Here is a 72,089-nt window from a genome sequence, read left to right on the forward strand (position 1 = left end):
ACATCTATGATGATACCGGGTTTTGTCACAATTATCGTCATAGAAGTGTCATAAGTATGACAGAAAAAAAATTCGTTCGGCCCAAAATGTCACGGATGTGTCTTTTTTTAGTAATGTTTTACCCTTGCCTTTCTTCTTGAAACTAGTGGTCTTGTTAACCATCAACACTTGATGCTCCTTCTTGATTTCTACCTCCGCAGCCTTTAGCATTGCGAAGAGCTCGGGAATAGACTTTTCCATCCCTTGCATATTGTAGTTCATCACGAAGCCTTTGTATCTTGGTGGCGGTGATTGAAGAATTCTGTCAATGACACAATCATATGGAAGATTAACTCCTAGCTGAGTCAAGCGATTTTGGTACCTAGACATTCTGAGTATGTGTTAACTAACAAAACTGTGCTCCTCCATCTTGCAGTTATAGAACTTGTTGAAGACTTCATATCTCTCAACTCGGGCATTTGCTTGAAATATTAACTTCAACTCCTGGAACATCCCATATGGTCCATGACGTTCAAAACGTCTTTGAATTCCCGATTCTAAGTCGTAAAGCATGGCACACTAAACTAATGAGTAGTCATCAGATCGAGCTTGCCAGACGTTCACAATGTCAGCTTCTACTCCTGCAGCAGGCATTTCACCCAGCGGTGCATCAAGGACATAATTCTTCTATGCAGCAATGGGGATAATCCTCAAGTTATGGACCTAGTCCGTGTAGTTGCTAGCATCATCTTTCAACTTAGCTTTCTCTAGGAATGCATTAAAATTTAAGGGAACGGTAGCACGGGCCATTGATCTACAACATAGATATGCAAAAAACTATCAGGACTAAGTTCACAATAAATTAAGTTCAATTAATCATATTACTTAAGAACTCCCACTTAGATAGACATCCCTCAAGTCATCTAAATGATACATGATCCAAATCAACTAAACCATGTCTGATCATCATGTGAGATGGACTAGTCTTCAATGGTGAACATCTCTATGTTGATCATATCCACTATATGATTCATGTTCGACCTTTCAGTCTCCAGTGTTCCGAGGCCATATCTGTATATGCTAGGCTCGTCATGTTTAACCCATGTATTCTGCATGTGCAAAACTGGCTTGCACCCGTTGTATTTGAACGTAGAGCTTATCACACCCGATCATCACGTGGTGTCTCAGCACGAAGAACTTTCAAAATGGTGCATACTTGAGGAGAACACTTATACCTTCAATTTTTTTGTAAGGGATCATCTTATAATGCTACCGCCGTACTAAGCAAAATAAGATGCATAAAAGATAAACATCACATGCAATCAAAATATGTGACATGATATGGCCATCACCATCTTGTGCTTTTGATCTCCATCACCAAAGCAATGTCATGATCTCCATCGTCACCGGCTTGACACCTTGATCTCCATCGTAGCATCATGGCTGTCTCGTCAACTATTGCTTCTACAACTATCACTATCTCTTAGTGATAAAGTAAAGCAATTACATGGCGTTTGTATTTCATACAATAAAGCGACAACCATATGGCTCCTGCCAGTTGCCGATAACTTTTACAAAACATGATCATCTCATACAACAACTTATATCACATCATGTCTTGACCATATCACATCACAACATGCCCTACAAAAACAAGTTAGACGTCCTCTACTTTGTTGTTGCAAGTTTTACGTGGCTGCTACGGGCTTCTAGCATGAACGGTACTTACTTACAGCACAAAAATCACAATGGTGATTTGTCAAGTTTGTTGTTTTAACCTTCACAAGGACCGGCCGCAGTCAAATTCGATTCAGCTAAAGTTGGAGAAACAGACACCTGCCAGCCACCTTTATGCTAAACTAGTTGCATGTCTTTTGGTGGAACCGGTCTCATGAACGCGGTCATGTAAGGTTGGTTCAGGCCACTTCAACCAACAATACCGCCGAATCAAAATAAGACGTTCGTGGTAAGCAATATGATGATCACCGCCCACAACTCTTTGTGTTCTATTCGTGCATATCATCTACACATAGACCTGGCTCGGATGCCACTTTGGGAAACGTAGCATGCAATTTCAAATAATTTCCTACGCTCATGCAAGATCCATCTAGGAGATGCATAGCAACGAGAGGGGGAGAGTGTGTCCACGTACCCTCGTAGACTGAAAGCGGAAGCGCTAGCTTAACGCGGTTGATGTAGTCGAACGTCTTCTCTATTAAACCGATCAAGTACCGAACATATGTCACCTCCGAGTTCTGCGCACGTTCAGCTCGATGATGTCCCTCGAACTCTTGATCCAGTAGGGGGTCGAAGGATTAGATGAGTTTTGTCAGTACGACGGCATGGTGATGGTGATGTGATCTGCGCAGGGCTTCGCCTAAGCACTACAAAAATATGACTGGAGCAGTAAACTGTGGAGGGGGGCACCGCACACGACTAAGACAATTGATGTGCCTAGAGGTGCGCCCCCGACCCCGTATGTAAAGGAGGGAGAGAGGAGGAGGCCGACCATAGGGCGCGCGCCATGGGGGGAGTCCTACTAGGACTCCTAGTCCTAGTCGGCCCCCCTTCCTTTCTAACAGAGGGGGAAAGAGAGAAGTAGAGGGGGAGAGAGAGGGAGAAGTGAAAGTGCAACTATCCCTAGGTGGTTTTGGTAATTCATAACAACATATAGCTCATTGAGCTAATGCTATTCCAAGACTATTATTTCAGGAAAGCTCAATGAATGGCATGGCATGGATGATGAAAGTGGACCCCTCAAAATACTAAGGACAAAGGATTGGATCAAGCTCAATAGCTCAAGACTCTTCATTTTATATTTTAGTGATCCAAGATCACATTGAGTCTATAGGAAAAGCCAATACTATCAAGGAGGGATGAGGTGTTGCTTAATGAGCCTCTTGCTTCATGTGCTTAGTGATATTCTCCAAAACCCTCAGCTACTTTCTCACATCCACAAATGACCTAAACCCAAAGCCAAAATCGGTCACACCGATTCTTTCTATACGGAGCCACCGAGTTTGAATGTCATAGCCACTGCCACAAACCCTAGGCAAATCGGTTCTACCGATAAGGATCTCGGTCTCACCAAGATGGGATTGTTATCTCTCTGTTTCCCTTCTTAACATTTCGGTAAAACCGAAGTGAGAGACCGGTCCCACCGAGATTGCAATGTAAACTCTCTGTTTCCCTTTTGTAACATTTCGGTCTCACCGAAAAGAGCAAATCGGTCCCACCGAGTTTACCTGACCAACTCTCTGGAAAGCTTATTACCAAAGTCGGTCTCACCGAGTTTGTGTAATCGGTCTTACCGAGATTACGTTATGCCCTAACCCTAACTGAATCGGTCTCACCGAGTTGCATGTCAGTCCCACCGAAAATCACTAACGGACACTAGGTTTACTAAATCGGTCCGACCGAGTCTGTTGAATCGGTCCCACCGAGTTTGGTAAATTGTGTGTAACGGTTAGATTTTGTGTGGAGGCTATATATACCCCTCCACCTCCTCTTCATTCGTGGAGAGAGCCATCAGACTAAACCTACACTTCCAACTTACCATTTCTGAGAAAGAACCACCTACTCATGTGTTGAGGCCAAGATATTCCATTCCTACCATATGAATCTTGATCTCTAGCCTTCCCCAAGTTGCTTTCCACTCAAATCTTCTTTCCACCAGATCCAAATCCTATGAGAGAGAGTTGAGTGTTGGGGAGACTATCATTTGAAGCACAAGAGCAAGGAGTTCATCATCAACGCACCATTTGTTACTTCTTGGAGAGTGGTGTCTCCTAGATTGGCTAGGTGTCACTTGGGAGCCTCCGACAAGATTGTGGAGTTGAACCAAGGAGTTTGTAAGGGCAAGGAGATCGCCTACTTCGTGAAGATCTACCGCTAGTGAGGCAAGTCCTTCGTGGGCGACGGCCATGGTGGGATAGACAAGGTTGCTTCTTCGTGGACCCTTCTTGGGTGGAGCCCTCCGTGGACTCGCGCAACCGTTACCCTTCGTGGGTTGAAGTCTCCATCAACGTGGATGTACGATAGCACCACCTATCGGTACCACGCCAAAAACATCCGTGTCTCCAACTACGTTTGAATCCTCCAAACCCTTCCCTTTACTTTCTTGCAAGTTGCATGCTTTAATTTCCGCTGCCTATATACTCTTTGCATGCTTGCTTGAACTGTGTGATGATTGCTTGACTTGTCCTAAGATAGCTAAAATCTGCCAAACTCTAAAATTGGGAAAAGGTTAAGTTTTTAATTGGTCAAGTAGTCTAATCACCCCCCCCTCTAGACATACTTCAAGGTCCTACAAGTGGTATCAGAGCTTTGGTCTCCATTTGCTTTGATTTCCATAGCTTTTGGTGGTCATAGCCTTGGTTTCACAACCTAGGAGAGTATGGCGTCTAGCGAGGGAAATTATCACCGTAGAGGTCCTTACTTTGATGGTACTAATTTTGCTAGTTGGAAGCATAAGATGAAAATGCATATTCTCGGACATAACCCCGCCGTTTGGGCTATTATTTGTATTGGCTTGCAAGGTGAATTCTTTGATGGGAGAGAGCCGAACCGTGAAGCTAATGCGGAAGAATTGAAGATGCTGCAATACAACGCTCAAGCTTGTGATATCATCTTCAACGGATTGTGCCCCGAAGAATTCAACAAAATCAGCCGTCTTGAGAATGCAAAGGAAATTTGGGACACTTTGATTGATATGCACGAAGGTACCGAATCCGTCAAGGAATCCAAGTTGGATGTGCTCCAAAGTCAGCTTGACAAGTTCAAAATGAAGGATGGTGAAGGTGTCGCTGAAATGTACTCTAGGCTTGCTCTTATTACAAATGAGATTGCCGGCTTAGGGAGTGAAGAGATGACCGACAGATTCATCATCAAGAAGATCCTAAGAGCATTGGATGGAAAGTATGATACCGTGTGCACATTGATCCAAATGATGCCAAACTACAAAGATCTCAAGCCAACGGAAGTCATTGGAAGAATTGTTGCTCATGAGATGTCACTCAAGGATAAGGAGGAACTTCACAACAAGTCAAGTGGTGCTTACAAAGCCTCAAGTGAAGCCCCCACATCATCAAGTGAGAAACAAACCTTCAATGAAGAATTGAGCTTAATGGTGAAGAACTTCAACAAATTCTACAAGAGTAGAAGCAAAGAAAGAAGCTCCAAGTCAAGGTCTTACCATGACAAAAGATCTTCTAGTCGAGAGCGCAATTGCTACAATTGTGGGAGGCCTGGACACTATTCCAATGAGTGTACGGCACCCTACAAAAGAAGAGAAGATTCTCCAAAAAGAAGAAGCAAAAGAGAAGAATCACCACCAAGAGAGAGGAGGAGTAGAGATGATCGTTATGAACGAAGATCCTCACGGAGAAGCAAAGATTCGGAAAGGAAGGACAAGTCATCAAGGAGCTACACAAAACGAAGACATCAAGCTCATGTTGGTGAATGGGTTTCCGGCTCCGACTCCGACAAACACTCCGAGAGAAGCTATCACTCCGACTCCGAATATACTCAAGATGAAGGTGTTGCCGGTCTAGCACTTGTGTCAACCAACTCCTACGACATATTTGATTCACCAAATGAAGGAATTGGAAGATGCTTCATGGCCAAAGGTCCAAAGGTAACACATCCTGAGTATGTTGATTTCAATAGTGATGAAGATGACTTGCTTGTGGATGATGATTTACTTGTTGACAACTCTAGTGATGAATACTATGATGAAACGTCAATTAATCATGCTAATCAAGATAAAACGAATGACAATGATAAGGAGAAGATTGAGCTTCTAACTAAAGAACTAAACACTCTTAAGTTGGCTCATGAAACTATCTTCGAAGATCATCGAGAACTTTTAAGGGCTCATGAGAAGTTACGCTTTGAAAAGCTCAATCTTGAGCAAGAGCATGAGTTCTTAAAAGCAATCAATGATGATCTCCGTAAGAAAAGTTCTTCTTACATTGCCAAGCGTTTACTCCTATCTACTTACATGCCTCAAGTCAAGTCTAGTAACAAGTACAAGAAAGATACTTCCTCTAGTAGTAACAATAATAATGTCAAATCCAATATTGTTGCTTCTAGTAGTTCTCTTGATTCCACTAATGATTCTCTTAGCCAAGTTACACTTGAGCAAGAAAATAGCTTATTGAAGGGAATTATAGAGAAAGGTGTTTACAAGAGCCTTGCCGGGAGTAAGCAATTCGAGGAAATTGTACGCAAGCAAGGAAGACACCGGAAGAATCAAGGTGTTGGTTTTGAACGAAAGTTCAATGCCAATGGAGTTGAGTGGGAAGAAGATCAATACCCCAAGACGAAGTTTGTTCCTCAACAAGAGAAGTATGATCCTACTTCCTTCAAGGGAACACAAGCTCAAGATGATCTTCCACCACAAGACCAATAAAGGCAAGGACAAGCTTCAAGAAGAGATTGATGCATTTGAAGAAGCACCTAAGGTCTCGGTCAAGTGGATTCCCAAGACTACGTCAAGTTCTACTTCATCAAGTACAACTACAACTCCAAGGATTCCCATCAAGATGATGTGGATCCCGAAGAAGAAGAACTAGAGAGTTCTTGAGGGTGACTCCGCCAACATTCTTCACTCATATTATTATGGCAAGGACAAGTGCAATCAACTTCCACATCTTGCACTAGTTCAAGGAGTCACAAACCCTCATGTTGGTAAGGCAAGGAACAAGGTAACCTAATGTTTTCATGGACATCATCTTGTGTGTGCATCACTCTATGTCTATGGATATTCTTGTTTGTTCCTTGTGGGACTAACCCATGTAGGTATGTTGAAAGTGCAACTCACTCCAACGGATTGCTCCAAATGATCTACATCAACATTGAGCATCCACATCTTCAACACCTACATGAAGTCATCATCGACAAAACCCAAGGTTAGTTCATCCCTCTAAAAGGGGATCTCACATCTAGGGGGAGCTTAACTCTAAGACTTGAGTCAAAGCAACTCTAATGGTGTGAACACATCAATGCATTATGTAAAAGTGGTAACCCCACTTGGGCTTAAACGATGAGTATGACCTATGATCAAATGTTTATCATTTGACTCCTAAGTCAATATACTCATATATAGATGACCTAGTCATCGCCAATTGTTTGATAGATGCTAGAATTGGTTGTGCATGCTTTGCCACATATTTCATTTGCCATCTTATTGTGTGAGCATGTTGGTGCATATTTTACTCATTCAAGGACATCCACTTGTTGTTTTGATTGTTTGGTTCTTCCTTCTTTTGGCCAAGTGGATGGACAAGAATGCCTAAGAACTTTCTCTAGCTATCTATGCTCTTCTCGTCTCAAACTCTATTCATGCTACATCACAAAATTTGATCAAGTCAGATTCGAACCACTCTGTGTGAGGAGCACTCGGAGTCCCCGATTCGTCATAGACTTAAATTTCCAAAACTTCTTTGTGATTATCGGTCTGACCGATTCCTCCATTTCGGTCCTACCGATATCACTAAGTCGATCTAGGTTTTCAATCTCGGTGCGACCGATTTGAACTTTTCGGTCACACCGAGTTGCTGTAACTGAACACAGTTATGCATCTCGGTGCCACCGAGTTGTTACACTCGGTCACACCGACAGGGTCGGGCTATATATAGTCACAGCCAAAAATTTGGAAACTTCTCTGAACCCCTTCGCCCGTGCAATAGCTCGCTCTGCATCCAAGGTCTCCGAATCGTCTCCTCGTTGCCAGCCGCCTCCTATCACTGGTCTCCGCCGCCGTCAACGGAATTCAACCCCGCCGTTGCCGTCGTAGCGAGTTCATCGCCAAGCTAGGGTATGGACTCAATCACAGTGCTATCCTCGTCTGATTCCTAGCACATTGTGTTCTTATTGATTCTTGCCACGATTGAAACACTCCTATCCAGTTAATGCAATCCGTAGATTAGATGAGATTTGAAAATTTAGGGTTAGGTTTCCGCCGAAACCATCTCGGACCCACCGAGTTGAAAAACTCGGTCCCACCGATTTGGCTTATGCCATTGCACTAGTGACTCTTGGTTTGACCGAGAATTGCTAATCGGTGCAACCGGTTTTAGGACTTTGTGAAACCCTAGCAGTCTCGGTGCCACCGAACTGTGACTCGGTCCAACCGAGTTCATTAGTTTAGGTTCCAAAACTGCTTCGGTATCACCGAGTTTGAAAATCGGTTGATCCAAAATGCTTTCACTAAAACTGAATTTTTGAATCATTCTTTTGCAAAAATCTCTGCATTTTGTGATGCTCATCCACTCCATCTCATCTATAACTCTTCACAGGGTCAGCAGTCAGAGTTTGCAGCATGTCAGACCAGAGTGACAGTCAGAACAGGTCAGAAGGGCAGATGCAAATGAGTGAGGGCACTAGTCCCTCCAGCACTTCAGATGAAGGCAGCAGGAGCACTCCTAGCAACCTGCCTAAGGCTGCTACCAGGCAAGAAAGGAGAAGGCTGCCAAGATGCCAACTCAAGAGGAGGCATCTGAGTATTTCTCGAAGAACAAGCAAGAGCAGCTTGGTTACTTGATAGCATCAACACTGAGGATTGAGAAGGGGTTGGCCACCCTAACTCAAAACCAGGAGAGCCTGGAGAGAATCATGGAACAAAAATTCTATGATCTTGATGTCAAGGTAACTGAGATTCATTCAGTTGTGGAACAGCTGCAGGATGACATGCAGGAGAGGAAGGGCAAGACTACCACTAATGTATTTGCGAGAGTGCCTAGAGCTCAGAGGTCAGCTGCAGTGCCAGTACCAGACACTAGAGCAACATCATCTGCACCAGCCACAGCTCCTACAGCTCCAGTGCAACCAGCTCTAGCACCAACTCCTCCAGCTTCCTCTACATCAACTGAAGCCTTCGTCCAAGGAGCCATCTCTACACCACCAACTGAAGATCAAGCCTGAGAGTCGATCTAGCACTATGCATATTCTATGAACTTTTTGGTAACTTGTTGCCAAAGGGGGAGAAAAATGTATAGATCATAGGCTTCGAGAGAGAGATTTGTTGTTTTTTGTTCTCTCTTGTCTTCTTGGTTAAACTTGTTTGCTTTTGATTGCTTGAGATACTATGCATTACATGTGAGACATTGATGATCATGTGTTTGATCATAAGCTACACTTATGCTTGATTATATGTTATTATCTTATCTATCCTGTGTGATCATTCACTTTGCTTGGTGATGAGTGCATGTATTCAATCTTTATCATTTTGAGCGCTCCACCAAGATTTATGTGACATGGAAGAGTAACCCATGAGCCTAATTCCTTGTGCATTTGCAGTCCAAAGCAAATCTTAAACTATGCTCAAATTTAGGGGGAGCTCTTGCTTATCACATACTTCTCAAAGCGACGATGTTTTTAAATCTTATTATCATTTGTCGAAGCTTTGATCTATATGTTGTCATCAATTACCAAAAAGGGGGAGATTGAAAGTGCAACTATCCCTAGGTGGTTTTGGTAATTCATAACAACATATAGCTCATTGAGCTAATGCTATTCCAAGACTATTATTTCAGGAAAGCTCAATGAATGGCATGGCATGGATGATGAAAGTGGACCCCTCAAAATACTAAGGACAAAGGATTGGCTCAAGCTCAATAGCTCAAGACTCTTCATTTTATATTTTAGTGATCCAAGATCACATTGAGTCTATAGGAAAATCCAATACTATCAAGGAGGGATGAGGTGTTGCTTAATGAGCCTCTTGCTTCATGTGCTTAGTGATATGCTCCAAAACCCTCAGCTACTTCCTCACATCCACAAATGACCTAAACCCAAAGCCAAAATCAGTCACACCGATTCTTTCTATCCGGCGCCACCGAGTTTGAATGTCATAGCCACTGCCACAAACCCTAGGCAAATCGGTTCTACCGATAGGGATCTTGGTCTCACCGAGATGGGATTGTTATCTCTCTGTTTCCCTTCGTAACGTTTCGGTCAAACCGAAGTGAGCGATCGGTCCCACTGAGATTGCAATGTAAACTCTCTGTTTCCCTTTTGTAACATTTCGGTCTCACCGAAAAGAGCGAATCGGTCCCACCGAGTTTACCTGACCAACTCTCTGGAAAGCTTATTACCAAAATCGGTCTCACCGAGTTTGTGTAATCGGTCTTACCGAGATTACGTTATGCCCTAACCCTAACCGAATCGGTCTCACCGAGTTGCATGTCAGTCCCACCAAAAATCACTAACGGACACTAGGTTTACTAAATAGGTCCGACCGAGTCTGTTGAATCGGTCCCACCGAGTTTGGTAAATTGTATGTAACGGTTAGATTTTGTGTGGAGGCTATATATACCCCTCCACCTCCTCTTCACTCGTGGAGAGAGCCATCAGACTAAACCTACACTTCCAACTTACCATTTCTGAGAAAGAACCACCTACTCATGTGTTGAGGCCAAGATATTCCATTCCTACCATATGAATCTTGATCTCTAGCCTTTCCCAAGTTGCTTTCCACTCAAATCTTCTTTCCACCAGATCCAAATCCTATGAGAGAGAGTTGAGTGTTGGGGAGACTATCATTTGAAGCACAAGAGCAAGGAGTTCATCATCAACGCACCATTTGTTACTTCTTGGAGAGTGGTGTCTCCTAGATTGGCTAGGTGTCACTTGGAAGCCTCCGACAAGATTGTGGAGTTGAACCAAGGAGTTTGTAAGGGCAAGGAGATCGCCTACTTCGTGAAGATCTACCGCTAGTGAGGCAAGTCCTTCGTGGGCGACGGCAATGGTGGGATAGACAAGGTTGCTTCTTCGTGGACCCTTCTTGGGTGGAGCCCTCCGTGGACTCGCGCAACCGTTACCCTTCGTGGGTTGAAGTCTCCATCAACGTGGATGTACGATAGCACCACCTATCGGAACCACGCCAAAAACATCCATGTCTCCAACTGCGTTTGAATTCTCCAAACCCTTCCCTTTACTTTCTTGCAAGTTGCATGCTTTAATTTCCGCTGCCTATATACTCTTTGCGTGCTTGCTTGAACTGTGTGATGATTGCTTGACTTGTCCTAAGATAGCTAAAATCTGCCAAACTCTAAAATTGGGAAAAGGTTAAGTTTTTAATTGGTCAAGTAGTCTAATCACCCCCCCCCCTCTAGACATACTTCAAGGTCCTACAAGAAGGAAAGGAGGGCCGCACCCCCTCCCCTTGTCCAATTCGGACTCCCCATGGAGGGGGTGCGCCACCTCCTCGTGGCCTGCCTTGCCTCTCCCCTAGGGCCCATAAGGCCCATTACTTCCCCTGAGGGGGTTCCGGTATCCCCTCGATACTTTGATAAATTCCGAAAACACTCCGGAACCATTCCGGTGTACGAATACCACCTTCCAATGTATCAATCTTTACCTCTCAACCATTTTGAGACTCCTCGTTATGTCCGTGATCTCATCCGAGACTACGAACAACCTTTGGTCACCAAAACACATAACTCATATAATACATATCATCATCGAATGTTAAGTGTGCGGACCCTACGGGTTCGAGAAATATGTTGACATGACCGAGATACCTCTTCGGTCAATAACCAATAGCAGAACCTGGATGCTCATATTGGTTCCCACATATTCTATGAAGATCTTTATCGGTCAAACCGCAGGGTCAACATATGTTATTCCCTTTGTCATCGGTATGTTACTTGCCTGAGATAAGATCATCGGTATCTTCATACCTAGTTCAATCTCATTACCGACAAGTCTCTTTACTCGTTCCGTAGTGCATCATCCCGCAAATAACTCATTAGTCACATTGCTTGCAAGGCTTCATATGATGTGCATTACCGAGAGGACCCAGAGATACCTCTCTGATACTCGGAGTGACAAATCCTAATCTCGATCTATGCCAACCCAACAAAAACCTTCGGAGATACCTGTAGAGCATATTTATAATCACCCAGTTACATTGTGACATTTGATAGCACACAAGGTATTCCTCCGTTGTCTGGGAGTTGCATAATCTCATAGTTGGAGGAATATATATTTGACATGAAGAAAGTAGTAGCAATAAAACTGAACGATCATTATGCTAAGCTAACGGATGGGTCTTGTCCATCACATCATTCGACTAATAATGTGATCTCGTTCATCAAATGACAACTCATGTCCATGGCTAGGAAACTTAACCATATTTGATCAACGAGCTAGTCTAGTAGAGGCATACTAGGGACATGGTGTTTTGTCTATGTGTTCACACATGTATCAAGTTTCCGGTTAATACAATTCCAGCATCAATAATAAACATTTATCATGAATAAGGAAATATAAAAGAACAACTTTATTATTGCCTCTAGGGCATATTTCCTTCACTACTTTCCAACTCGAGAGAAGGTACAACTACCTCATCAAGTTCTACTTTCCTTCCACTCACTTCTTTCGAGAGAAACTCCTTCTCTAGAAATGACCCATTCTTAGCAACAAAGATCTTGCCTTCGGATCTGTGGTAGAAGGTATACCCAATAGTTTCTTTAGGGTATCCTATGAAGATGCACTTCTCTGCTTTGGGTTCGAGCTTATCAGGCTGAAGCCTTTTGACATAAGCGTTGCATCCCCAAACTTTAAGAAATGACAGCTTAGGTTTCTTGCCAAACCATAGTTCATACGGTGTCGTCTCAACTGATTTAGACGGTGCCCTATTTAACGTGAATGGGGCTATCTCTAATGCATAACCCAAAACGATAGCAGCAAATCGGTAAGAGACATCATAGATCATACCATATCTAATAAAGTACGATTACGACGTTTGGACTCACCATTACGCTGTGGTGTTCCAGGTGGCGTGAGTTGTCATTGTCTTAAATGAAGGCCAAACTTGTAGCTCAAATATTCAACTCCATGATCAAATCACAGAAACTTTTTTTCTTGTTACGATGATTCTCCACTTCACTCTAAAATTCTTTGAACTTTTCAAATGTTTTAAACTTGTGTTTCATCAAGTAGATATTCCCATACCTACTCAAACATCTGTGAAGGTTAGAAAAAACGATACCTGCCGCATGCTTCAACACTCATCAGACCGCATACATCGGTATGTATTATTTCCAACATGTCATTAGCTTGCTCTATTGTTCTGGAGACTGGAGTTTTAGTCATCTTATCCACGAAGCATGGTTTGCAAGTAACAAATGATTCATAACCAAGTGATTCCAAAAGTCCATCCGCATGGAGTTTCTTCATGCACTATACACCAATATGATCTACACGGCGGTGCCACAAGTATTTTGCACTATCATTATCAACTTTGCATCTTTTGGCATCAATATTATGAATATGTGTATTACTACGATCGAGATTCAACAAGAATAGACCATTCACTAAGGGTCCATGACCATAAAAGATGTTACTCATATAAATAGAACAACCATTATTCTTTGAGTGAAATGAATAACCGTCTCACAATAAACAAGATCCATATATAATGTTCATGATCAACGCTGGCACCAAATAACAATTATTGAGGTCTAAAACTAATCCCGAAGCTAGATGTAGAGGTAGCATGCCGATGACGATCACATCAACCTTGCAACCATTTCCAACGTGCATTGTCACCTCGTCCTTAGCCAATCTTCGTTTATTCTGCAGCTCCTGTTTTGAGTTACAAATATGAGCAACTGAACCGGTATCAAATACCCAGGCGCTACTACGAGCACTAGCAAGAAACACATCAATAACATGTATATCAAATATACCTTTGTTCACTTTGCCATCCTTTTATCTGCCAAGTACTTGGGGAAGTTCTACTTCCAGTGAACGTTTCCCTTGTCGTAGAAGCACTTAGTTTCAGGCTTGGGTGAAGCTTGGGCTTCTTCATGGGAGCGGCAACTTGCTTGCCGGTCTTCTTGAAGTTCCCTTTCTTTCCCTTGCACTTTTTCTTGAAACTGGTGGTCTTGTTAACCATCAATACTTGATGCTCTTTCTTGATTTTTATCTCCGTCGATTTCAGCATCGTGAAGAGCTCGGGAATCATTTTCGTCATCCCTTGCATATTATAGTTCATCATGAAGCCTTTGTAGCTTGGTGACGGTGACTGAAGAACTCTATCAATAACACACTCAACTGGAAGATCAATTCCCAGTTGAGTCAAGTGGTTGTGGTACCCAGACATTCTGAGTATGTGTTCACTAACATAATTATTCTCCTCCATCTTACAACTAAAGAACTTGTTGGAGACTTCATATCTCTCAACCCGGGCATTAGCTTGAAATATCAATTTCAGCTCTTGCAACATCTCATATGCTCTATGGCGTTCAAAACGCTTTTGAAGTCCCGATTACAAGCCGTAAAGCATGGCACACTGAACTATGGATTAGTCATTAGATTGAGCCTCCCAGGCATTCATAACGTCTGCATCAGCTCCTGCAACAGGTCTGTCATCTAGCAGTGCATCAGGGACATAATTCTTCTGTGCAGCAATGAGGATAATCCTCAAGTTACGGACCCAATCCATGTAGTTGCTACCATCATCTTTCAACTTAGCTTTCTCTAGGAATGCATTAAAATTCAAGGGAATGGTAGCACGGGCCATTGATCTACAACATAGATTTGTAAAGTCTATTAGGACTAAGTTCATGATAGATTTTAGTTCAATTAATCAAATTACTAAAGAACTTCCACTTAAATCAACATCCCCAAGTTATCTAAGTGATACATGATCCAAATCATCTAACCCATGTCTGATCATCACGTGAGATGGGTTAGTCTTCAATGGTGAACATCTCCATGTTGATCATATCTACTTATGGCTCATGTTCGACCTTTCGGTCTCCAGTGTTCCAAGACCATGTATGTACATGCTAGGCTCGTCAAGTTTAACCCAAGTATTCTGCATGTTCAAAACTGTCTTACACCCGTTGTATGTGAATGTAGAGTCTATCACACCTGATCATCACGAGGTGCTTCGAAATGACGAACTTTAGCAATGGTGCATACTTGGGGAGAACACTTTTATCTTGAAATTAAGTGAAGGGATCATCTTATAATGCTACCATCGTACTAAGCAAAATAAGATGCATAAAGGATAAACATCACATGCAATCAAAATATGTAACATGATATGGCCATCATCATCTTGTGCTTTTGAGCTCCATCTCCAAAGCAATGGCATGATCTCCATCGTCACCGGCGCGACACCTTGATCTCCATCGTTGTGCCGGGGTCGTCTCGCTAACTATTGCTTCTACAACTATTGCTAACGCATAGCGATAAAGTAAAGCAATTACATGGCGCTTAGTGATTGACATGCAGGTCATACAATAAATTATAAACAACCCTAAGGCTCCTACTGGTTGTCGTACTCATCGACATGCATGAACTTATTACAAAACATGATCATCTCATACATCAACATTTATCATATCACATCTTGACCATATCACATCACAACATACCCTACAAAAACAAGTTAGACATCCTCTACTTTATTGTTGCAAGTTTTACGTGGCTGCTACAGGCAACTAGCAAGAACCATTGTTACCTATGCAAAACCACAATGGTGATTATCAAGTTGCTATTTAACCTTCTGCAAGGACCGTCGTAGTCAAACTAGATTCAACTAAAGTGGGAGAAACAGACACCTGCCAGCCACCTTTATGCAAACCAAGCTGCATGTTAGTCGGTGGAACCGGTCTCATGTACGTGGACATGTAAGGTTGGTCTGTGCTGCTTCATCCCACAATACCGCCGAATCAAAATAAGACATTGGTGGTAAGCAATATGATCATCACCACCCACAACTCCTTTGTGTTCTACTCATGCATATCATCTACGCATAGACCTGGCTCATGATGCCACTGTTGGGGAGCATTGCATGGAAAACAAAAAAAACTATGCACACGCAAGATCTATCCATGGAGATGCATAGCTACGAGAGGAAAGATCATCTACATACCCTTGTAGATCGCTAAGCGGAAGCTTTTATCAATGCGGTTTATGCAGTCGTACACCTTCATGATCCATTCCAATCAAGCATGGAACGTACAACACCTCCGCGTTCAACACACATTCAGCTCGATGACATCCTCGCCTTCTTGATCTAGCAAGAGAGGCGAAGTAGTAGATGAGTTCCAGCAGCACGACGACATGGTGATGGTGGTGGTGAAACAATTTTCGTAGGGCTTCAGCAAGCATAACGGATTTAGAGTGGAGGAGGAACTAGAAGGTTAGCCTAGCTCTTATTAGTCAAAGTTGGACCAACTAGAACTAGAAGAATTAGAGGAGGCTCCAAAACTTGTGTTCTAGGGGCTAGCCCTGATCCTCTATTTATATGTTGAGCCTGGGGGTTGTAACTTTGGGAGAGGGCCTCCCCAAAGTCGGTTTGGAACACAATGAAGAGTCCTTCTCGGATTCCAGAACCAGATGCTAGGGTCCCTGGCGTCTGGTCCTTGACCTCCGCAAAAGTTCCTTTTGCACTGACCTAAAGCCCCGTGGGCCTTTACCCCTTGGCCCAAACGACCTTCTAGTGATCCGATAATTATCCGGTGTATTCTGGAACTCTTCTGGAGACCGAATACTATCATACTATATATCAATCTTTACCTCCGAACCATTCTGGAGCTCCTCGTCATGTCCGTGGTCTCATCCGGGACTCCGAACAACATTCGTTCACCAACATACATAACTCATATAATACTATATCGTCAATGAACGTTAAGCATGCGGAACCTATGGGTTTGAGAATGATGTAGACATGACCAAGACGCTTCACCGGTCAATAAACAATAGCGGGACCTATATGCCCATATTGGTTCCTACATATTCTATGAAGATCTTTATCGGTCGAACCTATATGACAACATACATAGTTCCCTTTGTCCGTCGGTATGTTACTTGCCCAAGATTCGATCTTGGTATCTCCATACCTAGTTCAATCTCGTTACTGGCAAGTCTCTTTACTCATTGCGTAATACATAATTCTGTAACTAACTCCATAGTAACTTTGCTTGCAAGCTTCTTGTGATGATGTATTAGCGAGAGGGCCCAGAGATACCTCTCCGTCTTACGGAGTGACAAATCCCAGTCTCGATCCATGCCAACTCAACAGACACCTTCAGAGACACATGTAGAGCACCTTTATGATCACCCAATTACGAAGTGACGTTTGATACACACAAGGCATTCCTCCGGAGTCTGGGAGTTGCATGATCTCATGGTCGAAGGAACATGTATTTGACATTAAGAAAGCAGTAGCAATAAACTGAAGGATAATATGCTATGCTAACGAATGGGTCTTGTCCATCACATCATTCTCTTAATGATGTGATTCCGTTATCGAATGACAACTCATGTCTATGGTCTGGAAACCTTAACCATCTTTTGATCAACGAGCTAGTCTAGTAGAGGCTTACTAGGGACTTGGTATTTGTTTATGTATCCACACATGTATCTAAGTTTCCAGTCAATACAATTCTAGCATGAATAATAAACATTTATCATGAACAAGGAAATATGATAATAACCAATTTATTATTGCCTCTAGGGCACATTTCCAACATTTTCTTCATAGCTCCACCACTGAATACAAGCACCTGACACATCTATACAAGGACAGATTGGTTCTGAAAGGTTTTAGTGAGAAAACTGGTATTGATTATGTTGAAATATTCTCCTGAGTGGTCAAGATGTCTTCAACCCAATTTTCTGCCTAGCATGGCTTCCACCATGGACTTGGAAATTGAACAACTTGATGTGAAGACAACATTCTTATATGGTGACCTAGAGGAAGAGAGAGATATGGAGTAGCTAGAGGGATTCATGGTTGCTGGCAAGGCTGACTTAGTTTGGAAACTGAGGAAGAGCTTGTATGGCTTGAAACAACCTCCTCGACTGTGGTACAAGAAGTTTGAGTCTTTTATGACAGGGCTTGGTTTCCAAAAAGACAATCTGAGCATTGTGTCTTTATGAAGAGGTACGCCGAGGGTGTTTTTCATTATTCTCTTGCCATATGTTGATGACATGCTGATTGTTGGGAATGACACCAAGATGATTGTTCTCCTCAAGAAGACATTGAGTAAATCATTTGTGATGAACGACTTAGGACCAACTAAGCAAATACTTGGCATGAAGATCTCCCATGATAGATAAAATAAGTTGTTTTGCTCCTTATAGAAAATATATATTAAGAAGGTACATGAAAGATTCAATATGCAAGATGCAAAATTTGTTATCTCTCCTCTTGCATACCATCACAAACAATGTCCTACAGGAAAGAAGAAGAAAGAATAAATGAGTAAAGTATCACCAATCTGTTGTGGCAGTTTGATGCATGTCATGATGTGCACTAAACCTGATATTAGCTATGCAGTTGGAGTTGTTAGCTCGTTCATGAGGCAAAGCTCACTTGGAAGCAGTGAAGTGGATACTCAAGTATATTAAAGGAACTTCTACATAATCTTTATGATTTGGAAGCGGTGATCCTGTACTGCAATGCTATACAAATTCAGATTATGCTGGTGACAAGGATTGTATCAAGTTCATAGATGGATATCTGATGACATGTGCAGGGGGAGCAGTGTCATGGCAATAAGATTGAAGAAATGTGTTTCTACATCAATTACAGAAGATGAGTACATGAGTCCGGATGATGGTGGCAAGGAAGTGTTGTGGATGAAGATTTTTTTTCAAAAGCTTGGCATGAAGCAAGAGAAGTATGCTCTGTTTTGCGACAATCAAAGTGCTATCCACCTTGCTAAGAATTCAATTTGTCACTCAAACCAAGCAAGGTAATGTGATGTATTGTTGGATTCAAGATGTTGTGATTTTCAAATTGGTAGAACTTGAGAAGATCCATATTGACAATAGTGGTTCAGATATGATGACCAAGATATTGCCAAATGAGAAGCTACAAGCATGTTACAAGGTAGCATGTTGCAAGTTGCTACAAGCATGTTACAACTTTGTACTAAAGTAAGTACAAAGTTGAGACACTTATTTTGGGACGGAGGGAGTATTGTTACTACACATGTTTCCTTCCATGATGAACAATGATTCTTACTTTTTTTTCTTTAATGTTAGAGATATATTTGGGTTACATGTATTTGGTAGTTTAGGATTCCTACCTTATCTCTAGGAGAGGCGTCTTGCCCTCCAAGTCTTGTACTCAATATATACTCGCCCTCGAGGCTCAATAATACATCCATCATATTCCGCAACAATCCCTCTCTCTCCCTTCTAACATGGTATCAGACTAATCACGATCCAAACCCTAGCCGCCGCCGCTGTCGCACCCACGCGCCGCCCCCGGGGCGGTCGGCCTCCATGATCGCCGCCGGGGGCCGCGCTGCCCGTACCTAGGGTTCGTCCGCCGGTCGTGTCGATCGGCTGCCCTAGAGAGTCTTTTTCCCGATCCTTTGATCCGGGTTTTCTCTCTCTCGCTGGTCACTTTGATCGGCGTCTACTTTTTGGTTTTCCGGTCTATGTGATCCCGTTTGCGTCGCCCGCCGCCGTCGTCGACCCCCGCGCCTCTACTCCGACATCGGCGTCGATTTCACCGACTGCTTCGTCATCAACCGCGCGGCAAGGCTGGACACGCCGCCCAAGGGACGCCTTTGTGCGTCGCTGCCGACCGCTCGTCCGCGCGGTCTCCATCGCCGGTCTGTCTTCGTCGTCATCGCTCGGGACATCACCGACAACGTCGCCATCGACTCCGATCTGCGCATCGTCCCCGCCATGGCGCATACAGCGGCGCCGTCGGTCTGATCAACCGATCACGCGCCTGTCTTTGCCAAGCACGTCCCCGAGCACGCGCCTACCGCCGATCGAGCCACAGGTTGCCATCGCGTGGTCCCTACGGACCGCTGCGTTGCTGCCCGAGGTCTTCCCGTCGGCTGCCCCGACTCACGCGCCGCTACCGCCGACGCCCCTACGGGCGGTCGCGTCGCGGAACGTGGTCCACGCTGCCACCCCGAGATCCTCCCACCGGCTACCCCTGTAGCCGCCGCCGCCGCCTCCGTGTCACCCCTTAGGGTTATCACGTCGCGGCGCGCGGTCCACGCCGCCTCCCGACGGGCCATCGCCCTCGACTAGTGGTTCTCCGCGCGGCTGCCCCGACCTGCGAGCCTCCGCTACACCGCCTCTTCGGGCTGTAAAGCTGCGGCATGCAGTCACCGCCGCCGCCCGAGGCCGTCCCCGCGGTTGCACCGACCTGCGAGCCGCCGCTACACCACCTCTTCGAGCTGTAGCACTGCGGAACGCGGTCCCCGCCGCCGCCTCGCGGTTCCCGCCGCCGCCCCGAGGTCTTCCCACCGTCACCCCGGCCCGCCTGCCGCCGCTGCGTCGCCCCTTCGGGCCGTAGCGCCGCGGCCCGTAGTCCACGCCGCCGTCACCGCGCGTCGACCTCCTGTGGTATGCGCCGCACCGTCTCCCTTGGCGCGGGAATGCCACCGTCCGCGCCGGTCTTCGTCACGCTGTCAGGGTTCTTCGCCTACTTCGAGCTTCGCCGCCGCTCTTCTTTGGCCGCCGCCGCCGCTACCTTCGTAGCCGCCGCCGCCGCCCGTCCACCCCCTTCGTCTTCGTCCAAGCACCAGCCCGTCGCCAACGTCGCCGTCATCTACCCCGACCACTTCGTCTACTGCGACCACCGTTGGTGACATCGGCCCTGCGCCGATAGACGCCGCAATTATCGTCGAGTTCTTCTCTGCTGGCCCCTCCAACTTCTCCGACATGGCGTACAGCTCGTGCAGGTCCCTCGTCTACGCAGTTCCGGTGCTGGCAACACCGATGCGTGCCTTCATCCACGACGTGTCCCCGGGCCTGGCAAGCCTGGTCGGCGCTTCGTCAACTTCGTCTTCGTCCATCTACGCATGCCCGGTGCTGGCAACACCGGTGCGTGCCTTCGTCCACGATGTGTCCCCGGGCTTGGCAAACCCGTCGCGACGCGTCGTCGACAACATCTTCTTCCCGGCGCACCACTACTTCGACACCCTTGCGCCCATGCTAACTCGGCGCCCCCTTGCGCCCGCGGCTCCACGGTGACTTCCTCGACACCGGCCACCCCGACTCGACATCGACCACGGCATTCTTCGCACGGCTACCTCGACCACGGCTACACCACCCTACGCTCTCGGCTACATCGACATCGGCACAAAGGGCTATCATCCGCTTGAGCAACTCGTCGGCTTCCTCTACAGTCAATGCGTCCGCGACGCGACACCGTCCACGACGCTCCCGCTAGGACTGCGGGGCGATGTCAGCCCATCGGCTGCTACTCTCTCCACTCTGACCGTCCGCGACGCTACTGTTGTTCGCAACGCTACCGCTACGACTGCGGGGGGATGTTAGAGATATATTTGGGTTACATGTATTTGGTAGTTTAGGATTCCTACCTTATCTCTAGGAGAGGCGTCTTGCCCTCCAAGTCTTGTACTCAATATATACTCGCTCTCGAGGCTCAATAATACATCCATCATATTCCGCAACAATCCCTCTCTCTCCCTTCTAAGATTTAACAATATGATCTTTTAGTTAATACATGAGTGGTGTTAAGATTACTATGTTTGCGCTAATTTCCAACATTACGCTCAGTCAGTTGCCATCATGGATAATAAACTTACTCATGAACAAACCAAATATCTTGTTAATTACTACAGAAAACGGAGATTCAGCCATGCATGCTGAATAGGGTGTGACTGAAAAGATATCAGAAAATACGGAGCTGAAAACGTCGACATACTGCACCAGGCCACCATTTCCCATCGCTTACCAGGTTTGTCCCGTTGCCAGACCATCTAATCGCCCCCGTTGTCTCGTTGCAAAGGTTCCAAGCTCCCGGCACAAAAGAAAAATTCCTCAACGCTGTTCATGCATGGGAGGGCCGGGCCCGGGCTCCGGCAACATCGTCGGGTGGCGGCACAGTATCCTTGACGCTTCGCCGATGCCGACCTTTCCCCGCTGCAGTGCAAGTACAGTGGCGGCACGGCGCAAGTGCCCGCGCCCGTCCGGAGCCTCGACGTCTGCGGCGCCCGACACGTGGGCACCGGCTGCACGGATCCAAGGAAACTGTGGCCGTATCGCCGTGTCCCCCCACGGGCAGCTTCGTGCATGCACCTCGCCGACACGCATTCCCCGCATCATGTGACGCTGCTCGATCAGCGGCGGCCCTGCGCCTGGTATTGTTATAATCTGTCCACATTTCGTAATCCATTCAAAGTGCATAGTACTAATACGTATACTGTAGAAGACTGGCTTCGGTTTTGTCGCTTGCATCAGAATATCAAGCATTTGTGTGGTGTAGCAAATAGGCGTATCTGAACAAGATATACCGCCGGCTGCGTGTGTACGGCGTGGACAAGCTTGTGGTGTAGACGTGTGTACTGGATAGGCGTATGAATGTACGTATACGGCGACTCGGCGGGGACAAACCTGTGGTCTCGTGGGTACAAGGATCCGAGAAGATATACACGGGCAGCGGCGCCCGACTGTATTCAGGGCGGAGCCACAAACTTTACAACGAGCTAGATGGGGGCTCCGTCGGTCCCTGGGCTGCCCCGGTCGCTGTCTTGGGTCTATACTCTATGGATGACCCATGATCCTCCGATAGGGACAAAGAAGAGATTACACGGGCGATATCGGAAGGAGATCCAGAGGAGATAAATAATGGCGAGCAACAGCAACTGGACGACTCTACAGCTAGCGGCAGCACGTCATTATCAACGAGGTATGGGGAAGCAAGCAGATCGATCATATACCTAGGCTTCTAGCTTTGCTTGGCAGCTTCCATGGGCCTACCACCATTGTATCTTGCGTGAGACGCATGACACGTGGGTTGTTGGCTCGTAGCAGCAACTACTCTTCGTTCTGTTTCAGCCCTTGGACCATTTTCAGGAGCAAGTGTCAAATAACCTCCTTCATATGTCTGCAAACATTAGTACATAATAGATAATTTGACAATCAACAATCAAGCAACCCAACAATTCAAACGTTATCCATGATAGTATTCAATCAAGCTTGGCACACCAACATATCTTCCTGTTTGGTGTATGATACCTCTCTTGTCCACCTTCTTCGTTTGAGATGGTAGCCCAATATCATACAACATCGAATTTTCATCATCAAGTTCATAATTTGGAACTTGATCATATACATCATGAAATCATCCTAAATATGCATAACAGTGAACCATAACATTCCAAAAATTTCTCCTACATATGCGTATGGGGAAAACAATAACATGACTTGGGGAAAGCATGCCCTCGAACAGTTGGCGTGCGCAATGGTGTCATAGTATTTTTATGACAATATCCATCTAAGGGTAGCACACATGTCGGAGATTCGAATGGTGCAAAAGAGGAGATTTACCAAGGTTCAGGCCCTCGGATCGAAATAATGCCCTACTTCTTCCTTGTCTGTATTGATGATCTAGCCCCATATGTGTATTAAGGTTTGTGCCTACAAGGCGTTCTTCAATCATGAGATTACATAGGGGGTTACGCCATAGAGGTTGGATGTGTATGAAGGTCCTGTAAATGATGTGTCACCTATCAGGCAGTACCTACAACACTTTATATGATCGACTGTGGCTGGGTTTACAGGAGCCGGTCAGGAATATGCCTAAATACAGAAGACCTAGCTGAATATGCAGCAGAGTCCGTGGCTTTTCCCTCAAGGTGGCGATGCACCTTGTATTGCCAATGGAGTCCGAAGTGTTGGCTTGGGCCGCCCTATGTCTGTTGGGCCTCTTCCGTCCTCTGTGGCTTTACCCGTGGGCATGTCATCGTCACATGGTGTTTATGCCTACTGGAGCAACAATGATTCGGCGTCGTAGGCCACATTGATGTCCCCAACCTGGGTGAAGTTGTCGGGGGCGCCCCACCCTTGCGACGAACCCAAGTCGGAGTTGGCCAAGGGCACAGATACAGGCTTGGACGAGGATGCCACCAAGGGCGTGTGGCAAATTCCCAAATAGACGATGTTGACGACCTCGTTCGCGGCAGCCGCCTGCGCGGCCGCCTTGAGGGCTCGCTCGCGGCCTCGGCCACCGGCACGGGCGTGACTCTCCACGCTCGGCAACGACGCTGTAGGTCACCACACCGACTCCGTCGACCATGATCCATGCGGTGTGAGGCATAAAACAGAGAAGGGGCAATAGGGGAGGCGGACCGGGCTACTCAGGAGGCAGGGGGCAAAGGGCGATGGTGGACAGTTCGACAGATAGATGGGGAAGGTTTGAGGACCACAATTAGAGACGCCCTCACGTGCTTATAGGTCACTAAAGGAGATTCATCATATCTCGTCCAATACTTCTCTTCATCCCATTCCTTTTTCTTCCAGAAAAACTTCCAATCTATTCATCAACTATCAAGATAGTACAAAGAACACCAGATGTAAAAAAATACACCTAGATCCGTAGACCACCTAGCGACGCCTACAAGCATTGGAGTGAGTCGAAGACGTACCCTTTCCTTACTTGTCTATGGCGATGTGTGCACGAATAGCCTGGAAAATGCATTGCAGCTCTCGGGTGCCACACACCCCTATATAAAAATAGCATTAAAATATCAAAAAATTCAAAAAATTCTGGAATTTTGGGATATGAAACCTGATTTTCCATTGTACACTGTGTTCATTTTTATGGGGAATGGGTGCCCGTGGTATCCACGGCGTAGGAATTACGGTCCGACATACGTTACGTTCAGTTTTTTTTCTACACATACGACTTTTTTGTTTTTTTACTGGCATTACCACGGGCACCCATTGTCCACGAAATTGAACACATGTGTACAACGGGCACCCAAGTTTCATATTCCTAAATTTCAGAAATTTTTGAATTTCTTAATAGGTTTATTAGTGCTATTTTCATATAGGGATGTGTAGCACCCAAGAGCCACAGATCCTCATCCCATGTAGCCTTATCTGTCTTGAACGTGCCCCTTACCTTTTTCGGCCTCTTTTTTCAACTCAAATTGCATCAATTTGCAAAATTAAGAAGAAGAAAAACATCCATGAGAAGCACATAACGTGCAAACAATTGGAAGATAAATTTTGCATGGCAAACTATTCAATCAGAGTTCATAATCCTGATTCAACAAACCAAACAAATCAATGCTCACCATTAGTCCGCTGTGATCCAGTTTTGGTTCCAAGGAGTATATTGCTAGCAGTGAGGCCTTGGCCCCTTTGCTCTCGCACACAAGTGAGGAAAACATTAGTCTGTTGTGATCCAGCAATCATGCATGCATGCAGGTCCTTGTCATCCTTGCCTCAGCCTTATTCGTGATGCACATTCCCTCGATCTGTTCTCTCGATCTTCTCCGATAAGAAGAGCTAAAGCAACATAGAGTTTTCCTTTTCAATGGCTGTTGGATTCAGCATAGGCCCAGTGTTTCACATGGAAATACGCAACTTGCATTGGAAGGTATTTTGATCAGCATCGATCGGCATGGTCTCCATGCGTAAGCTAGCACGCGTGGCAACGTAGGATGGAGACACATGTGCACCCGCCACACAAGGGCCAAAACTATCCGTCCAAATGTTTCACCCTCCCCTCCGTTGTCCTGTCGGTAGTCACTTCAATGCTGTTCGTCGCTTCCTCTCGGGTCCCATGTCCAATTTTGGTACAGAATTCTGGAAGATTAACCCTGTTGAAAAATTAACATGTTTTGGACAGATTATCTCCAATAATTCATAAAAGGTATTCTTAACATGGTTATCATCTCCACTCGGTTTTGGCGTCCTTGTGGCTCATGAACACAAGCGTTCATCACCCGCAAAAAAAAAAATACACAAGCGTTCATGACTTAAAATTCATTCACTGTTTTTTTTCTCGTACATGCACATACACTTTTTTCATAAACTTTCTGTCTATTCATCATTAATTATAACAGCACAGTGAACATCAGAAATAATAAAAATTACATCCAGAACCGTAGATCACCTAACGATAACTACAATCACTGAAGCGAATTGAATGCGCGCCGCCGTCATCACCCCTCCCTCGCTGGAGCCGAGCAAAACTTGTCGTACTAGACAGTCGGGAAGTCCTCGTGCAAAGGTTCATAGGACCAGCACACTAGAACAACAACCACCACCGATGAAGAAAAGCGTAGATCGAAAAGATCCAACCTAAAGACACACTCACGAAGACAAATAAAGACCAGATCTGAGTGGATCCATCAAAGACAACCACCGACCGAATCTTATAAGGACCACCGCAGATACACCTCTACATGCCCTCCGATGATGCTAGACGCATCACCGAAACGGTGGCTAAGGCGGGGACAACCTTATTTCACCTTTAGGGAGCCGCCGCCAACTCGTCTTCCTGATTAAAACAAAAATCCTAGCAAAACTCAAAGAAACAAATAAAAATGAACCCCCCCCCCCTCGCCCCCGCCAGCAAGGGCCGGGAATCATCGCGCCCCCATAGTCCTAAGGTCAGAGGACACGAGGCATATCTGCGGTGCCTCCGACGACAGGAAGAAACCCTAGCCGCTTATCGCTTGGAGGAGAGGCGATGAGGCAGAAAATAATGGCATACACGCACATACACTTAACTCTGTGCATTTATTCAATCTACATGGTTCGATTTTTTATACGGTTTTCAGTTTGTATGATTTTAATACTTCAGTAAATATGGCATGAAATTAATATATTGTTCGGTTTGGTATAAACCGAAGTATTTTGGTATGATTTTGGTATATACCATAATAACCAAAGTTGATGTGAATTTAAAAATGACATAATAATAATTTACAAATTTATGACTGAAATACCTACTTCTTATACGAACAATATATATATATATATATATATATATATATATATATATATATATATATATATATATATATATAGACGGTCTATTCTGCTAATATTATCAGAATAACTATTCCACACACCACTTCTGCACTGCATGCTGAACGCAAGTGCACGTCATTCATTGAACCAAGTGTGCTACAGTAATCACAGAGTGAACTTCTCGTCAGAAAAAACTGCACGCGTTATTTTTTTGGTACAGTTTTCGCTCTAATTTTTTAACCGTTTATCGGAATGAGGCGTGTAATATACCGTTGAAAAGCTATGGATTATACGCAACTTCGACATGTTGAACACTTTTCGAGATTCCACACGGTTTAAGAGCAGTTTTGAAAATGGAGCGGCGGATGACGAGTGTCAGCGAGCGTTTTTTCGTGTTTTTTTCTTTCTAAACCGCTTGTCAGAATGAAGTAAATGATACGCCGTTGGATAGATATCGTCGAGGCACATCTTTTCCATATATAAATCTTTCTCTAATTCGTTACGGTTTAAGAGCAGTTTCAAATTTACTAAATCACGGAATTCTGTTTTTCAAGTTTTTAAAAATTTTCGGTACTGTTTTCGCTCCAGTTTTTGAACCGTTTGTCGATACGAGTCGTGTGATACGCCGTTGGAAAGCTACGAACGAGGTGCAAGTTTCATATGTCGAAATATTTTTAAAATTCCTTACGGGTTTAAGTTAATTTTGAAAATCGTGCGGCGGATGACGAGTGGCAGCGGCCGTTTTTGGCGAAATTTTTGCAAACCGCTGGTCGGAATGATTCAAACGATACGCCGTTGGAAAGATATCGACGATACGCAACTCTTTCATGTAGAACACTTTCTCTAATTCTTTACGGTTTAAGAGAAATTTCGAATTTACCGAAATGCGGATACTCTGTTTTTCGCGACACCCAAATCGACGTGGCGTACTTCATCCGACTGAAAACCGCATTGCATCGGACGAAAACCGCACTGCATCAAACCGGTAAGAGAACTGTATGGTTTCTTTTTTGTAGGACGTAAATTTTTGAAGACGAGGAAGAAAACCGCACTGCTTTTAGACTGAAAACCGCACTGTATCGGACGGGCAAGTGCACTGCATGATTTATTTTTTGTGGGACGTAAATTTTCCCAAACGAGGTGGAGTGCACTTCTTTAGACTAAAAACTGCACTTCACTAACAGACAAGTGCACTGCATGATTTTTTTTGTGGGACGTAAATTTTCCCAAATAAGGTGGAGTGCACTTCATGTCGAGTGTTGGTTAACCGAAATGACCGAAATGCTATGAAAAGTGAACCTCGAGACTACTGTAAACGGGCGACACTACCGAAAGTGAACCTCATGGACTGAGCTAAAGAACTGCATGTAATGAGAAGCGAGCTTCTTCCGTTGTTTTAGGGTACCAAGTGAACCACAAAGGAATTTTATAGCTAACTGCGTGAGAGAACGTAGTGAGCTTCAAAACATACATGTCCACTCATTATTTTTACACAGCAACACAAACATCCAGTACACATCAGAATCAACGATACAGTGCCCAACTAAATTACAATAGGCAAACACTTGCTTATACAAAATGACCACCCATTCTTATTATTCTTTTTCTCTCTGCGTATCTCATAAACAAAATGGACTACAAATGAACATTGATGTTCTCTTCTCTTTTCTTACTGACTGCACCTCAAATGATTTCCAGAAGAAAAAAAACATGAGACGCAAAACAACGCATGTCAGCCACGGTGGACTGCAGTATGGCCACCAGCAAACCGAAGGAACATGATTAGCTGGCGAACCCCAAGTGCACGCTAGGGGAGCTGCATGTTCTGCTTTGCCTGAGCTGCACGTTTTGCTTGCAGAAGCGCACGGGCTACGCACGTAGGATTTGCCAACGATGGCCGCCACAAGAACCGGACTGCAAGCCGGCACGCTGCCATACTTCTCCGGCGAGGAGAGAGCTGTGAGGGGTGTTCAGGCTAACTGCACAGTAACTACAAGAAAGGAAAAGGGATCACAGGAGGATCAGGACCCCGTGGAGGAAACACCATGATGCATTGCAAGGTTGCCAGCTCCACCCGCCATCCGCTCAGAGTCCCAGCGCCAGCGACGGAGACCGCACGAGGTGGCCATGGATGAACCACATGGGGGGGTGGAGGGGTGCGGCGCACTGCTCGCGGGATCTGGCAGAATTGCATAAGGAAAATCCAGAAAAAAGCGACAAGAAAACTCTTCTAAACCGCACCCTCACGGCGAGGTGCACTGCACTCCGCGGATTGGAGACCACCATGCGGACTACAACAAGCGGGGAGTGTACTACAGCCACGCTGGCGATAGCAACCCGCGGAGGAGGGGAGTTGCTCGATGGGGCCGCCCGGCCGGAGAGGGAGTGTTAGACTGTATTTACATGTGTATATTGTAACGTTGTATACCACCTCATTATATATATATGTGATAGGCCACCCCTAGAGGGTTGTGCCGGTTCCCCCCAAAGCCTATTGTCTTACATGGTATCACGCTAGGTTACGTCCGCTTCCGCCTAAAAACCCTAAACCGCCGCCGCCGCCGCCGCGCCCGCCGTCGCCATCGCCCGACTGCTATGACGTCCGCCGCTGCGTCCGGCTCCACCGCCACCGGTTTTCTGCCGGCCTCCCTCGCGGCACTTCTCTCAAGGCCGCTGGATGCCGCCTCCCTTCAGGCGCCGATCGGGACACGGAGCGTCGGCTCCCTCTTCGCGCTCCCGCCGGCTGCTACTTCGCCCGGGCAGGCGCTTGTGGCCCACACCGCCGCCGCCCCGTCAACCGCGGCTGTCGCGCCCCTCGGCCACTGCGCCGCTGGTGGCGGAGGACGTCGCGCTGGCAGGCTTCGCGGCGTCAACCGCGGCCATCGCGCCCTCTGTCACCGCGCCGGCTGCCCCTCTGACTGTCTCCACGGTGGTCTCACCTCAGCCAGTCTCCTCGATGGGATCGCAGCCGCCGCCGCCGTTTCACTTCGGCCATCTCATCACCATCAAGTTGTCGTCGGACAATTACATCTTCTGGCGCGCGCAGGTTCTTCCGCTTCTTGGGAGTCACTATCTGCTTGGCTATGTCGACGGCTCTCTCCCTTGCCCTCCTGCGCTGGTTGACAGCGTGCACGGTCCGGTCTATAATCCAGCTCACTGTGTCTGGACAGGGCAGGATCAGGCGAACCTCTCCTCCATCCAGGGGTCGCTCTCTCCGGCCGTTGCTGGGCTTGTTGTCTTCGCCAAGACGTCCCACAAGGCATGGACTATTCTTGAGCGCTCGTTTGCGGCACAGTCGCAGGCTCGTGTATCTGGGCTCCGTCGCCAACTTGGGGAGTGTCAGAAGCTTGACTCCACCGCCACTGAGTTCTACAACAAAGTCAAGAGTCTCGCCGACACGCTGGCCTCCATTGGACAGCCCCTCACCGACTCCGAGTTCAACTCGTTTATTGTCAATGATCTTGATGAGGAGTATGACGCCCTAGTCGAGATCATCAATGAGAGGGGCAACTCCACGCCCATGCCAGCACACGAGGTCTTTTCACGCCTCCTGCTTACTGAGCAACGAGTCGAGACGCGCCGATCCAGGGGCAACGGCGCCCTCTCGGCAAACGCCGTCACCAAGGGTGGTCGCTCCTCTGCTTCATCCAGGGCTCCTTCGGGGCAGTCACCACCACCCGCCTCGGCCCCTCCTCCTACTGCGACGCTACCAGGGGCTGGCGGTCCACGTGTGTGCCAGCTTTGTGGTTGCGATGGGCACTGGGCCTCGAAGTGTCACAAGCGCTTCCAGCGGGGTTTTCTTGGTCTCGGCAATGACGGGAAGGATACACGCAACTTTGCTCGTCAGGTCGCCATGGCTGATCGTCCGCCGTCGCAGAAGCCACAGGGACACACTCAGTCCTACTCCATTGATCCCCACTGGTACATGGACTCTGGGGCGACAGAGCACCTGACCAGTGAGATGGGGAAGCTTCACACTCGTGAACCCTACCATGGCTCCGACAAGATCCACACCGCCAATGGAGCAGGTACGCACATCTCTCATATTGGTCAAGCATCACTTCTCACTAGACATGCCAATAGGAGTCTTCAACTTCGCAATGTTCTTCGAGTTCCATCTGTGACACGTAATCTTCTTTCAGTTCCTAAACTCACTCGTGATAATAATGTGCTTTTTGAATTTCATCCTTTTGATCTTTTTATTAAGGATCGGGGCACGAGGGACATTCTTCTTAGTGGGCGGCTCTGCCAAGGTCTCTATCGTCTGGAGCATCCTGGCGTCGCTCGCGTCTTCAGTGGAGTTAGGGTATCTCCATCACAGTGGCATGCTCGTCTTGGTCACCCGGCCACACCTATTGTCCGGCATGTTTTGCATCGTCATGAGCTTCTTAGTGTGCCTAGTAATAAAGATATAGCAGTGTGTGATGCTTGTCAGCAGGGGAAGAGTCATCAACTTCCTTTTTCGGAGTCCAGTCGTGAGGTGAAACATCCTTTAGAACTTGTGTTTTCAGATGTATGGGGTCCTGCTCAGACTTCTGTTAGTGGTCATAATTACTATATCAGTTTTGTTGATGCTTACAGCCGCTTTACCTGGCTTTATCTTATCAAACGTAAATCTGATGTGTTTGACATTTTTGTTCAGTTCCAAAAACATGTTGAACGCCTTCTCAAGCACAAAATTGTTCATGTTTAGTCGGACTGGGGTGGCGAGTATCGCAACCTCAACTCCTTCTTTCAATCGCTTGGGATCACTCACCGTTTAGCATGTCCACATACACATCAGCAGAATGGTTCAGTAGAACGTAAGCATCGTCACATCGTTGAAGCTGGTCTGACTCTTTTGGCCCATGCATCTGTTCCGTTTCGTTTTTGGAGTGATGCTTTCACCACTGCATGTTTTCTCATCAATCGTACTCCCACTCGTGTTTTGAATATGAAGACTCCCATTGAAGTTCTCCTTAATGAACAACCGGACTACACCTTTCTCAAGGTGTTTGGGTGTGCTTGCTGGCCCCATCTCCGTCCATATAACAAGCGTAAGCTCGAGTTTCGTTCCAAGAAGTGTGTTTTTCTTGGTTATAGCTCTCTTCATAAAGGATACAAATGTCTTCATGTGCCCACTAATCGTGTCTACATCTCTCGGGATGTTGTGTTTGATGAGCATGTTTTTCCCTTTGCCAAACTCCCTGTGTCCACTACCGAGCCACCTGTCATGCATTCATCCTCTGTTGCTTCTGACCAATTTGATGATGTTGCATATTCTCCTCTATTGTTGCCTAACCATGGTGCAGGCACTGGTCGTGGGGCTCGTTTGGAGATTCTGGAAGTGCCATCTTACTCTTCGTCGCCATCGCCTTCATCCTCGGCACCTTCTGTTGTGCATGAGGAGCACATGGCGCCCCTGCATGGCCTCGGTTTCCGTGCTCATGCACGGCCGATCGACGTCCTGGCCCGGTCGCCTCTGGCTTCTGGGCTGCCTTCGCCATCGTCGCGCCCTGCAACCCCGCCGACTGGGCTGGCCTCCTCGGTCCCCGTCTCGCCCAGGGCGTCGGGGCAGTCATCACCAAGCCTGGCCTCGCCCGCCCCTGCCTCGCCCAGGGTGTCTGGGCCCTTCTCACCAGGGCCGGCCTCGCCTGCTCTCGCCTCGCCAAGGCCGTCTGGGCCGGTGTCACCGGAGCTGGCCTCACCCACTCTCCGTTCGCCCATGGCCTCTAAGCCCCTGTCGTCGGGCCAGTCTTCGCCATGCAGCCCGGAGTCGTCTGTCCCGAGCTCGCCTGAGGTGATTCCTGCATCTCCGGCGACCGTCACGTCTCCGTCACCTTCGCCTCCGCCGGCTCCTGCTGCTGCTCTACGTCCACATATGCGCAGTCGGAGTGGCATTTTTCAGCCTAAGCAATGCCACGATGGCATAGTTGCTTGGTTAGCGGCGTGCATGTCTGCTGCTCTCGCAGATCCATCCTCTGAGCCACGCACGTATCAAGCTGCTATGCGCATTCCTCATTGGAGAGAGGCCATGGAGCAGGAGTATCAAGCGCTTCTTCGCAATCAGACATGGACTCTTGTTCCTCCACAATCACGGGTAAATGTCATTGATTCCAAATGGGTTTTCAAAGTGAAGAGGCATTCTGATGGGTCCATTGAGCGCTATAAGGCTCGTCTGGTTGCTCGTGGTTTTCGACAGCGTTTTGGACTTGACTATGAAGACACCTTCAGTCCAGTGGTCAAGCCTACTACCATCAGACTTCTTCTCTCTCTGGCTGTTACTCGAGGTTGGTTTCTTCGTCAGCTTGATGTTCAAAATGCTTTTCTTCATGGTGTCTTGGCGGAGGAGGTTTACATGCGCCAGCCTCCGGGTTTCTCTGATCCGGATCGCCCTGATCATCTCTGTCGTCTGTCCAAGGCAATTTATGGTCTGAAGCAGGCTCCTCGTGCTTGGCATGCTCGTCTTGCAATGGCTCTTCGTGCTCATGGTTTTGCATCATCAACTGCTGACTCCTCATTGTTTCTTCTTCAAAGGCCTGAGGTTACTATGTACTTGTTGGTCTATGTAGATGATATCATTTTGGTCAGCTCCTCTCAGTCGGCTGCTACTGCGCTTGTTCGCTCACTTGGTGCTGATTTTGCGGTCAAGGACCTTGGGAAGCTTCATTACTTTCTTGGTGTGGAGGTTACTTCTCGTGCTGCTGGCCTTGTTATGACGCAGAAGAAGTACTCTCTGGATTTGTTGCAGCGAGCTGGGATGCTTAAGTGCAAACCGACGACTACACCCATGTCTACCACTGATAAGCTCAATGCTGTTGATGGTGTGCTTCTTTCTTCTTCTGATGCGACAGAGTACAGGAGTATTGTTGGTGGGCTCCAGTACTTGACGATCACGCGACCAGACATTTCCTATGTTGTTAACCGAGTCTGCCAGTATCTGCAGTCACCCCGTGACACTCATTGGTCTGCTGTTAAGCGGATTTTGCGCTATATTCGTTTCACGGTGGCTCATGGTTTGCATATTCGGCCGTCTGACTCTGGTTGTCTTTCAGCATATTCTGATGCAGACTGGGCTGGCAATCCGGATGACAGGCGATCCACGGGGGGTTATGCTGTCTTCTTTGGCTCTAACCTGATTGCCTGGAGTGCTCGGAAACAGGCTACTGTCTCGCGTAGCAGTACTGAGGCTGAGTATAAGGCTGTGGCCAATGCCACATCAGAGATCATCTGGGTACAGTCCTTGCTTCAGGAGTTAAGTATACCCCAATCACAGCCTCCTGTTCTTTGGTGTGATAACATCGGTGCTACATACCTTTCTGCAAATCCGGTATTCCATGCCCGAACGAAACACATTGAAGTTGACTATCACTTTGTGCGTGAACGTGTCTCTCAGAAGCAACTACAGATCAAGTTTATTTCTTCCAAGGATCAACTTGCTGACATCTTCACCAAGCCATTGCCTTTGCCACAGTTTGAGACTTGCAGGCGCAATCTTACCCTTCTAGATTCATTAGAAAGTGGCTAAGATTGAGGGAGGGTGTTAGACTGTATTTACATGTGTATATTGTAACGTTGTATACCACCTCATTATATATATATATATATGATAGGCCACCCCTAGAGGGTTGTGCCGGTTCCCCCCAAAGCCTATTGTCTTACAGGGAGAGGAAGACCCTGGTCCCGGCGGCGTTGCCATGGTGGAAGGTGGCGGGGCGGGTGGATCCAGTGGAGCAAGGGGCAGGAAGGTGTGGATCTGAGGGCGCTGGCGTGGGACTAACGGAGGTCGGTGAGGCAAGGCCGCGCCGGATCTGGGGGTGGGAAGGATGGATGCGGCCGTGGCGGCCATCGGGAGGTCGTCGGTGGTCGGGAGTTGAGCCATGGCATGGGGTGGGGAGTAGATGGAGGCCGGGGACAGCCCGATCTGACGGTGAGGGAGGCCGGGGAGGGCGGCGGTGTGGGCGAAGGTCGCTGCTAGGCGGCGCTGGGAGGGAGGTGGTGCATCGGCGCGGGCAGGGCGGTGGTCCGACGGCACGGGGGAGGTGCTCGTGCAAAGGTGGAGGTGGTCGTGTGGGGGTGGAGCACGTGGAGAGAGAGAGAGAGGTGGGGGAGAGGATAATGTGGGTGAGTTTTCTTTTTGCCTCCGCAGTCCTGTCGTGGTTAGTTTGCAGCTACAGGCGGGTCGGGGGTATTAGCAGAATAAGGGTCTTAAGGGTATTATTATAATAGACCCACTCTATTATGATATATATATATATATATATATATATATATATATATATATATATATATATATATATGATATTCGTGCCATGATTGGTACGGACGTGCTTAGCAATTTTTAAGAGAAAAGTAACTACGCTGCAATAAAAACGAACGTGATTAGCAGGGAATCATACCACGATGAGCATGACCGTGATTAACAAGGATTCATGCCATGATGGGTATGCCAATGCAAGGCACACCACTAGCAAGCGTCCCACTAGTAGCGTGGCGGTGCAGTTTCATGCCTTAATATATAGCTTAATAATTGACCCCAACTTCTATGTACATCTAGCTTCATCAACCTCTACCTTCTCTTCTTCCTCCCCTTCACTTGTTTCTCTCTCTTGTCTTATTTCTTAACTTCTTTCTTCTCTCCCTTCTTCTCCTCCTCCTCTCTCTTTCTGTTTAATCTTCCTCCTCTCTCTTATATCTTCTCCCCCTCACTATATTTTCCCTTTCCCTTCTCTTATTCCTTCACTTTTTCCTCCTCTCTCTAGCTGACGGGTACCCTACGTGGCCGAGAATAGAGTCACCGAAGCGTAGAGATATGTAGCAGCTCCACACACGAGCCTGAGTCAGCCGAGGACGCATAATTAGCCTTCCTCACTGCCGCCGTGGCCGAGCTCCTTGTCGCTCTCGTCATCTCAGTCTTGAGGTACCTACCATTGCCTATGTACCCCGTGTCTGGCTAATCATCGCGATGCAGCAACGCATCTACCAAATCCCGTGAAAAATCATACACCATCGAACCCCCCTCTCCCCTTCAAAAAATTGGCGAGCCCACTCGTGCTCCTTTGTGTCTCCAAATGACCTTTTGCTCAGAGGACCTCATACATACCAAGAAATCCAAAATGAGACTTCTTCATCCGTGATGGCCGTGAAACAAAGGTATAACAATCCAATATAATTACCAGTTGCCCATGCCAGTTATCAACATGTCAACTATGTAGTTACTCAGCTGTCATGTGATGTTTAACAACATGAGACAGCTATAGTTACCAGTTGCTCTTGCTACATTTGTCGACTGTGTTATGTCACAGTGACCAACATAATAGTGATGTGGTTATATTGGTGGTTGCGGCGATGTCCAAATTTAGAATCGATGATTATCCATGAGTAGTCTAACAACCAATGTAATGTTTTTTGATTACAATATGTGAACTGTATCGGTAACTCTTAATAGTACCAGGCGATAACTTTCGACCTCAAAAATTATGAAAAATGCGTGGGAAAAAAGTCCAGTTTTAATGCTCAATAACTTTTGTGTGGACAAGTTGGTGACATACGCTCTGCAGCCTTATAACTTCAAAAAAAGGCCAAAACAATTAATATCGAATCTAGTTTCAAAGATCTCGCCGTGACAGATTTACTGGTGAGAAATGAGTATGAATCGAACCAATGGCTTGAGCTATAAAACATTTGATTTTGTGAAATGTTTGTTGACATCAACTTTTGTCATCTAGTGAATGCATGCATGTGCATATGAGAAGGGATCTGGGATTAATTTGGGTTTCTCCCTAAAATCAGAGGTCTTATGATGACTTCTGATTTGAAATACAGGATAGTTGTTTTACAGGTCATACGCACACACGATTGTTTCACATCGCAAGTCAGATCGCCTATCGCCTGAGCAACGATCCAATAAAACTGGAATTACGCATGGGATTTTGTTATGAACATAATACAGACGCATACGCTTATACATACACACATACACATTCTATCTCTATGGGCATCTTCGATAGACCGAACCGACAAATCGTTTTTAGATTGATGAAGTTGCCATAGACGTTTTCGTAGTTGACAGGTACGTCTCCTCTCACTAAACACACATGACCGAGACCGAGAGACCTAAAATAAATTCAGAAAAATACGATCATTAGTGCCAAGTCTAGGATTTGAATCCTGGTTGGTTGGATCCACCAAGGAACCTAACAATCTCACCATCTGAGTTAACCTTGGTTCGTGGGCATGAGATTATGACATGTGGATGATTTTGGCATACCTAAAAGGGCCTGTCTAAGACACATCTAAGTGACTCAATCAAACTAGAAAGAAAATAGAAAAAACAAAAGAAAATGCTTGCATGAATCTTAGCGTAAAATCTCGATGTGCAATACTTAGAGCACATCTAGATGCTTTAGCAAAACTTGTACCTAAAATATGTACGTAGGATCTATTCCAAGATCTGAATTATTGGGCGGTTCTTGTGGAGTTTGTACATATCACTTGTGCTAAATTTGACTTGCCACTTTGTCGTGCATCAAACGGGCCCGGCTCTTCTCGTTACAAATAGCCCTCAAGCTTCCTTCAAACCCGCCCACCAGTAGCACATAGTGTGTTTGCCATGGTGGACCTGTCGAACTTTTTAGAAGCCAATGCAGCAATGCCGATTCCGGCCATGGAAGTTGCTCGGAGTCCTCACCTCCCATACGTTCCCGGGGACGCGAACGCGACAGACAGCAAGAATGCCACCGACGTCCTCGACCTCTGGCGGCAGCAGAAACAAATCCCGGCTCCCTTCGTCTGGCCCAACGCCGACGCACGGCCGTCGTCGATGTTGGAGCTGGACGTGCCTGTGGTCGACATAGGCGCAGCTCTGCACAGCGCCGCCGGGATGGGCCGTGCCGCGGCGCAGGTCGCCGAGGCGTGCGCGAGCCACGGCTTCTTCCAGGTGACAGGACACGGCGTGGACCCTGCGCTGGCCCGCGCCGCGCTCGACGGCGCGGCGGACTTCTTCCGACTGCCGCTCGCCACTAAGCAGGGCGCCCGCCGCTCCCCGGGGACCGTGGAAGGGTACGCCTCCGCCCACGCCGACCGCTTCGCCGCCAAGCTTCCCTGGAAGGAGACTCTCTCCTTCAGCCACAACCACGACGACGTCGGCGCCCGCGGCGACAGCCACGTCGTGGTGGACTACTTCACCTCCGCCCTAGGCGGCGACTTCAAGCACCTAGGGTTAGTAAACCGACTTAATTGTTCTGCTTTCCGATTTTGGCACACACCTAATAAGTTACGTACGCATGGTCCCAGGGAGGTGTACCAGGAGTACTGTGAGGCGATGGAGGACGCGTCGCTGGCGATAATGGAGGTGCTGGGGGTGAGCCTGGGGCTAGGGAGAGGGTACTACAGGGACTTCTTCGCCGACGGCAGCTCCATCATGAGGTGCAACTACTACCCGCGGTGCCCGGAGCCGGACCGGACGCTGGGGACAGGGCCGCACTGCGACCCGTCGGCGCTCACCATCCTGCTGCAGGACGGCGAGGTGGACGGGCTCCAGGTGCTCGTCGACGGCGCATGGCGCTTCGTGCGGCCCAAGACCGGCGAGCTCGTGGTAAACATCGGCGACACCTTCATGGTACGTACTCTTCCCGGTTTGCCGGTCATGGTATGGGATAGCTGCTATGATGTCTACAGGAACGTACGCACCGTCGCTTGCTTAAATTTGTTCTAGACTAGATTCCTTGTTATCCCAGAGAACCGTTGCTCGACGGCTTCACCTGCTAGTGTCGCACGAGCGTAAAAGTGTTGCTCTCTCCGCACTCCACAGTGATCAACAGCAGATCAACACGTAAGGACACAATTGCCTCTAAAGAAACACCCTGAGCACACGGCAACATGAATTGTTGTGAGAGGACGAGAACGACAGGTCGGCCGGAGGAGAACGATGGGAAGAAACCAAACGTTTTTGCTAACACAAGTGCATGTTTATCTATATATAAAGACTGAAGCAAACGGCCTTTCAACTGCATCGCTTGCCTTAACTAGTTAACTCTTAACTGCATCGTGTGTCTCTACTATGTTCTTGTGTTGGATTGTATATTTCAACTACCAGTAGAAAGACAAAAGAAAGAAAGAAAGAAAGAAAGAAATTGAATTACAAGGATGCAAGAACGTAGAACGATGATTCGTGAGATTATAGCTACTCCCTCCGTCCCATAACATAAGAAAGTTTTTGACACTGGTATAAGTTACACATTATTTGAAATTAGTCGTCATGGTGAAATTGGTAGACATGCAGCTCCCAAGAAGCAGTGCTCAAAAGCATCTTGGTTCGAATCTGAGTGGCGGCATTCTCATAAAAGAATACAGTAGATTAAAAATCATTACCGACTTTAGAATTTTGAAGTTGGGAAAAGATGCGGTAGAATCAAGCACAAGAAAAAAACAGAACACCTACATGAAGGCTCACATGGAAGCATAGATGTTTCGCGCGTAGCAATTACATGTAGGTACCGTCTAAGTCTCAGTTGGAGAACTTCCCTTTTATTTTAGTAAGTGTAAGTTGCACTTTTTCACTTGGTTACGCTTTTCATAGAGAAGGGCAAGTTGTACTTTCGGGTAAACAGAAATGGCACTTTTCGAAATCGACAAGAAGTTGGAAAATCTCAGACGGCTAGGTTTTAGCAAAGCCACTGCTTTATTACTGGGAAGTATTAGGCATTCATGCACGTCTTGACTTGCCTACACATGCACACGCATATGTAAGTGATGCGTGCATGGTTTTTTTTTTCGAGAGTACGCCAATGACGTACCATATTTATATAGAAAGAAGCAAAGTATATACAAGAGACCGACGAACAATGCGAACATGAGTCGCCAGCACACCCACACCGAAAAACAACCAAAAGCTAACTCCTCACGAATCTATCTATGCCACCCACACCAAACCTAGCGCTCGACCAATCCCGAATGTCGCCGAGAATCGCCATTGCGAGCTCTCTCGGGCCCACCACCTGTTCCGGCCGGTTGAAGACGTGCGCGTTTCTTTGCTTCCAAATGGCCCACAACGCTCCAATGACCAGCGAGTCGAAGCCTCGCTTCACTTTTCCATGGAATCCTCTCCTAGTCTTGAGCCACCACTCCTCTAGTGTCTCCTGACCGTCCGGAATACCGACTTGAACCTGCAAAGTGTCGAAACATGTGTGCCAGACTTCTCTCGCATATGGACATTGCACCAACATGTGCTCGACGTTATCTTCCTCTTGCAAGCAAATGTAGCAAGCCGAAGGCTCATCTTGCAGACCATGACGAGCTCTCCTATCAGAGGTCCACAATCTGTGTTGCACCGCGAGCCAGGTAAAAATCTTGCACTTAAGCGGGGCCCAACTTCGCCAAATGGCCGGTGCCATGGGGAAGCGGATTCCTCCCTGGCAGAGTTGCGCATACGTGGATCTCGCGGTATAAGCTCCTGAAGGATCGTGTGGCCATATGAATTCGTCCTCGCTTTGTAAGTCTCTTTGAACCGTGGCAATCGCGTGCCTCAGGTGCACCATCTGAAGCAACCCCGTGAAGGAGAATTGGGAATGGGTGTCGCTGGTCCATCTCTCCCCCAGCATCGCCTGAGCCACTGTCCTGGAGTTCCTGGTCCTCGTATCCACGCCCTCCAAGACGAGAGGGGCGATGTCTCCGACCGAGAAGCCATGAATCCATCTGTCTCTCCAGAACAATACTCTGTCACCTTTCCCGACTACAATCTTTACAAGACTATCAAACACTTGTCTGGCCTCGTCGTCCACCAGCAGATGCAATCCTTGCCAAGGCCTGCGGGGGTCAGTCCGCCTAAGCCACTCCCAGCGCACTCTAAGCGCGATCGCCTGCAAGCTCAGATTCTTCACGCCCAATCCTCCGAAGGCAGTTGGCTTGCAAATGTTATTCCATGCAACTAAGCAATGCCCTCTGGAGACCCGATCCTTGCCCTTCCAAAAGAAAGAGCGCAGCCACCCATTTATATCCTCAAACACCCAGGCCGGGGCGTCCATGACCGGTAAGTGGTGAACCGGCCTCGCCGAGAGCACAGACTTGACCAAGATCAATCTTCCCGAGCGCTGCATCAGGCCTCTCTGCCAGGCGGGGACGACGTGCCTCACCTGATCCAGAAGTGGCTGCCATTGAGCCCTGGTGAGCTGCTTGAGCGCAAGTTGTACCCCAAGGTACTTGCAGGGGAACTCGGACATGGTGCACTGAAGGATACCTTCAACTCTCGCTCTATCATCATTGTTCTCCGAGATGAGGATGGCGGTAGACTTAGTGTAGTTCACTCGAAGGCCCGAAGCTTCTCCAAAGATTTCCAACGCATGCCTTACAAATTGCAGATCTGCATCTGAGGGTTTGACGAATAGCGCAACGTCGTCTGCATAAACCGACAAACGCTGCATAGCAGAGATGCCCGTGTAAGCGCTGAGAACTCCCTCTTGCGATGCTTTGGTGACGATCGCGGACAGGATATCCATGGCAATGACAAACAACAAAGGAGAGACTGGATCTCCTTGTCTTAAACCTTTGGCGTGCCAAATTCTTCTGCCAGGGACCCCATTCACCATAATTTTGGTGCTCGCTGTTTGCAGCAAACTAGCCACCCACTTCAACCAGATTCTTCCAAAACCTTTAGCGCGCAGCACCTCGAACAAAAATGGCCAGGACAAGGAGTCGAAGGCGCGACTGATGTCCAGTTTTAGGAACACTCCGGGGCTCTTCCTCGCATGGATTTTCCTCGCAACTTGCTTGATCAGCAAGTAGTTATCGTTTCCAAGCAAGCTTTTGAACCACCAAGAGCGAGTGACTGGAAAAGGATACGCGGTTCTTTCTCTTTTGGCCGTTTTGGACGCTTGCCTATCTTGGCAGGCAGGCAGGCAGGCCGTGGTGGCCGGCGGGGCCTGTCCCCCGTAGCGGTGGGTGACGCCAAAGGAGTTTGTGTGCCGTGACGAGTGCCCGTCCGTAGCTCCTGCCTGCTCTCCCCCCTATCTGTCTATGCTTGTGCGCGCGGCAGCGGAGCGCACAGCACTCGACCGACTCATCCGCACGTCTTGTCATGCCAGCACCGGTCCGTGCGCCTCGTCCTCTCTTCTTTCTCTTTAAAACGTGTCGAGTTGGCATCCCGGCGGCGAGTAGCCCGCGTGTCGAGCTCTCTGCTTCTTCCGAGGTTTTCTTTTGCTAGCCTAGCAAACGAGCACGGATTCACTTGCATTGGTTGTTGTATGTATGGCTTGCAGGCGCTGTCCAACGGGCGGTACAAGAGCTGCCTCCACCGCGCGGTGGTGCACCGGGAGAAGGAGCGCCGTTCGCTGGCCTACTTCCTCTCCCCGCGGGAGGACCGGGTGGTGCGCCCGCCGCCGTCGCCGGCGCCGGCGCCGCGGCTCTACCCGGACTTCACCTGGGCGGAGCTCATGCGCTTCACGCAGCGCCACTACCGCGCCGACTCTCGCACGCTCGACGCCTTCGCGCGCTGGCTTGACCCGCCGAGCTTCTCCGCCGCGCCCTTGCCGCACGGCCCGGCCCAGGCCCAAGGGACTGTCTAGTGTGTGTGATTGATGATTATCTAACTCTGCTGTTATGTATACGACGACGACTTGTGTCTGTTCTGGGCTTGTGTTTCTTTTCTTGTATGTACATACATCGGGGGCATATATTTGAGCTAGTAACTACTCCCTCCGTTCCCAAATACTTGTCTTTCTAGGCATTTCAAATGGACTCAACATACGGATGTATGTAGACATATTTTAAAGTGTAGATTCACTCATTTTGCGCCGTATGTAGTCACTTGTTGAAATATCTAAAAAGACAAATATTTAGGAACGGAGGGAGTAATTAGTATGTATATTTGTTGCCGCGCCTTACGCAGGCGCTAATCTAGTACAGTACATGTAATTAACTTTAGCCTACATCGTGATCTTGTATGCAATGTAGATTTCTTATTTCCTTTACAATCCAATACCCAATCCACTCCTTAGAAGTTGTTGGATAAAGCTCATGTGGGATGCTCGAGGATAGAAGCTCAGTCAGATAGTGAACTTGTGATTGATGCAGTAAAAGATCCTTACAGATTCAATGGTTCCCAAGCAATGTTCAAGAAATCATTAACTGGTAGCTGCTCGGTCACTTTAGGAGTAGCGATTAATCGGTGAATCGTCCTATTAACTGGATTAATTGTTCGTCCATTAATCGGTAGATTGAATAGGAACTTTTCAACATATATCTAGATTTTTTATGTATTATACCATACTCTCATGCTCCCAACTATGTAGTATACCAAAATATGCTATCGTACACATATGAAAACCAAAGAGAGGAGCTAAAATTATTAATCCTAGCTATTAAAAAGAAGGATGGGGCTGGAAGGTGTTACGGGCCAAAAATGTGGGCAATGTTTGCCCACCTGTTAATGGGCCAGCGGGGATTAATCGGCCTGACAACTGATTAATCGGTCTAACTAGCCAATTAATCGGCCTGGCAAGTTAACACGATGAATAGGTGTTATTCGATTCGGCCATGCTATGAGTAGTGATTAACTGGCCCGTTAACTGATTAATCAGGTGAATTCTGGAATAGTGTTCCCAATCAGCAATGATTGTTGAATGCGCTCGACTCTCTTGTGACTTCAGACAGGTCAAATTTTTCTTATGCAACCGAGAAGCAAACACTGTAGCACATGCTTTGGCTAAACAAGCATATATATGCCGAAGAATACTCCTTTCCTCGCAAAAAAAGCATATACGCCAAAGAATTCTTCTGTTTGGGAAGATGACCCGCCTGATTTTATTTCTTCTTTGATTGTAAATGACATTGCTATTATCTGACAAATGAAATCTTTACCCTATCAAAAAAAACTTATAAGTTGTTGGATAAAGCTTCACTGGAAGGGTTTGTGCAACGAACCCCCTTTATTGAACTCATGCTCCAGACAGTTGCGCCAAAAGTTCGAACTGATGGTGAGAGGCGGGCAATATATTTCACTCCCCACCCCCCTTCCTCACATCTAGTCTTATTTAGTTCTTAGACGTCAGATCGATTTAGACCGCAAAATCTTTTTATTTAATACTGCGTTAGAACTCAAGACCTCTTGGATTGGATATCAAATTGAATTCATGCTCCAGCCAGTTGCTCCAAAAGTTCGGACTGATAGGGAGAGGCGGACAATATATTTCATCACACCTGTCTACGCACTCAATTATAAGGAGACTATGTCACACTAACACAATGATAAACAATCTATGGTAACGCACCATAACAAAATGCCATTTTTTAGGGTTGTCACTTCCCTAAATTTAGTGAACCCCGTCGATTTATGTCTTGGAAGAGCATCCTGGAACCTGGCTTGATAAATACAAAACAGGATATGTTTATATTACGGAAATGGTTTTTTTTTCATAAATATTCTCCAACAGGCGAATTTAGTGCCATGTTTTCATCTTGGTGCAATCTAATTTGAGAAGGTAGTACTCAAATGATCCCTCCCAGAGATAGATTATAAGGATCAAGTCGGTGGATTCGTAAGATCCCTCTGGTTTGACTCCTGGCTACATCAACGACTGATCCAAAAAAATCGGAGTTGCACTCTTTTGCTATTAATGACAGACAAGCCTTTTCCTCCTTTGTAAATTCGTAAGATTTGACTATGCACTTTCAGAGACCACTTTCTGCTTAAGCTTTCACACAATGCAATGAACTTCAAGAGTTGAGACACAACACTTTCGGCCACAAGTACAAGATAAATGGATCTATCAGGGAAAGAATAATTGATATGAAGGAAATATGCCCTAGAGGCAATAATAAAGTTATTATTTATTTCCTTATTTCATGATAAATGTTTATTATTCATGCTAGAATTGTATTACCCGAAAACATAATACATGTGTGAATACATAGACAAACATAGTGTCACTAGTATGCCTCTACTTGACTAGCTCGTGAATCGAAGATGGTTAAGTTTCCTAACCATAGACATGAGTTGTCATTTGATTAACGGGATCACATCATTAGGAGAATGATGTGATTGACTTGACCCATTCTGTTAGCTTAGCACTTGACCGTTTAGTATGTTGCTATTGCTTTCTTCATGACTTATACATGTTCCTATGACTATGAGATTATGTAACTCCCACTTACCGGAGGAACACTTTGTGTGCTACCAAACGTCACAACGTAACTGGGTGATTATAAAGGTGCTCTACAGGTGTCTCCAAAGGTACTTGTTGAGTTGACGTATTTCGAGATTAGGATTTGTCACTCCGATTGTCGGAGAGGTATCTCTGGGCCCTCTCGGTAATGCACATCACTATAAGCCTTGCAAGCAATATAGCTAATGAGTTAATTACGGGATGATGCATTACGTAACGAGTAAAGAGACTTGCCGGTAACGAGATTGAACTAGGTATTGAGATACCGACGATCGAATCTCGGGCAAGTAACATACCGATGACAAAGGGAACATCATATGTTGTTATGCGGTTTGACCGATAAAGATCTTCGTACAATATGTAGGAGCCAATATGGGCATCCAGGTTCCGCTATTGGTTATTGACCAGAGAGATGTCTCGGTCATGTCTACATAGTTCTCGAACCGTAGGGTCCGCACGCTTAACGTTCGTTGACGATATAGTATTATATGAGTTATGTATGTTGGTAACCAAATATTGTTCGGAGTCCCGAATGAGATCACAGACATGACGAGGAACTCTGGAATGGTCCGGAGATGAAGTTTAATATATGGGATAATGTTGTTTGGTCTCCGGAAGGGTTCCGGAATTCACCGGAAGGGGTTCCGGATGTTTCCCGAAATGTTTGGGTACGAGAACACGTTATTTGGGCCAAAGGGGAAAGCCCACGAGGTTTTTGAAAAGCGCAAAAGGAAGTTTTGCGGAGTCCAGGGGCCAGACGCCAGGGTCCCTGGCGTCTGGGTCCAGACGCTGGGAACCCTGGTGTGTGGCCCTGGAGTCCGAGAAGGACTCTTGCCTTTCGGGTGAAACCGACTTTGTGGAGGCTTTTACTCCAAGTTTCGGCCCCAAGGCTCAACATATAAATAAAGGGGCAAGGCTAGCACCAAAGACACATCAAGAAACACCAAGCCGTATGCCGGCAACCCCGTCCCCTCTAGTTTATCCTCCGTCATAGTTTCCGTGGTGCTTAGGCGAAGCCCTACGTAGATTGTTCTTCACCAACACCGTCACCACACCGTCGTGCTGCCGGAACTCATCTACTACTTCGCCCGTCTTACTGGATCGAGAAGGCGAGGACGTCATCGAGCTGAACGTGTGCAGAACTCGGAGGTGCCGTGCGTTCGGTACTTGGATCGGTCGGATCGTGAAGACGTACGACTACATCAACCGCGTTGATAAACGCTTCTGCTTAGCGATCTTCAAGGGTATGAAGATACACTCCTCCTCTCGTTGCTATGCATCACCATGATCTTGCGTGTGCATAGGAATTTTTTTTGAAATTACTATGTTCCCCATCATGATATTCATCCATTAAGATGTACACTTGCTTAAAAGCACATGTAGAAGCTCATGTCTTGCTTAAATGGCTTCAGAAAAATGTGGTAGCAGACGTAACCCTCTTGAAGAAGAAATCCATGCATCTTGGTTGTTATGACTGTGTGTTTTACAATGAGAAATCTGAAGAAACAACTATGCATTTATTCTACGACTAGCCCTTTTCTCAAGACTATTGGGCAAGTATCCTTCCCATGAGAATCTCCATGTTTGATGAAATCATTCAAGCTCATAAGATATCGGCAAAGAATATTGCCATGGACATAATTATCTTTGGTTGCACAAACATTTGGGGCCAGAGAAATGATTTTTTTTTGAAGTGAAGCCAAAGTGAAGCTTCTTGGCAATTCTTGCTCAAGCAAGATCTCTACCTTCTCGAACATAGGATCGACAACAAGTTTGTAGATTCTCTACAGGAAAGGATGGGCTCAGATTTATGACGTTGTGGCTAGTTGTTTGATCTAAACATTTCATCGTGGTCCATAGAACTAAAATTGGCTAATAACAACTTTTGTAATTCTAGATTTTCCTTTTTGCATGTACATAAACCTCCGTATGCTTAATTATATATGAAAATTAATGTGGAACAATTGTTCGGTATGTGGCTCAAAAAAGTGTCATATTTTTATAGCATCCATTCAGGCACCACGTAACTTTCTAAATTTTATCTTTTGTGTCAGATTACTTAATATACCTATCTTATGGATGTCACGCGTATCTTGAAATTTTGGGTCAATTCTCGAGTGAGTAATTTTACAAGGTGACACTATAATTTCCAAATGCAATGACCAATGCCAAAAGTTTTTGACATTAGCCCCATACATTATATTGGGGATTTATGATGTTATTTGGGTTCTCTACAAAATGACACTATGATTTTTTTCCTTGTAACCGTCCCTCCTTTATGGCTTTCGAACTCTCTCTAAAATGACAATATAATAAGAAAACATACAGACGTGGTTTTTTGGCTCTAGGGAGCATATGCTCCCTAATAAACAGTAAAATCAAAATAAATAGTAAATAATCTTTTGAAATTCTGATTTTTTTTGTAGACGTTCATGTTGATGCAGCAAGTGTGCTTGACAATTATCGTGGCATATGGAATAGCAATGCTTCTTCAGAGAAAAAACAAATAGTAAGTGTAACATTTGGCGTTCGACTTGGTTTTTGCACAAGTCAAAATGCATAATTTTTTCCCTCAAAATTTGCATGTACCATTTGGGTATGACAATGAATGCATCCATTTTTTCAAGTTTTTATTTACATTTGTAAAATCCGTTTTTGGCACGCAGGAGCATGTGCTCCCTAGAATCAAAATAGATTTGCGAAAACATACCCACATGTCACTCATATTGTTTGAAAATGTGCATCGACATTTTACTAAAGTTACACATCTTTGAAGAGTGCAATTTTTGGCCAAGTAATGTATAATTGTATTTGACTAAGCTTTTGAAATATTAAACAAAAGATTGATTAAGTAATGAAAGAGCAAATTGTGTTCTTGGGAGTTGTACAACTTTGGTATAACACTACATGTGTGTATGTATTATTTTCCTTCGGTGCTTTAGATACGGCTATGGTCTGGCTTGATGCAATCACAAGTGCCATGCTGCATGTCACCTCCAACATTGGTGGTACTATCGTAACTGACATCGAGTGTCTTAATAAGACTGATAATACAAATTTCACTTATTTGTGCACTACCGTTTGGGTCACATTGGCAAGAAACACATGAAGAAACTCCATAGTAATGGACTTTGGGAGTCTTTGATTTTTATTCATTTGACACTCGCGAACCTGTGTCTGATGGGAAAAAATTATTGGAACATTGTTCAACAAACATATGGAATGGGGGACGATTTGTTGAAAATCATACATATGGATATATGTGGTCCGATGAGTGTAGTTGCACGCGGTGGATTCCTCTAGTTTATTACCTTCACGAATGATTTAAGTAGATATGGTTAGATTTACATAATGAAACATAAGTCTGAAACCTTAAAAACTTCAAGGAAAATTGGAATGAAGTAGAAAATCACCGTAACAAAAAAGTTAACTTTCCACGATTAGACCACCGAGGAGTGAAGGAAATATTCCCTAGAGGCAATAATAAAGTTGTTGTTTATATTTCCTTATATCATGATAAAATGTTTATTATTCATGCTAGAATTGTATTAACCGGAAACGTAGTACATGTGTGAATGCATAGACAAAACAAAGTGTCCCTAGTATGCCTTTACTTGACTAGCTCGCTAAACAAAGATGGTTATGTTTCCTGACCACAGACATGTGTTGTCATTTGATAAAAGAGATCACATCATTAGGAGAATGATGTGATGGACATGACCCATCCGTTAGCTTAGCATCATGATCGTTGCAGTTTGATTGCTACTGCTTTCTTCATGACTTATACATGTTCCTCGGACTATGAGATTATGCAAATCCCGAATACCGGAGGAACACCTTGTGTGCTATCAAACGTCACAATGTAAATGGGTGATTATAAAGATGATCTACAGGTGTCTCTGAAGGTGTTTGTTGGGTTGGCATAGATCAAGATTAGGATTTGTCACTTCGTGTTTCGGAGAGGTATCTCTGGGCCCTCTCGGTAATGCTCATCACTATAATCCTTGCAAGCAATGTGACTAATGAGTTAGTTGCGAGATGAAGCATTACGGAACGAGTAAAGAGACTTGCCGATAACGAGATTGAACTAGGTATGATGATACCGACGATCGAATCTCAGGCAAGTAACATACCGATAACAAAGGGAACAACATATGTTATTATGCGGTTTGACCGATAAAGATCTTCGTAGAATATGTAGGAGCCAATATGAGAATCCAGGTTCCGCTATTGGTTATTGACCGGAGATGTGTCCTGATCGTGTCTACGTAGTTCTCGAACACGTAGGGTCTGCACGCTTAACATTCGATGACAATTAGTATTATGAGTTTATGTGATTTGATGTACCGAAGCTTGTTCGCAGTCCCGGATGTGATCACGGACATGACGAGGAGTCTCGAAATGGTCAAGACATAAAGATTGATATATTGGACAATTATGTTCGGACACCGGAAGTGTTCCAGAGAAGTTTCGGATAAAACCGGAGTACCGGGAGGTTACCGGAACCCCCCAGGGGGTTAATGGGCCTCATGGGCCTAGTGGTGGAAGAGAGGAGGCAAGCCAAGGTGTGGCGCGCCCCCTCCCCTATCCCAAACTGAATTGGACTAGGGGGTGGCCCCTCTTTCCTTCTCTCCTCCCCCTCCTCCCCCCTTCTCCTTGTTGGAATAGGAAAGGGGGGCCAAAACCTACTTGGAGTAGGATTGCCCCCCCTTGGCGCGCCTCATACCCTGGTCGGCCTCCTCCTCCCTCTCCTCCTTTACATATGGGGGAAGGGGGCACCCCATAGACACACAAGTTGATCTTTTAGCCGTGTGCGGTGCCCCCCACCACAGTTTTCCATCTCGGTCATATCGTCGTAGTGCTTAGGTGAAGCCCTGCGCCGGTAACTTCAACATCACCGTAACCACACCTTCATGCTGAAGGAACTCTCCCTCGGCCTTAGCTGGATCTAGAGTTCGAGGGACGTCACCGAGCTGAACGTGTGCATATCGTGGAGGTGTCGTGCGTTTGGTACTTGATCGGTTGGATCACGAAGACGTTCGACTACATCAACCGCGTTACATAACGCTTCCGCTTTCAGTCTATGAGGGTACATGGACACACTCTCCCCATCGTTGCTATGCATCACCTAGATAGATCTTGCGTGATCGTAGGATTTTTTTTGAAATTACCACATTCCCCAACAGCGGTATCAAAGCCAGGTCTATGCATAGATGTTATATGCACAAGTAGAACACAAAGCATTGTGGGCGATAATAGTCATACTGCTTACCAACAATGTCTTACTTTGATTCGGCGGTATTGTTGGATGAAGCGGCCCAGACCGACATTACATGACCGCGTTCATGAGACTGGTTCTACCGACGTGCTTTTGCACAAAGGTGGCTGGCGGGTGTTTGTTTCTCCAACTTTAGTTGAATCGAGTTTGACTACGCCCGGTCCTTGTTGAAGGTTAAAACAACACACTTGACAGAAAATCGTTGTGGTTTTGATGCATAGGTAAGAACGGTTCTTGCTAGAAACCTGTAGCAGCCACGTAAAACTTGCAACAACAAAGTAGAGGACGTCTAACTTGTTTTTGCAGGGCTTGCTGTGATGTGATATGGTCAAGGCATGATGTGATATAAATTGTTGTATGAGATGATCATGTTTTGTAACAAAGTTATCGGCAACTGGCAGGAGCCATATGGTTGTCGCTTTATTGTATGCAATGCAATCGCCATGTAATTTTTTTACTTTATCACTAAGCGGTAGCAATAGTCGTAGTAACAATAGTTGGCGAGACGACAATGATGCTATGATGGAGATCAAGGTGTCGCGCCGGTGACGATGGAGATCAAGCCGAAGCTTCGGTGATGGAGATCATGAGCACAAGATGATGATGGCCATATCATGTCACATATTTTATTGCATATGATGTTTATCTTTTATGCATCTTATTTTGCTTAGTTCGGCGGTAGCATTATAAGATGATCCCTTACTAAAATTTCAAGGAATAAGTGTTCTCCCTGAGTATGCACCGTTGCGACAGTTCTTCGTGCCGAGACACCACATGATGATCAGGTGTGATAAGCTCTACATTCACATACAACAGGTGCAAGCCTGTTTTGCACATGCAGAATACTCGGATTAAACTTGACGAGCCTAGCATATGCAGATATGGCCTCGGAACACTGGAGACTGAAAGGTCGAGTGTGAATCATATAGTAGATATGATCAACAGAGTGATGTTCACCATTGAAAACTACTCCATCTCACGTGATGATCGGACATGGTTTAGTTGATTTGGATCACATGATCATTTAGATGACTAGAGGGATGTCTATCTAAGTGGGAGTTCTTAAGTAATATGATTAATTCAACTTTAATTTATCATGAACTTAGTCCTCGTAGTATTTTGCAAATTATGTTTTAGATCAATAACTCGCGTTATAGCTTCCCCATGTATTTTATATATTCCTAGAGAAAACTAAGTTGAAAGATGATAGTAGCAATGATGCGGACTGGGTCCGTGATCTGAGGTTTATCCTCATTGTTGCACAGAAGAATTATATCCTTAATGCACCACAAGGTGACAAACCTATTACAGGAGCAGATGCACACGTTATGAACGTTTGGCTAGCTCAATATGATGACTACTTGATAGTTTAGTGCACCATGCTTTACGGCTTAGAACCAGGAATTTAAAAACCGTTTTGAAACGTCACGGAGCATATGAGATGTTCCAAGAGATGAAATTGTTATTTCAGACTCATGCCCGTGTCAAGAGGTATGAGACCTCTAACAAGTACTTGCCTAAAAAGATGGAGGAGAATTGCTCAACTAGTGAGCATGTGCTCAGAATGTCTTGGTACTACAATCACTTGAATCAAGTGGGAGTTAATCTTCCAGATAAGATAGTGATTGACAGAGTTCTTTAGTCACCATCACCAAGTTATTGGAACTTCGGGATGAACTATAGTACGCAAGGGATTACGAAAATGATTCCCAAGCTCTTCGTGATGCTGAAATCGACGAAGGTAGAAATCAAGAAAGAGCATCAAGTGTTGATGATTAAACAATACCACTAGTTTCAAGAAAAGGGCGAAGGGAAAGAAAGAGAACTTCAAGAAGAATGGCAAGCAAGTTGTCACTCCCGTGAAGAAGCCCAAAGCTGGACGTAAGTCTGAAACTGAGTGCTTCTACTCCAAAGGAAATGGTCACTGGAAGTGGAACTGCCCCGAATATTTGGTGGATAAGAAGGATGGCAAAGTGAACAAAGGTATATTTAATATACATGTTATTGATGTGTACCTTACTAGTGTTCATAGTAGCCCCTGGGTATTTGATACTTGTTCAGTTGCTAATATTAGTAACTCGAAATAGGAGTTATAGAATAAAGAGAGACTAGTTGAGGGTGAAGTGATGATGTGTGTTGGAAGTGGTTCCAAGATTGATGTGATCATCATCGCACACTACTTATACTTTCGGGATTAGTGGTGAACCTAAATAAATGTTATTTGGTGTTTGCGTTGAGCATGAATATGATTAGATCATGTTTATTGCAATATGATTATTTATTTAAGACAGAGAATAATTGTTATTCTATTTACATGAACAAAACCTTCTATGGTCATGCACCCAATGTTGATGGTTTATTGAATCTCGATCGTAGTAATACACATATTCATAATATTGATGCCAAAAGATGCAAAGTTGATAATGATAGTGCAACATACTTGTGGCACTGCCGTTTAGGTCATTTTGGTGTAAAGCGCATGAAGAAACTCCATGCTGATGGGCTTTTGGAATCACTTGATTATGGATCACTTGGTGTTGCGAACCATGCCTCATGGGCAAGATGACTAAAACTCCGTTCTCCGGAACAATGGAAAGAGCTACTGAATTATTGGAAATAATACATACCGATGTATGCGGTCCAATGAGCGTTGAGGCTTGTGGCGGGTATCGTTATTTTCTTACCTTCACAGATGATTTGAGCAGATATAGGTATATCTACTTGATGAAGCATAAGTCTGAAACGTTTGAAAAGTTCAAAGAATTTCAGAGTGAAGTGGAAAATCATCGTAACAAGAAAATAAAGTTTCCGCGATCTGATCATGGAGGAGAATATTTGAGTTACAAGTTTGGCCTTCATTTAAAACAATGTGGAATAGTTTCACAGCTCACGCCACCTGGAACACCACGGTAATGGTGTGTCTGAACGTCGTAACTGCACTTTATTTGATATGGTGCGATCTATGATGTCTCTTACCGATTTACCACTATCTTTTTTGGGTTTATGCATTAGAGACAGCTGCATTCACTTTAAATAGGGCACCATCAAAATCCGTTGAGACAACGTCTTATGAACTGTGGTTTGGCAAGAAACCAAAGTTGTCGTTCCTTAAAGTATAGGGTTGTGATGCTTATGTGAAAAAGCTTCGACCTGATAAGCTCGAACCCAAATCGGAGAAATGCGTCTTCATAGGATACCCAAAGGAAACTATTGGGTACACCTTCTATCACAGATCCAAAGGCAAGATATTCTTTGCTAAGAATGGATCCTTTCTAGAGAAGGAGTTTCTCTCAAAAGAAGTGAGTGGGAGGAAAGTAGAACTTGATGAGGTAATTGTACCTTCTCCCAAATTGGAAAGTAGTTCATCACATAAATCAGTTCTAGTGATTCCTACACCAATTAAGTGAGGAAGCTAATGATGATGATCATGAAACTTCAGATCAAGTTACTACCAAACCTCGTAGGTCAACCAGAGTACGATCCACGCTAGAGTGGTACGGTAATCCTATTCTGGAAGGCATGTTACTAGACCATGATGAACCTACGAACTATGAGGAAGCGATGATGAGCCCAGATTCCACAAAATGGCTTGAGGCCATGAAACCTAAGATGGGATCCATGTATGAGGACAAAGTGTGGACTTTGGTGGACTTGCCCGATGATCGGCAAGCCATTAAGAATAAATGGATCTTCAAGAGGAAGACAGATGCTGATAGTAGTGTTACTATCTACAAAGCTTGACTTGTCACAAAAGGTTTTCGACAAGTTCAAGGAGTTGACTACGATGAGACTTTCTCACCCGTAGCGATGCTTAAAGTCTATCCTAATCATGTTAGCAATTGTTGCATTTTATGATTATAAAATTTGGCCGATGCATGTCAAAACTGCATTCTTGAATGGATTTCTGGAAGAAGAGTTGTATATGATGCAACCAGAAGGTTTTGTCGATCCAAAGGGTGCTGACAAAGTGTGCAAGCTCCAGCGATCCATTTATGGACTGGTGCAAGCCTCTCAGAGTTGCAACACTTTGATAGTGTGATCAAAGCATATGGTTTTCTACAGACTTTTGGAGAAGCCTGTATTTACAAGAAAGTGAGTGGGAGCTCTGTAGCATTTATAATATTATATGTGGATGACATATTGTTGATTGGAAATGATATAGAATTTTTGGATAGCATAAAGGGATACTTGAATAAGAGTTTTTCAATGAAAGACCTCTGTGAAGCTGCTTACATATTGGGCATCAAAATCTATAGAGATAGATCAAGACGCTTGATAAGATTTTTCAATGAGTAAATGCCTTGACAAGTTTTTGAAAGAGTTCAAAATGGATCAGTCAAAGAAGGAGTTCTTGAATGTATTACAAGGTATAAAGTAGACTCAAAGCCCGACCACGACAGAAGATAGAAAGAGAATGAAAGTCATTCCCTATGCCACAGTCATAGGTTCTATAAAGTATGTTGTGCTGTGTACCAGACCTATTGTGTACCTTGACATGAATTTGGCAAGGGGGTACAATAGTGATCTAAGAGTAGATCACTGGACAACGGTCAAAATTATCCTTAGTGAGGACTAAGGAAATGTTTTTCGGCTATGGAGGTGATAAAGAGTTCGTCATAAAGAGCTATATCGATGCAAGCTTTTACACCGATCCAGATGACTCGAAGTGTGAATGTGGATACATATTGAAAGTGGGAGCAATTAGCTAGAGTAGCTCCATGCAGAGCATTGTAGACATACAATATTTGGAAAATACATACGGATCTGAATATGACAGACCTGTTGACTAAACTTCTCTCATGAGAAAAACATGATCACACCTTAGTACTCTTTGGGTGTTAATCACATAGCAATGTGAACTAGAATATTGACTCTAGTAAACCCTTTTGGTGTTAATCACATACAGATGTGAACTATTGGTGTTAAATCGCATGGCGATGTGAACTAGATTATTGACTCTAGTGCAAGTGGGAGACTGGAGGAAATATGCCCTAGAGGCAATAATAAAGTTGTTATTTATATTTCCTTATATCATGATAAATGTTTGTTATTCATGCTAGAATTGTATTAACCGGAAACTTAGTACATGTGTGGATACATAGACAAAACAAAGTGTCCCTAGTATGCCTCTACTTGACTAGCTCGTTAATCAAAGATGGTTATGTTTCCTAACAATAGACATATGTTTTCATTTGATGAACGGGATCACATCATTAGGAGAATGATGTGATGGACATGACCCATCCGCTAGCTTAGCATCATGATCGTTACAGTTTCATTGCTACTGCTTTCTTCATGACTTATACATGTTCCTCGGACTATGAGATTATGCAACTCCCAAATACCGGAGGAACAGCTTGTGTGCTATCAAACGTTACAACGTAAATGGGTGATTATAAAGATGCTCTACAGGTGTCTCCGAAGCTGTTTGTTGGGTTGGCATAGATCAAGATTAGGATTTGTCACTCCTGTTTCGCAGAGGTATCTCTGGGCCCTCTCGGTAATGCTCATCACTATAAGCCTTGCAAGCAATGTGAATAATGAGTTAGTTGCAGGATGAAGCATTACCGAACGAGTAAAGAGACTTGCCGGTAACGAGATTGAACTAGGTATGATGATACCGACGATCGAATCTCGGGCAAGTAACATACCGATGACAAAGGGAACAACATATGTTGTTATGCGGTTTGACCGATAAAGATCTTCGCAGAATTTGTAGGAGCCAATATGAGCATCCAGGTTCTGTTGTTGGTTATTGACCGGAGATGTGTCTCAGTCATGCCTACATAGTTCTCGAACAAGTAGGGTCCGCACGCTTACCGTTCGATGACGATTAGTATTATGAGTTTATGTGATTTGATGTACCAAAGGTTGTTCGGAGTCCCGGATTTGATCACGGACATGACGAGGAGTCTCTAAATGTTTGAGACATAAAGATTGATATATTGGACGACTATGTTCGGCCACCGGAAGTGTTCCAGAGAAGTTTCGGAAAAAACCGAAGTACCGGGAGGTTACCGGAACCCCTGGGGGGGTTAATGGGCCTCATGGGCCTAGTGGTGGAAGAGAGCAGGCATGACAAGGTGTGGCGCCCCCCCAGGCGAAACCGAATTGGACTAGGGGGGCGGCCCCCCTTTCCTTCCCTCCTTCCCCTCCTTCCCCCTTCTCCTTGTTGGAATAGGAAAGGGGGCCGAAACCTACTTGTAGTAGGATTGCCCCCCCCTCTTGGCGCGCCTCCTCCCCTGGCCGGCCTCCTCCTCCCTCTCCTCCTTTATATACGGGGGAAGGGGCACTCCATAGACACACAAGTTGATCTTTTAGCCATGTGTGGTGCCCCCCACCACAGCTTTCCATCTCGGTCATATCGTCGTAGTGCTTAGGCGAAGCCCTGCGCCGGTAACTTCATCATCATCGTACCCACGCCGTCGTGCTGTCGGAACTCTCCATCGGCCTCAGCTGGATCTAGAGTTCGAGGGACGTCACCGAGTTAAACATGTGCAGATCACGGAAGTGCCGTGTGTTCGGTACTTGATCGGTTGGATCGCAAAGACGTTTGGCTACATCAACCGCGTTACATAACGCTTCCGCTTTCGGTCTACGAGGGTACGTGGACACACTCCCCCCTCGTTGCTATCCATCACCTAGATAGATCTTGCGTGATTGTAGGATTTTTTTTTCAAATTACCACATTCCCCAACAGTGGTATCAGAGCGAGGCTTATGCGTAGATGTTGTATGCACGAGTAGAACACAAAGAGTTGTTGGCGATAATAGTCATACTGCTTACCAGCAATGTCTTACTTTGATTCCGCGGTATTGTTGGATGAAGCGGCCCAGACCGACATTGCATGATCGCGTTCATGAGACTAGTTCTACCAACGTGCTTTTGCACAAAGGTGGCTGGCGGGTGTCTATTTCTCCAACTTTAGTTAAATCAAGTTTGACTATGCCCGGTCCTTGTTGAAGGTTAAACAACACACTTGATGAAAAATCATTGTGATTTTGATGCATAGGTAAGAACGGTTCTTACTAGAAGCTCGTAGCAGCCACGTAAAACTTGCAACAACAAAGTAGAGGACGTCTAACTTGTTTTTGCAGGGCTTGCTATGATGTGATATAAATTGTTGTATGAGATGATCATGTTTTGTAACAAAGTTATCGGCAACTGGCAGGAGCCATATGGTTGTCGCTTTATTGTATGCAATGCAATCGCCATGTAATTGTTTTACTTTATCACTAAGCGGTAGCGATAGTCATAGTAACAATAGTTGGCGAGACGACAACAATGCTACAATGGAGATCAAGGTGTCGCGCCGATGACGATGGAGATCATGATGATGATTCAGTGATGGAGATCATGAGCACAAGATGATGATGACCATATCATATCACATATCTTTATTGCATGTGATGTTTATATTTTATGCATCTTATTTTTCTTAGTTCGGTGGTAGCATTATAAGATGATCCCTTACTAAAATTTCAAGGTATAAGTGTTCTCCCTGAGTATGCACTGTTTCGACAGTTCTTCATGCCGAGACACCACGTGATGATCGGGTGTGATAAGCTCTACGTTCACATACAACGGGTGCAAGACATTTTTGCACACACAGAATACTCGGGTTAAACTCGCCGAGCCTAGCATATGCAGATATGGCCTCGGAATACTGGAGACCGAAAGGTCGAGCGTGAATCATATAGTAGATATGATCAACATAGTGATGTTCACCATTGAAAACTACTCCATCTCATGTGATGATCGGACATGGTTTAGTTGATTTGGATCACGTGATCATTTAGATGACTAGAGGGATGTCTATCTAAGTGGGAGTTCTTAAGTAATATGATTAATTGAACTTTAATTTATCATGAACTTACTCCTGATAGTATTTTGCAAATTATGTTTTAGATCAATAGCTCGCGTTATAGCTTCCGTATGTTTTTATATGTTCCTAGAGAAAACTAAGTTGAAAGATGATAGTAGCAATGATGCGACTTGGTCCGTGATCTGTGTGGTTTATCCTCATTGCTGCACAGAAGAATTATGTCCTTAATGCACCGCTAGGTGACAAACCTATTGCAGGAGCGGATGCAGACGTTATGAACGTTTGTCTAGCTCAATATGATGACTACTTGATAGTTTAGTGCACCATGCTTTATGGCTTAGAACCAGGAATTCAAAAACCATTTTGAAACGTCACGGAGCATATGAGATGTTCCAAGAGCTGAAATTGGAATTTTTGACTCATTCCCGTGTCAAGAGGTATGAGACCTCTGACAAGTACTTCGCCTAAAAAAATGGAGGAGAATTGCTCAACTAGTGAGCGTGTGCTCAGAATGTCTTGGTACTACAATCACTTGAATCAAGTGGGAGTTAATCTTCCAGATAAGATAGTGATTGACAGAGTTCTCTAGTCACCATCACCAAGTTATTGGAACTTCGTGATGAACTATAGTATGCAAGGGATGAGGAAAACGATTCTCGAGCTCTTCGTGATGCTAAAATCGACGAAGGTAGAAATCAAGAAAGAGGATCAAGTGTTGATGATTAAACAAGACCACTAGTTTCAAGAAAAGGGTGAAGAGAAAGAAAGGGAATTTCAAGAAGAATGGCAAGCAATAAAAGGCCGAAACCTACTTGGAGTAGGATTGCTCCCCCCCCTTGGCGCGCCTCCTCCCCTGGCCGGCCTCCTCCTCCCTCTCCTCCTTTATATACGGGGAAGGGGGCACCCCATAGACACACAAGTTGATCTTTTAGCCGTGTGCTAAGCCCCCCACCATAGTTTTTCACCTCGGTCATATCGCCGTAGTGCTTAGGCGAAGCCCTGCGCCGGTAACTTCATCATCACCATCACCACGCCTCGTGCTGACGAAACTCTCCCTTGGCCTCAGCTGGATCTAAAGTTCGAGAGGATGTCACCGAGCTGAACGTGTGCAGATCGCAGAGGTGACGTGCGTTCGGTATTTGATCGGTTGGATCACAAAGACGTTAGACTACATCAACCGCGTTACATAACGCTTCCGCTTTCGGTCCACAAGGGTACGTGGACACACTCTCCCCCTCGTTGCTATGCATCACCTAGATAGATCTTGCGTGATCGTAGGATTTTTTTTAAATTACCATGTTTCCCAACAATAATAATATTTGGATTACGAGTTTAGCAAGCATGTGAACAAATGTGGAATGTTTCACAGCTTAAGGCGCCTCCTCAACACCATGCAAATGGAGTGTTCGAGAGATATAATTAGAAAATTGCTCTTCACATATACAAAAAAATGTAAAGTAAAAAACCAAAAGAAACATAAGAAAAAACAAAAAGAAAAAATATAGAAGAAATAAGATAACCAAACAAAAACAAAGAAACAAAAAAAAACAAAAAACCAATGGAAAATGAGAAAGAAGGAAACAAAAAAGAAGGAAAATGGAAAGAAAGAAAAACCCAGTGAAAACCAAGAGAGAAACGGATAAAAACAAAAAAAGAAGAAAAAAAGACAATAAAAACAGAGAAAAAACAGATAAACCCAATGAAAAAACAAAACAAGAAAACCCAGAAAAAAGGAGAAGAAACAGTGGAAACCCGACTCATTTGGATTTAAGTAGTACCGCCCTACTAGTTCATCACCAACCCGATGCAAGCTCATTGGCTGCGCTTGCAACCAACAGGGAGACCACGATTCGAATCCCCACGCGCTCCTTTTTTCTTCACTATTTCCTTTAAGTGCCCGCTGTCGAGCCGTCCCTTGAACGCTCGCAGGTGTCGGCTACCCTACTCCTCTTTGGCGTCTTCAGTGCTGGTTAGAGTGCATTTTGCTAACCGGCGGACACACCCTGCACGTCATTGGTATCTAAATGGATCGACATGTATAGGGTTTTTCACCGGTTTTATCATTTTAATTTCTTACATCTTTTTTGTCTCTTTTTAATGTTCTATGATTTATGTTTTTTTTCTTGTTTTATCAAATTCATGAACTTTTTCCCAATTTCACAAACTTTTTTCCCAATTTGAAACCTTTTTCCTATTGTTTGTGAACTTTTCATTTCAAATCCATGAACATTTTTTTCAAATTTGTAAACTTTTACCAAATTCCATGAACTTTTCTCAAATTATGGTTTTTTAAATTTTTTAACTTTTTCTCCAAATTAGCGAGCTTGTTTTGTTTCACGAACTTTTTTCAAATTACGAACTTTTCCAAGTCTTGAGTTTTTTTTCAAATTCATAAACTTTTCTCAAATTTGTGATTTTTTAAAAATTTAATAAACTTTTTAAAAATTTGTTGAACCTTTTTTTTACATTTTTCATTTTTAATTTTTTAATCATTTTCCTATTTTGATAAAGTCAACGTCAACTCTCAGTGATCAACTGTCGCTGGTGGACCGGTCAACATAAAAATAAACTTAGCTGGCTGGCCCATACACTCCCTCCTCTTCCCTAGGAGTTCTTTTTCAGCTAGGCCGAGCCACACTTGAAAGAAAAGGAAAATGGGCCGTCCCACTCTCAAGTAAGATTTTCTTGTTTATTTTTTATTTTGAAAAATAGTTCCAATTCAAAAAATGTTCAGGATTTCAAAAAATATTATGCTAGCTGACTAACAAAGGACTTTTTGGTACACTTCAAAGGTACCCCATAAAATCTTTTTTGAATTTTGATCATTTTTTCCTGTATTAAATGAGTCTGACAAGAAAAAACAACAGCTGTGTTGAGACGCTACATGGGAATCTGCCCAGATCTTTAACTAGGTTGGAAGGTGGCAGTAATCCACTTCACAAAGATCAATTTGTATTTGAGTCGAACATAGTGTCAACAGATTATCATATCCGAGGCCTTGAGACCTTCTATCCGACGCACGCAGGCGTCAGTTTTTTAGGGGAAGCAAGGGTCTGCTATGGCTGGCAATGACTAAATGCAAAGGCAAATGGGGCCGCCCATTTGGCGCAAGTTTTTTTATTTCTGATTTATTTTCTTTTTTACATGTTGGAAAATGTTTCAAATCCAAAAAAATGTTTGTGATTTCAAGAGAAAGTTCATTTTTTTGAACATCAGTACAGACACAAGCGCTCATATACATGCGCATAGACTCACCCCTATGAACGCACACACGCACACCCTACCCTTATTATGAGCGCCTCCGAAAGACTGAGCCGGCATATCATCTTGAGATTTACGAAGTCATCGTAGGCGCCTCCTCGTCAACGGGAACGTCTCGTCCCACTGAATGCGCATCGCCGGAAATCCTGAAATAAATCCAGGAATAAATGCGAGCAACAGGATTTGAATCTAATTTCATAACTTATTTCATTATTACTTTTGAAACCAACGAATATGGAAAATGTTCATGGATTTTAATAGATGTTCCGAATTGTAAAATCTGTTCATGAATTTCAAACAATTACCATGTTCAAAAAAAGATCATGGACTTTAAAATGTTCTCACTTTTCTAAAATATTTACAATTTCAAAAGGTGTTTAGGAATTTTATAAATCCTATTAAACAATAAAATTTTATCAATTTCACAAAAAATGTGGTATGAGATTAAAAAATGTTCAGTGTATACTAAAAGCATGTTCATCCTGTATTAAATAGATACTATATATTAGAAAAATATTTCAGTGTGTTTTAAAAAAATTAAACGTAATATTACAAAAAAACTATGTATTCCAAAAGGTTCATGTATACATAAGAATTGTTCATTGTGTATTAAAATAATTCACCGTGTATTAGAAAAGAATAGCACATGAAGAGAGAAAAAGATAAACCGAAGAAAACAGATGAAAACCGGTAAAGAAACACAAAAAACAAAAAGGAAATACCAAAGCAGAAAACCGAAACAAAAACCACACAAGAAAACCGAAAAAACGCAGCGCTAGCAAACAGAAAGATCGGCCACCCATGGAACTGCGCCGGACTAGTTGCTCCGATCGCGGTCGTCCTGCCACTTAGTTGACGCATGCGGGAATCAGCAAGGGTTTGCCCGAGACATCCTAGGCGATGTCTGTAAGCGTCAAACAGACGAGGCGACATTGAAGCAAGCGCACTAGGCCATCCCAGTAGTGTGCTAACCTTTGTTTACGTAGCTATGCAACGGGCTTATTTAGTGTATGCATTTTTCTTTGGTTTTTAACGGTTTTGTGTTTTTTGTAAATGCATGAAATGTTAAATTCACAAAAAATGAATGAGTATTTTTTAAAATCAGCATACATTAAAAAACATTCAGTGTAGATTGAAAATAGTTCACCCTACATAGGAAAAAATAGTTTGGTTTAAAAACTGTTCACAATATATTAAAAAATTAGCATACATTTAAAATATCACTATATCTAAACTACTTGATGATTATTAAAATAGTTATAATATTAAAAATATTAAAAATGGAAAAGTGCAAAAATTCAAAAGAAAAACAAGGGGAAATCTAAAAATAGAATAAAAATAAAGAAATAAAAACTGAAGTAGAAAGAACAAAAGAAAACAGAAAAATGCACACACAAAAACTGAACCAATAAACGGTAGACTGGGCCATGACATCCGGTTTGATTCACTTGGCCAAGCCACTACAATCGCCGACTTATTCTCCAACAATCACGGGATCAGAGATCAGTTGCCAAAGAAAAAGACAGTGTGCCATATATTGAAATAGTGTAACGTATCACTTTCATTTTATTTATTTTTGCGTGAAAAGTTTTCAATCTATTCATCTTCAATCAGAACAGCACAAATAACACTAGAAGTAATAAAAATTACAATCAAATACATGGACCACCTACCGATGACAACAAGCACTGGAACGAGCCGAAGGCGCGCCGCCATCATCGCCCCTCCCTCGTCAGAGTCGGAGAAACCTTATTTTAGTAGACAGTTAGAAAGTCATTTTGCTTAGACCCTATAGAACCAGTGCATCACCAGTGAAGCAAACATCACGGATGAAAAAAATCGTAGATCAGAAGCATCAAAAATATAAACACACAAATAAGACTGGATCCAAACAGATCCATCGAAAACCAAAAATAACTAAATCCCGCGAGATCCGACGAAGACATACCTTCACACGCCATTCGATAATGCTAGACGTATCACAGAACCGTGATAGAATGTGAGAGACATTATTCCTACTAAGGGACATCGCTGCCGCCACATAGCCCCAACCAAAACACCGGATCTAACAAGAACAAAAACGGGGTCCCTCCCACCGGCGGCCGGAGGTCCTCCACACCTACATGGCCCAGAGGCCAACGAAGATGAGGCGGACCGGCGGCAGCACCGACTAGAATAAAAGGAAAGCTTAAATTCGTTTTTTGTGGAGGAGTAAAGAGGGACAACATGTGATACATACGGACATACTCCTTTTGCCCCGAATTGAGCGATAAGTAATTCGGGGCGGAGGGAGTACTTTCCAATTCGCCTAAGAATTTTTAAAGAAGCACTCTGCGGAATCAGCTGATTGCTCGTGCAACCACAAGTGTCATAAGTGCTGACGGGCTTATCCAGCAACTCAGTTCCATTAGACGGAGCCACATGTACGACCAATGTCCCTTTCCGACGGCACACGCGCTCGCTCGCCGACCAGAGACCGGCGGCGTACGGGCACGACGCACCGGGGTCTGATTAGGCTGGTTTCGTGTAGAAGACACGCACGGTCCACGACCTCATCCTCATCCGTCTGTCTTCACGTAACGCACGCAAACGTGCCCCATTGACCACCCCCTGACTCCACGAGCGGTGCGGTGGCACCCGTACGCACGCGCGCGGTCGCCGCGACCTCGATCGTGAAACTCTGCAGCAAAGTCCAAGGCCCGAAGCTAGCGTCACGTACGCCATGTACGTGCGTTCACTGGTTCATGCACGTGCTGTATAGTTCTGGACTTTTTCTTTCGATTATCCTACATCTACGAAGCTTTACAAAACTTTTTTATAAGAAAACTTTCAATCTATTCATCGATTGTTAAGATAGTATAAAAAAAATCAGAAATAAAAATTACATGCAGGTTCGTAGACCACCTAGCGACGACTACAAGCTCTCGAGCAAGCCGAAGGCACGCCATCGTCATCGTCCCTCCCTCATCGGAGTCAGGCAAATATTGTTGTACTAGACAGTCAAGAAGTCGTCGTGCTAATGCCCCATAGGACCAGGGCACTAGAACAGCAACCGTCGCCGATGAAACTAAGCCTAGATCTGAAGGATCCAACTTGCAAACACAGAAGTAGACGAACAAAAACCGGATCCAAGTGGATCCACCGAAAACAAACACCGGTTGGATCCCACGAGATCCACTGAATATACACCTCCACACGCCCTTTAACGATGCTTGAAACATCGTCGGAATGAGGGCTAGCTGGGGAGGACCTTATTCCATCTTCAAGAAGCCGCCCTAGTCTCGTTTTCCTAAGTATGACCCGAACCATAACAAAACTCTGAAAAACACCAAAATACGTAGCCCTCCCACCGCAACGGCCAAGATCCACCGTGCCTCCATGATACAAGGACCATAGGAGATCACGTGGACCGATGGCGGGGCCGGCGAGAGGCAAGAGCGAAAGTTAGCAACTAAGTAAATCAACACACTTAGCAACAAACGACAAAACTCGAACATAATTCCAATACTAGGAGTCATCGAACAACCAAAAGATCACGGTTCATCGCCGGATAGTACTAATTGCTAATCATAAGAACTAGATAAGACGGAGTAGGGCAGAGGAAAACACCATTTTCAAGCCGCCCCCTTCCCGTTATGTTCACCGGTACGGTTGTACTCCTTCGTATATGTGTCCGTGGCCAGAGGGGCGGCGTCATCGAAGCTGGAGCCGTAGGATCGCCAGTGAGGTCAGAGAAGGAGGAGAAGGAGGAGATGATGTCGGTCATCACCCGGACCGTGCGCTTCTAAAACTTGGCTAGCCAGCGGCCTTCTCCTTGGTCGGCGCCTCCGTCGTAGCCACGCGCTCCGACTGCTCGATGGTGAGCCAGAGCGCTATGGCGTTTTTGTGGTGTAGCTGGCATGTGTTGGTCTTCACTATCACGAGGAAGCGCCGAAGGACCATCGCGAGGAGTTGGTCCTCCGAAACTACCGGCGCGCGGCTAGCGCCTCCCCCGCCGTCGCCCTATCCCTCGCCCGCTACCGCTCATGGCCTCTAGCCCGCGCCACGGATTCGGTCGTTATTGTCTGCGCTGGCGCTGGCGCGGGCACGAGGACCCAACGGTGGCCGGGGATGCTCTTTGGAGCTAGTAGGGTAGGCAGAGTGGGGCGTGGGGCGGTGTGCCTGGAGGGGCGCAGAGCACCCGGAGTTGCGTGGAGGACGGGAGGGCCCTGTGACAGTGGATGCTGCTGAACTAGAGCTCCCGCTGCCACACCGGTCCAGTCATGACTGGCGCAGCGCGGTGCGGAGGGAGATCTCCTTGAAGTCATCCGACTCTGCATCGCGTGTAGCAGCGACTCCCAGACGTCATTGCCGCCGGATCCACCATCGGACACATCGCTTCTGCCATCGCTTGCCATAGATCAGAAGGGGAGGGGACTAGGAAAGGAGAAGATGGAGAGAGTGTGGAGTAGAGTGTGTTGACTTCGATCTAGGTCTGTTCGGAGTGGGCATTCTATGTGGGGCCAGGGTTGGCTAGGCTGGGCCAGTCCGACGTGATGGATGCGCCCATGCCTCCCCATACACGCTCGAAATTTGGGCTAGGTTTGATGGGTGCCGATCAATCCACACGTCCGCGGTCGATTCGGGGAGCCCGATTGGGTCACATTTTTTGTGACGGGACACTGACCGGACTGTCTGTCCGATCAGTTTAGGGAGCTCGGTTGTAGATGCACTAAGGTCCTCAACAAATTACTGATTGCTATCCTTCCGCATTTGAATTTATCTATGTCAGTGGAACGTGTTATCGTAGAGCAGGTAAACATGAGCAATCTTATTTGGTGACCATAGCAGAATAATACTCCCTTCTCTCCATATCAATTGTCATTGATTTAGTATAACTTTGTAGTAAATCAACGACAATTAATATGACTAGGAGGGAGTAATATTAATTTGTGCAAATCCAATAACCTTTGAAGAAGAAGATTCACACGGCTGCCTAAGTGGACTTCTCTTTCCTCCCTCACAAGAAAAGGCTTTCCTCCTCCGGTCACCGCCACCACCGGTACGCCTCCCCTTTTGATGGCCTTGGGCCATGGAGGTGCGGAGGACCTCGGCCCCCCGTCGGCGGGAGGGACCCCGTTCTTGTTCTTGTTAGTTTCAGCATCTTGGTTGGGGATGTGAGGCGGCGGTGATGTCCCTCAGTAGGAACAATGTCTCCCACATTCTATCCTCGTCCCGATGATGCATCTAGCTTCATTGAAGGGCGTGTGGAGGTGTGTCTCCATCGGATCTCACGTGCAAGGTTGTCAGAATTGCAATTTTGAATCGGATCAAAGCTTCGATGGTAGGATCGCAAATAGTAGAATCTTCACTATCAGGATCGTAGAAACGTAGATTCTAAGAACTAAAATGGTAGAATCGTAGGGGTTAGTTTGGATCGTAAAGTTGTAGAATCATATAACAGAATCGCGATTCTGTCAACCTTGCTCACGTGTTCAGTCAGTGCTGTTCTTCGGTGGATCTATTTGGATCCGGTCTTCGTTCGTATTCGTTTGGATGTTTAAAGGTTTGATCCTTTCAATCTACGACTTTCTTCATCGGCGATGGCTGTTGCTCTAGTGCGCTAGTCCTATGAGGCCTTAGCATGATGAATTTCCCACTGTATAGTACAACAAAGTTTCTCAACTACGGTGAGGGAGGGGAGATGATGGCGGCGCGCCTTCGGCTTGCTACAATACTTGTAGTCCTTGCTCGGTGGTCGACAGACCTGTTTGTAATTTTTATTACTACTTGTGTTTCTTTGTAGTGCCATGATTGATAATTGAATATATTGGAATTTTTCTCAACAAAAGGTGTTCAAACGGAGCTGAAGATGTCGGTGCTTCAAACGACTGAAGGACCTACGATCATGGAGTAGAAAGGAGGGTACCAACCAACTTCAAATTAATAAAGCATTTGCAACCAACATTACAACACAGCACCACACTAGCACATAACTGATGAATAAAATGATAAAGATACAAGGGTTCTCACGAGCAACAAGAACGCATGAAACAAAATGAAGCCCTCAGCTATGATCGGAAGACCGAAGCAAAGAGAGAGTCCAACTCAAGAAGGCTAGCCTCAACGGAGATTTCATCGCCATCAACACCCGAAGCAAAGATTTCCTTTTTGTGATCCTTATGTTCTAGTTCTTTTCCCTTACATCTAGTGAGCCATTTGGCCTTGCAAGTGGTTCTACCCTCAAAAACAAATATTCAAAGAGAGTTCATAGTATTCAAGTAGAACGTATTAAAATAAATATTAAGATACTGCTTGAGTATAACATAGTGAGTAATTAATGGTGCTAGTAATCTGGATTTTGTGTTTTCTGCCCTTACGTGGGAAAGGTGTTCCATATGTTAAGGTAAACGATCGTTGCCGGACGACCGGCCAACGATTCCGGTGGATGCACGCTGACCGCATGATTAAAGTTGATCACCCATCCACACGAGGCTGCTGCATGTGTCCCCCTGCAGACCCACGCGTGAAGGGGCTCATGCACACACACCCCGCAATGGAAGCAAGCAGAAATATCGCGACCTCTCTCCTCCGTCTTATCTCCTCATATATCAAACAGAATGACTAATTCATATCTAGATGTTTTTTAAGGATGTCACATCTAAGTAGTTCACCACATAATAAGGTGCTTCAAGATTTGTATAAAACATTTTTTAATTGTTTTTTGCTGATGTTGTGTGATGTCTTGCTTAGATGTGACATAGTTATGTCACATCTAGATGAGTCCTAGCCACACCCTCAAATCGTCCACACACTACTCCCCCCATTATTAATTCCCCATGGTCGTCGTCGACGAGTTCGTCCCCGCGCTTGCACCACCCCCTCTCCCCGCCATGGCGCCTTTCGTTCCCCACAGTTGCCTTGTGCTGCTCTCGGCCCAAACCTCATCTCATGTCGTGGCGACAAACCACAGCCATGGCCGCCTCCCCTCCTCCTCCTCCTCCCTCCTTCTTGAAAGTGCAGCACGGGATTGTGGACGAGGGGGAGACGTGTGGCGCTTGGGGAGATGCGACTAGTGGATAGATGTTGGAACCAACTCGTCCGCGAGCTGCAACCGGCTCGGGCCAAAGCTGCATACAACGAGAGGTCACGCTACAGCCACGACTTCATTCTACCATGGGGCGTCATGAGATGCTGGAACCGGCTCGGCCTTGATGCCAAAATGCTGGAATTGACATTTGTCTTTGTTGCAACCCACATTTTTTTTGCTGTAACCAACTACTCCAAAGCTTTGATGGCACATTGTTGTTTACTAGAATTGGCACTGTTGGGAGCTGCAACCAGCTTTGCGGAGAGCTGCAACCAGCGGTGCTACGACCAACACAGGGTGGCGGGGATAGAGGTATTTTATTTCCTGAAACCATGTGTTGATTTTTGCTGCAATCGGCATTTTTTGCTGGAACCGGCGATGGGACTAGCACAACGGGGAGCTGCATCGTCTAGTTTTGCTGGAACCGACAAAAAAATATACAACCATAGATGGGACTGGGATGATGGGAGACATATATCAACCTTTGTTCTGGTGGCAAGATATGATGGTGACGAGATGCAATCGGCGAACATGACGAGCTATGGCAAGAAATGATGGCGACGAGATGCAATCGACGAAGATGACGAGCTATGACTGGGGTGAGATGCAGAGGGTCCGGCGTGATGCGCGAGCGACTCCTTTTTTCTCCCCAAGAGATGTGCGAGAAAAGGACGAAGGGAAACAACGGATTTGTGTGGGATCATGTGGTTACGCATGGAGATCGTGTGGCTAGCGACCGACCAGCCAAAAGTTGTGCCAGCCAACCGACGCCTAGCGCTGACAATATGTTAATGGGTGTATCTACATATAGATTTCTTTTTGTCCAATTCATGCATGTCACCACGATTGTATAAGCATAATTAAGGTGTTCAATATTTCAGACCACTAGAGCATCACATGAAGCTTGGTGAGCACATGTAAGAGCATTTACAATCACAATGGACCAATTTGGCCTCTATACATCATGGACACATGCATATAATTCGTGGGGTGGCTGTCTGGTTCCACCAGAGAGAGGAAAGAAAGAACAAAGAAGCATAAGGTGGTCCGGGTGGTCAAATCTGGCGTGGCAGGTTGGCCAGACACATCCATACACCCTCATATCCTCCTCGCATATTGTTGGGGATATAACCCCACGATATAACCCGCCGTGTAAAGGCCGTGTCATATTACTGGCGACTCTTGGAGCCAGACCTCATATGGGCCGAGGAGATCACGACACAAGACTAGAAGGGTGGTTCATGGAATGGGCCGGCTTAAGGCCTGGAACCAGGAGGCAGCGATGACGACCCAGAAGCATAAGCCGCCGCGTGATGTCTTGCTAAAGGAGCAAGGCGACTTAGAGTCGGATTCAGACACGGGTCATAATACGACCCGGAGTCTTGTAAGCCCATGGCCTCGACCTGTATATAAAGGCGAGTTCCGAGGGCAGACAGATCAGGTTACAATCAATCGATAGCTAGGTCAACGAATCCTCTCCCCTGTAATCGATACTGAGGCAATAAGCAAACAAGCAGGAGTAGGCTTTTATCTCCACCGTGAGGGGCCGAACCTGGGTAAATCCGTGTCTTTCGATTCCGATCAACCCCGACAAGCTAATCACCTAGTTGCGATGGCCTCGCGTCTAAGTCCTCACACTAGGACATTTGTCGTGACAAAACCATGATAGCTAGCGCCCACCATGGGGCCAGCGCACGGTGATTTCGAGTTCTTGAAGGGATCTTTCCCAGGGATCGAGGGATACGCCATTGACAGGATGACAAAGAGTCACCACGGCAGGCTCTACATCGATGATGCAGGTTGGGGCCCCGAGGCCGACTCAATCGAGTATGGGTACCAGGTCCCCTTTGGTGGAATCAATGTCTTCATCGGCAAGATTGGCGGATCTGAACCTGAGCCGGACATCTGCACCGACCTCGTTGAGCCGGCTCGGCATGCGCAACCCGCCCGGATCCAAGCCAGCCAAAAGTATGTCTTCGTTGGTTTTACACAAGCCATGGAACTGCTGGAGAATTCTGTATCTGGAGGAGAGACTCTCATTTACTCAGATGGTGAATCCTCAATCGGGGAGACAGAGTCAATCTACCAGCTTCAAGACAACAGGCTTTGAGGCTATTCTGATGGCAATAGTTTTCGGAGCCCTATGAGCCGCCGTGCCGAGCCGCCATCTTCATCGCAGGAACGACACTAGCTATCAATTCTACAGCGGCCGGAACGACAACAATGGCTGAGCCTTCAGCATCCGTCTTAGCCAGGCCTCCGACTGAAATTCTATCTAAGCTGATGACCACCCTGACGACCTTGCTGGCAACCGAGGCCACTGCGGAAAATCAGGCAGCGCGCAATGTCGAATTCCAAAGCTTCGGGAGCAGATGACCAAGCCCCAGGAGGATATCAATGCTGAAAATATCCGGACAACCGAGTTGCAAGCTCAGATTAATGCAGAGAAGGAGTTGATACGTCTCCAATGTACCTATAATTTTTAATTGTTCCATGCTGTTATATTATCATTCTTGGATGTTTTACAATTATTTTATATCAACTTTATATCATTTTTGGGACTAACCTATTGACATAGTGCCCAGTGCCAGTTGCTGTTTTTTGCTTGTTTTTTAATTCACATGAAATCAATACCAAACGGAGTCCAAATGTAGCGAAACATTTTGGTGATTTTTTCTGGACCAGGAGACACACGATGGGCCAAGAAAGTACCTGAGGGGGGGGGGTCCAAGGGGAGCACACCCCACCAGGGAATGCTAGGGGGCCCGGGCGCGCCCAGATGGGTTGTGCCCACCTCGGTGGCCTCCCGCACCGCCTCTTTGCTCTATAAATACCCCAATATTCCAAAAACCCTAGGGAAGTCGACGAAAATCATTTCCATCTGCCGCAAGTTCCAAAAACCACAGATCCAATCTAGACACCATCACAGAGGGGTTCATCATCCTCATTGGTGCCTCTCAGATGATGCGTGAGTAGTTCGTTGTAGGCCTACGGGTCCGTAGTTAGTAGCTAGATGGCTTCCTCTCTCTCTTTTGATTCTCAATACAATGGTCTCTTGGAGATCTATTTGATGTAACTCCTACTAAATTTCTAGACAATATTATGGAAGATTATTCACAATGGCATACCGAAAGAGCTCCTACTAGTAAAAAACTTAATTCGGTTGAAGAAATTTCTTCTTTGAGTGAAAAAGTCGATGCTCTTATGAAATTGGTTGCTAATAAAAGTGCTCCTATTGATTTTAATTATGTGCCTTTGTCTACCTTGATTGAGAAAAATAGTGATGCCGTAGATGTGAATTTTATCTCTTGAAACAATTTCAATAACAATGCTTATAGAGGTAATTTTAATGCTAGGCCTTTTCCTAGTAATTCCTCTAATAAATATGGTAATCCTATGGTAATCCTTCTTATAATAATAATAGTAACACCTCTGATCTTGAGAATAATATTAAAGAATTTATCAATACTCAAAAGGTTTTTAATGCTTTAGAAGAAAACCTGAATAAGATTGATGATATGTCAAGAAGTATTGATAGAATTTCTCATGATGTATAAAATCTCAAGATGAATTTTTTTGTGTCTAAGGTTGAGAATCAATTAAAGCTTTATATGTTTCTATGAATGAAAGTAAGAAAAGAACCGCTATGCTTAGAGCTAAAAGAGAACTTTTAGAGAAAGCAATTTCTAGTGATTGTTTTCATAAAAGTGATGAAGATCTTAAAATGATTGGTGTTTCTTCTATTGATTCCTTGTTTAGTGAAATTAAGATTGATAATAAAGGGACTGGAGAAGAGTCAACTTT

At 45.4% G+C, this 72,089-nt stretch overlaps 1 protein-coding gene across 1 annotated transcript; it reads left to right on the forward strand.

The window, feature by feature from the left end:
* Positions 1 to 37,171: 37,171 nt before the first annotated feature.
* On the forward strand, positions 37,172 to 42,460 carry LOC123093081 (gibberellin 20 oxidase 2). The gene is made up of 3 exons (XM_044514982.1): positions 37,172 to 37,914; positions 37,990 to 38,314; positions 41,949 to 42,460. Exons 1-3 carry the CDS (start codon positions 37,307 to 37,309, stop codon positions 42,252 to 42,254), a joined length of 1,239 nt encoding a protein of 412 aa, XP_044370917.1. The 5' UTR covers positions 37,172 to 37,306; the 3' UTR covers positions 42,255 to 42,460.
* Positions 42,461 to 72,089: the final 29,629 nt, after the last annotated feature.

The sequence above is a fragment of the Triticum aestivum genome, chromosome 1B (assembly GCF_018294505.1).
Source record: "Triticum aestivum cultivar Chinese Spring chromosome 1B, IWGSC CS RefSeq v2.1, whole genome shotgun sequence".
In the NCBI taxonomy this organism is placed as follows: Eukaryota; Viridiplantae; Streptophyta; class Magnoliopsida; order Poales; family Poaceae; genus Triticum; species Triticum aestivum.

Coding starts and splice junctions, on each gene's coding strand:
- LOC123093081 (XM_044514982.1), top strand. CDS start 37,307: ATGGTGGACCTGTCGAACTTTTTAGAAGCCAATGCAGCAATGCCGATT. Junction 37,915..37,989: donor GGCGACTTCAAGCACCTAGG/GTTAGTAAACCG, acceptor GCATGGTCCCAG/GGAGGTGTACCAGGAGTACT. Junction 38,315..41,948: donor ACATCGGCGACACCTTCATG/GTACGTACTCTT, acceptor TATGGCTTGCAG/GCGCTGTCCAACGGGCGGTA.